This window comes from Aplidium turbinatum, chromosome 10, assembly GCF_918807975.1.
Source record: "Aplidium turbinatum chromosome 10, kaAplTurb1.1, whole genome shotgun sequence".
Taxonomy (NCBI): domain Eukaryota; kingdom Metazoa; phylum Chordata; class Ascidiacea; order Aplousobranchia; family Polyclinidae; genus Aplidium; species Aplidium turbinatum.
In genome coordinates this window covers 14,655,755-14,712,813 of record NC_137481.1, presented here as the reverse complement: position 1 = coordinate 14,712,813, position 57,059 = coordinate 14,655,755, and the positions used below count along the sequence as shown (strand labels likewise).

Here is a 57,059-nt window from a genome sequence, read left to right as displayed (position 1 = left end):
AAAACTTTACTGATGAGTGATCGAAATGCTACGACACAAATGCTGACAAGTGTTGATTGGGAAATTGCAAATAGCGGATTCGATTTAGACAAAGGCTACTTCTGTTCAGAGCAACGCGTACATACGAAAACGCATAATTATGAGGATGATCGTTGCTTTCTATTCGAAGTCAAAGCATAACATCTTGAATATTTTTGCCGATTTTGATAAATGCAGTTTCAGTATTCCAAAAATAAAAGATCAAGTCAATGTGATTCTACATGAAAGCTTTCACACTTGACTAAACAATCGATATCATCTGTGTAGTCACATTTTGACATGTTTAATTAGGACAGAACAAATCAATTTTCTGTAGCTTTTCCAATATCCAATGTTTGTTATCGTCAATTGTAATACGTTGGTTGTATCTAGCAGCAGCACTATGCGAGAATCGCATTCCCAAGTTACAGAAGATATTTTCCATGCATTGTTTGTTAGATAATTTACAGCCAAGAGACATATATCACGCAACAATACACAGTAAACCAGAGGTTCCCGAACTGTGTGCCGCGGGAGGAAGGCAAGTGTGCCGCGAAAGCATGGTGATTTGAATGTTCCAAATTGTAGGCTACTGTAAGCGCAAACCTGCGAGGTGTCAAATTAGTTTAGAAGAGAGTATTTTGCTTTCGTATTGCAATAGGCTACGATAAATTGTCGATAATTTATTGCGTAATACGCTTGACCATCGAACCATTCCTACCGTTTAACTGCGAAGTAAAAATTTTTGCATTACTTTTGCATATCATCAGCTTGAAATTTGCAGCCTAAGAGCAACTGTTGGAAAGCATGGATTGCTAGTTGCTACTTAGAGCGAGGACACATTGCAAGTGCAAATCGTCTTTTTTTTGCATGACACAGATCAAAATCAAGCCCCGAATCAAGGCTGTTTGTGCACAAAACCAGGTACACTTTTCACATAACAGTAGCCTAGCATATAAATAAATAAATTTACTGGCATGCCTTGATTAAACGAAAGCTAATTTTAATACCGGTAACTTCTATCATGCATAAATTTTAAATGTAACAGCTTTGATCAAAACGTGATTGAAAAGCAATGCTTTAAAAAAAAGCAGTGTCGTAGGAAGTAAATGTGCCGCGGTAGATTTCGAAATTTTTTGGTTTGCCGTAGTCTGAAAAAGTTTGAACACCAGTGCAGTAAACTATGGTTCTCTGTCAGCATAAGACTTCACCGGCTTACAACATACTACTGACGAAGCCAGCTTACTTCTAATTGTTTCACAGATTAGCTTGATGTAACAATAAACAATTTTGCTCTTGGTCTTCAAACAACAGCCCAGAAACAATAATTTCTAGACTTAAAGCATAACTGGAATTTTTAAACAGTGTCATCGACCATTAGAACACACGTTGACACTTTAAAACTTTTTAGGCATTTTGCGTACTTTTTAAAAAATTGAATTTTCTGTAACAGGTTTACTGATAGGCTATTCCGTAGGCTAGTTTAAAAATTTTGGCGTTTGGTTTAATTCTCTTGATGTATATTCAGAGATGTATTTTTCAACCTTCCACTATCTTGCCAAAACAAATTAATGAAAATTACTGTAATTTAGTTAAATACAAAAAATGTTCTTGTACTTCAAATGTACAATAATAAGACTTGTTTACATCTGATGTTAGACTCCCTTGTAAAAATACACCATTCACTCAAAGCCAAAAAGGCTTCTCTTTATTTTTGCTACGTGTTTACTAAAGCCTGAATTAGATCTGGTTTGTTGCAGTTTTGAGTTCTGCGTGGTTGGTAGGCCTACTTATTGCTACAACACTGAGATCCTGCTACAAAAATTATACCTGTAGTGCATTTGAAAAAACACATGAAACGCCTACCTAACACACACTTGACAATTTTTCGATCTTTAAAAATCACTATGGACCTATATAACAAAGGCGTTCAATCGATTGAAAATTTGTCCTAAGGCAAATGTTTTCTCTCGATAAGCTATGAAGTCGACCACAATTTTCAATTTGTTATCGCCCCTTCTTGATTTGTGTAAGATTAATCGACCTTTTAAATAAGATAACGTGGTGTCCACTAGTAACTGAATAGCTACTGCAAAACATTGCAAGCATTCTGCTCTGTTTCATCCAAACTTGTTGCATGATTTTTATAAATGCTTTACTCAGCTACAGATTTTATTCACACTTCAGTTGGGACTTGCACGTTAAGATATTTTGCAGCCTGTTGTTCTATCGTGCTGCGTTTAAATTTTTCGCAACATATCTAGGATTTTGATATCAAATAATAGGTTGTAGTTGAAAAAGTTAAAAAAAAAATACTTTAACGGCTACAACGCATGAACAAGCTGGAGGTTTATCAAAATAATCCCAGTTTTTCAGAATCGAAACATGGCAATGGGAACTAAAATCAAAGTTTTGAAATCAAACGCAGAATGAAGTCTAATCATCGGAAGCAAATGCTTGACGATATCAATGAAATGATAAAAACTATAGGCTGCTGAGATGTTGTTTTTCAGAATTCAGTTCAGTTGTTTTTATTTTTGACTATCACGACAAAAATAATACATGGCAACGTGGCGGAGGCCTTAAAAGGTAAAAGTGGCAAATCACAAACGTCAAAACGTGCTTGAAACAGAAATAAATCATAATTTAAAAAATTTGGCACGGTTGTAACACGTTCAGGAAAGTTTAAGATTAAAAAAAATCAAAATCAAACAAGAAAGAAACAAAAAATAATAAATATACTATCAGAAATTGGATATTTTCAAGATTTTTATTAATAGACAATTGCTATAAAGATCGGCCGTAGCACGTTTTCAAGAGTGTTGATGGTCATGAGTGACCACATCTTGATGCGTTGAGCTCAGCGCAAAGAAGACCAAGGTATAGCCTACCAAAGAAAGAAAACCCCATAAAGAAATCCTGCCACTGGCTAAGCCATCTCAATACAAAAAGAATAAATACTGAAATAAATTTTTGAAGCTTTGCGCTTGCGATGACTGTTTTAAGTATGTACCATATACATTTTTTCTATGTTTCAGTTTCATAGGCTAAATATTGCAGCATTTTTTTTGTTTTGTTGCAACCACCAGAACGCCACCAGTTTAAACTCCTTAAAAATATTTCCTTGAGAAAGCGATATGAGTAGGCAGCAACTAACGCAAAGAAAAATATCTAATCCCAGTAAAATTGAGCCTATATTCAATAGCGTTGAAAGAGGGATCTAGGAAGCACTTTTAGATCAGGGCCGGGAAATTATTTAAAAGGCCCGTAACCTTTCCAAGGGGCAGGAAACTTGAAGAAACCACCGCATATTTTTTGGATATGGTGCGCTTTTGTTAGAAGTGTCTTAATCTGGAGCTCCAGCATTTTATCGGTACCGAGCCCAAATTATCCTTTCAACGGCCCTGATGATGTTTGCCCGTAGTGTTCGAAGATAGTCAACAAATCTGAGTTATGTTTTACTCGATGTGCTGCGCGAGCGTCTTCGAAGACGAGTGGCAAAGATGATTTACACATTAACCCCTCTCGCAGGATTGACCAGTGAAATATGTTGAATAAAGTGCTTTGTGAAGATTTAGGCTAGATCTTGTGACACTTTTTTTTCACAGCGCACCTTGTTTCTCTTTTGATTCTGCACTCATGGAGATTGGTAGGATTGTGCCATGATAGTCGTTTACATTTAATCTTTTAACTGCCACGCTTTATTCGATGCATTTTCTGGAATTTGGCATCAGCAAGGCTTTGATTTTAAGCCGATGTATTTTGAGAACGGTGACTGCTAGAAAAAGCAAAACATGAAAGTTGTTGTATTTTTAGCGGTCTTTTCAAATATATTTACAAATTTTGTGTATCGTGTTCTTAAAATAATTAAACGTTGTGACAAAGTACAAAAACTTTTGCAATTTTTCGATCTTTTTTGTTCACGTTTGAACATCCAAAACCTTCAAACTGCATCAAACATAACCGCTAGGTGTCAGGCAAGTGTCAGCGTTTCCACACCGAAGCTGTGACCAGCAGCGTGGATGGGGGAGATTTATGAGGTACGTTGAACTCTAGCCCGGAATTACTTTAGGGCCCGTAACCTTCCTATGAGGCCCGGGAACATGAAGAAACCACCTCGTATTTGTTGGATATAGTGCGTTTTATTAGAAGTGTTTGAATTTGTGGCCCAAAGACCTTAGTGGTACCGGGCCTAAATTATCCTCCCAACGGGCCTGGATGTGGCAGTGGTGTTTATGCATTGAAGAAAAAAAAAACCTTCACTTTGCTAAAGAAAGTGTCTTCAATTATTTAAACCGTTTCCATAAATGTGTGTATGTGTTTTATTTATAAAGTTTATAAAGCTTAGTAGAGAGTTCATTACACAGACATATGGGCTAAAACTGCGTCACGTCAAGAGGCAACATATTTTCTATACTTTTTCGCCTGAACAGAGGTAGATAATATGTTGAACCCATTGACGTTACTTAGTTTTAGGTCTGTTTTATTTATGTTTTTTCAAAATAACTCGGCATCACTAAAACATAAGTGACTGTTGATTTTTGTTTAGACTGCATTTTTTTGCAAAGCTTATGGTTATTGCCATTGCACTATGTTGCATTGTGTTGAACGCGTAGGCTTTAATGCTGCAGCAACTAAGCTTAACCATTCCGAGAAAAAGTCACGGTATATTAAACATAAGGATTTTGAAACGTAAACTTTTTAATTTGGTTACCTTTCTTGCGTCATGCTTTGGTTGCCGAACAGAATGCCAATTTTGTAGCTGTTTTTGCTTTATATATATACAGTAGAGTAGCTCCCACTTATTAAGTTCACGGTTAATAGGCCAACCCGATTATTGATCCCCTCACAATCGTCGGGTCCAGGGTGGGCTTAATAAGCGGAGACAGGTGAATTACATATCGAAACGAACTTAATATGTATCAACAATTGAAGCACATCCAAAAATGGCTACCAAACCATTTCTTTCTCTCAAAATGTTGGTGATAATAATTATTTGTTGTTTCAATTAAAAGCAGGAGATTTTTTACATTTTAGTTCCAACCACAAATTGTTTTTACAGTAGTAATATTTATCTCTTAATACAACACGATTTTGGGCAGATGTTTTTCTTTTCTGTTTTCATACGAATTGTTGTTATTGGCATTTTGCAACAATAGGATAGTGTTCTACGCGAGACATGGTCTTCTTGTTGGGAAAGCTTTTCTATACTGCTTGTCATTCAATTTCTTCCAATGTTGTTTTAAACATTGTATAACAAAAAGTCATTCGCATAACTTTTAAACCTTAAATAGTCTTATTGTAAAACAACTTTGTTTGTTGTGCACCCTGCAATCGCAGTTTCAAAAAATTTATACCACGGTATACTGTAGGCTATTTCTTCCAAAGGATTTTGAAAATCAGCATTTCTCATTATAAACTTTGAACCATAATGAATTCCAATCAGAATACTTTTGAGAGAAGGCACAATCTCATTGACAGCAAACTTCTCATCTCAGGAACGTTGAATGAAGAAAACCTGCCATCGATGGATGACAATGAAATTAGTTTCGCTGTGAAGAAAGAACAGGCGAAAGTGAAGGATTTAATACAACAACGAGATGAAGCCTTGAAGGTTAAACTTTTCATATATTAAAGTTTATTTGTCGTTATGTGGCAGTTTGTCTTGGTAAATTTAAGGCTAAAACGAATGATATATTAATGTGAGTAAAGACATCTTTGCACATGACTAGGGAACTGTGTTCCGATAGCTAGTACAAACAGCTATACTACCACAGCAGCGAACACGCAGCATCAGGCTACAACAGGTCGTGTGTGGCTTACCTACATTTGTGAAGTAAAAATGATGCTGCTAAAAGCGAAGCTCAATCTGTTATAAAGATAGTTTTGTATAACTCGTTTGTGTCTATTAATTTTAATAGAGAGAAGAGGCAGCAATGGACCGATTGAAACTTCAGGAAGCGTTGCACATCAAGCAGGTTATGGATTTAAAGGCTCAAATTCGAAAGCTAACAGCTGAAAATCAAAGAGGGCATAAAGGTCCTTCATCTGTGACAAGCTTCAATAACAAACCTGATAAGAAAAAAGACGGAAAGGTATAAATTTTGAAGTCAATTGATTAATAAAATTTTCATCATGTTTTTTGCCTTTAAAATGTTTTATTTCTTGTACAGTTTCACATAGGAGTGTGAGATGCAACTGCAAAAAAACTAAAAATACCAATTTTTTACAATTTAATATTTAACACTTGTTTATTAACTTAGTCAAAGTAGTTCGTCAAAACTTGTTTGAGTTGAGGTTACTAAAAATTGTTGGTTGGATATTTTCATTTATAGTTACACCTTTTTGTGGGTAACTTTATTTTTTGTTGAGTTAATTTGTGTCAAAATATCTTCATTGAATTACTTATTACCAGGCCAAGTTTTTGTTGCAGCAAAAAGCGAGAAAATTGCACTTATTTTTAAGAAAATATGTAGTAAAAAGTGACACTTATGCACATGCTTTTCAATCAGCAGTAGCCTACTTGATTGATGCGATTTATTCACATAGAATGTTAAATGTTTCTAACATTCACCGTTGAAAACTAAATTGTTGATTTTGGCCATCGCAAAATCAGTCAACCTAGCATGCATTGCTAAAGATTCGCACATCACTGCACGAAGCTGCTTGGAACTGTTATGATTTGCATTTAGTGCGATAATAATGTTTACCTGAAACATTTCTGCAATTGTTTTTAGGTCAATATTTCCTTTAAGGTGATGATTCCTAAAATACGTTTATCCAAACATGATCGCTGTAAACGTCAAAACAAAATGTCTTCTTTTTTTCTTTTCTTTTTGACACAATAGTAACCTACTTGAAGAAAGCTTTGTGCAGTAGATCAAAAGTTGCATAAAAAAAGGAGTTGCAAAATTTGCATCATAAAATATCTGGAAAAACTTGAAATATTTTGTTGTATGAGTCTCGCTGATTTTGGAAGCTGTTTGAATAAAGCAAAAAAATTACAAAAGTTGCAAAAACTTGCTTTACTTATTACATTACTGTTACGTCTTCGCTTTATAAGTAAAACAGTGCAAAGCTGAAACATTTTTTCGAGTGTTACTGTAGGCCAGGGGTCACCAAACTACGGCCCGCGGGCCGGAACCGCCCGCCACGTGCTGCGGAAATAATACCTGCACTACAACTGTTAAGGAAAAAAGTTACCAAACTTTTTGTAAAGGACTGACGTTGCTGTTTATCATTAGGCCACCACAAATGGGACAGGCTAGGCCAAATTTGGAAAGAGGTAATGTTTTTTCAAGTGCACAATGCCCTGTAGTGTATTACAGCAGAGGATAACTTTTCCAGCAACCTTTCGATTTTCATCACAACTTTGCTATTCCACCGCTTACTTTGTTATTTATTGAGGTATATCTTTTCGCAATTTGCATCCGGCCCGCAGCTCTTAATCTCGCAGCAATCCGGCCCTCAGAGAAAAAAGTTTGGTGACCCCTGCCGTAGGCTTTTGCAAATCAGTAATTTCGTACATGATCAAATAATGGAAGCCTGCTTTTTTATTTGAATATCTTAAGTAATCTACCGAAAACGATAACCTAATAATGAGCTTGTAACCTAACGCAGAGTAGAGAAGTTCGAGAACTTATAAAAACCGTGGAATTCTTGAAAAACGAAAACAAGGAATTACAGATAAAATCAAACAAACTTTCACAATTCATCCAGGTAAGGAAAGTTGGAATTACAAAAACAAGTTTTAGTATTCAACTTATATAATAAACATTGACTGCTAGATTGGGATGTCTTATACAAAGAACTGGAATAAACAATAAATACTATTAATACTGCAGAAAGTGCTCAATACCAAGCAAAATAGCCAAGCAGGAAAAATTACATTAAATTTAGTTATTACTTTTAAAAACCTCTACAGTCTGTTTCACCCTAAAAGGGGGATCATCTGAAGGTCCTCATTCGAATAGAATAAAACATTTTATTCGGATGATCCCTCTTTTAGGGTGAAACAGATTGTAGAGGTTTTTAAAAGTAATAACTAGCAGTAGAACTCGGTTAATCCGGATTCGGTTAATCCGGATCTTCGCCTAATCCGGATGAAGCTGGAAGTACAAATGAGTCAGGTTAGATAGAACCGTCATCGGTTAATCCGGATCTTCGCCTAATCCGGATGGAATCGCCGGTCAAATCGAATCCGGATTAACCGAGTTCTACTGTTATATTTAATGTAACTTTTTCTGCTTGACTTTTTTGTTTCACCCCTTTTAGGGTGAAACAGGTTGTAAAAGAACTGGAATATGTGCAAGTGCAATATATCGTTTATTTACAGAACGCTAGCCGCATTCAACAACAAGCAATTTCTGACTGCCAACAAAAAGATGAGAAGATTTTTGATCTGAGGAGAGAAAGTATGTTTGCCCAACAAGTCAAATTTGATGAAACTAATCGTCGATATCGAGCTGAAGCAGACTTAGAGTCCATTCACACCTATCTTGATTACACAACACGGAAAAAACGAGAGAGACTGAGAAACAAATCAGTCCAAACGATTATGTCTGTGCCAGTCAAGCAAAGTGTTAGTGCTATCAGAAGAAACGCATTCAATTTAGCGCCAGGGTGGCATGCATTTCCAAAGCAAATTCCATTTTCCAAACAAGCTCTTGAAAAGAAGATGAAAAGCTGTGTTGGCACCAGTTATCCTGCAATAAAATCGGCTGCTAGTTTCTGGCAAGCAAAGTTAATGGAATATCAATTTCAACAACAATCAAAAGAGATGAAAAGACTTTTCCACTCTTCTGTACCTTTTTCTGAAGATATTTTCCAAAAATGGTCCCCCTGCACAAAACCCATCACTTCGTCTCATTTACTTGGTCCTTGAGCAAATGTTCAAGTCAATTCTTTAAGTGATTTTGTGTAATTTGGGGCTACTTTATTGAAATATAGCTTTGGCACTTGTATTCAATTTAACTAAAGAAACGATATGGCGGAAAATAAAAATTGCCGAATGAAAAAAGTAAAATTTACCCCTACCGTTTTGGTGGCCTCTTGTGATGTCATCGTGTTTGTTTGTTTGTTTATTGGCCGCTGCGAAAAAATATGTACAATAAATCAAAACACGATGTACAGTAAAGCTGTTGAAAAGTTTATAATAAAAAAAAACGAGTAAAAAATGATGGTAGCATCACAGCAGCGGGAGGCTGCGAAGTGACCGTTCAAGGTCTTCAAGTCAAGCAGCCACCCTTAACTCATCAATGATAATTATAATTGAATAGCCTAATTGAGACAAAGAGATAATAGTACATAAATAACGGTGAAGCTGTCCAAGATGATAAGAAATCAGAAAACTGATTAGTAGGTTAATTTAGCATTTGTTTAATATGAGTCAATAATTTTCTTTTTGTACATTCTTTTAAAAGTTGTGAATGAGGATTTGCGAATTTCATCTGATATATTATTCCAAATTTTTGCGCCAGAGTATTTTATTGAGCGTTGTAGTTTTGTGGTTGTGTATCGATAATAATAGTAATCTAGGTTGGTCGAGTTTCGAGCAGAAAAGTTGTGAATTTGGTTACATTTTTTAAAGTAGTTTTGAAAAGTGTCGGGTAATAAATTAAAACTAAACTGATAAATAAACTTAGCAATTTCAAAGTTGTACAGATCTTTTAACTTTAGGATATTTAGTTGTTTATAAAAGGGTGTGGCATGGTCAGCCCATTTGCCTTTCACAACAGCTTTGACTGCCTTATTTTGCAAAACACCAAGCTTTCCAATATGTGTTTTGTATGACGACCCCCAAATTGTCAGTCCGTATTATGAGGTAAGGATGCACAAGAGAATAGTAAAGCTGAAGCATAGCTTTGGTAGATAAACAATGTTTTAATTTAGAGAGTATGCCAACAGATTTGGAGAGTTTGGAAGATATAGCATCAATATGAGGAAGAAAAGATAGATTTCTGTCAATTAAGATACCAACGTATTTAGCAGTGTGAACATTTTTTAGTTGGGTATTGCCGTAAAATACTTCAACATTAGTTGATTTTTGGTTGGTCTTGGGTGCAATTATTAAAAAGTTAGACTTAGAAGCATTTATCGTAAGTGAATTGGCTGTGATCCAACGTTTGATTCCTTTCAGTTCTAGATTAATTAAATTTTGAAGACTTAATAAATTATCGGCTTTAATAACAAGACAAGTGTCATCAGCAAATAATCTAGGAACAGAAGAAACACAGTTAGATATATCATTTATATAAAGTAAAAAGAGAAGCGGTCCTAATATGGACCCTTGAGGGACACCAAATTTTATTTCTTTTAATGTAGAATTTTCTTGACCAATAGACACAAATTGTTTACGATTTTTCAAGTAGGAAGTAAGTAAGGCATTGGCAACTCCTCGAATTCCATAATGATCAAGTTTATGCGAAAGTTTTTCATGGTGAACTGTGTCAAAGGCTTTTTTAAGATCTAGTAAAACAAGTCCAGTCAATTCATTGTTCTGCATTTGCTCGTATGAGGAGGTAATAATGTCTAAAGCAGCATGACTTGTTGAATGGTTGGCACGAAAGCCATACTGAGTAGGCGTTAAGATCGAATGCTTATTTATAAACGACGTCAAACGTTTGAACATTAACTTTTCTAGAATCTTTGAAAAGCATGAGAGTAGAGAAATTGGTCTATAATTATTTGTTTCGAGTTTGCTTCCAGATTTATAAATTGGAATGACTTTAGCAATTTTGAGAACATCTGGAAATATGCCATTCGAAAATGCGTGGTCGAAAAGGATGGATAGAGGCAAGGCTATGATAGTCGAAGAGATTCGAAGGAAATAAGGCGAGATACCATCACTCCCTGCTGATTTATTTAACTTTAGCTGATGTATTTCTTCTATTATTTCGTACACGTCGGGTGGTTCAAGGAAAATAGAAGAGGAAACACGGTTGCTTAAAAAGTCTTTAAAATTATTTGTTTTATCAGTTTCGACTTGTTCTGCGAGGTGGCTTCCGATATTGGCAAAAAAGGAATTAAAACTCTCAGCTATTATTTTTGGATCGCTTTCCAGTTTATCATCAACGCGAACACAATCAACATTTTGGGTTGTTTTCTTTTTATTGGGCAAAAGAGAATTTATAATACTCCAGATTTTTTTTGGTTCATTACTATTAATGTTCAGTTGGTTTTGAAAGTACTGCTTTTTTGCTATACTTTTAATCTTTGTTAGTTTATTTGAGTATTTTTTGTAAATGTATTTTCCTGTTTCGCCTCCTGTTAGAAAGTGAGTTTTGTAGGCTACATTTTTTGTTTGTTTCGTATGGAAACAAGCAATCCTCGAGTCAGCCAGGGTTTACTTTTTAATTTAGTTTGTCTACGAGAGAGTTGTTTAAGCGGAGCATGTTTATCAATTACGCTAGTGATTATTTTCACAAAGCGAGCAAACTTCAAGTTTAAATTATCAGATGTCAATTCAGACAATACTGGTAGTAGCCTACCGTGTCCAGTCAACCATGCGAAGAAATGCAAATACAGTAAAGGAAGTTGCAATCTTAGCAGAATTGCAATCCACTTTGTGGTCGAAGTCCTAATTATATAGGTTGTGTAGTGTGTACAGTAAAAATGTAGCACATATACACTGCTGAAAGTGGTAGTCTACTTGCGTTAAGATAAAAGAAAAAGACGAAAACTTACATTAAGCATAAATTTGAATCAAAATCGAATGCAACACTACCAGTTTTTTAATAACTGAAAAAATGAAGTTTTCTTTAATTTATGATTTAGTAAATTTACCCCCTCCGTAGGTGAAACTTACCCCCAGGGGGTAAATTTACCCCCGGTTAAGAACCCCTGCTTTAGACTCTTCCAACGCTCATTGTATGTAAATTTGTAACAGTAGATATTTAGTGAGCTCTTAAACTGAAGACATTGAAAGTGGCTCTCTGTGACCTTTGTGCATTTTCAGTGTGTGCATTATTTTGTTGTTTTGTTTTGGATATGGATAGCTTTGTCTGACGCAAATAAATAATAGGCCTAATTAGTGCCTTCAAATATTCAAGAAAAGTTGGAAATGCAGAGAGCATCTGGCAGCACTGGTAACACCACCAACAACAAGAGGTCAAGAGGTAAAACAGTTTTGTCAAGTTTGTTATTGATATTGAAGCGAAATTTCAGTAGAAGTTCTTGCTTTAACTTGAAAATAACATTCAGTAATCACATTTTGGCAATTTAGATTCTCAAAACTATCCTTTCAAAGAGATATAGCTTAGTCTACATTTAGCTTAGATTCAAAATTACAGCATGTACCGTAGCCTTCCAAATCATCCTATTTATGTAGGTTTTTCAAAATGAATATTACGGTACATTGTGGTGTTGGGCTTATTAAGCTACAGTTGTTTCCTTGTTGTAGTTTAGTAAAGTTTTGGTAAGTGCTGTATTCTAGCAGGTAATCACATGTTGATCGTTGCTTTAATTTTGGTTGCTGGTTTGAATCTTTATCCTCGGTTTTCTCAATATGAGGGTGGAGATTCATACAACACCATTTTCTTTTAGTGTCAGCAACTTTTTGTATTTATTGAAGTAGTGTGCCTGCCCCTGCACACCTGTGTGTATGAATGTGTAGTTAATTTTATTATGGCGTGTTAGCTGACCAGATGGTCTTTTGCTACCATCCTGACTGCACCATAATCTAACCAGCAGCTGTAACTTAAAATCGACTGATAAATTCATGATAAAGTGTGTAAATAACACTTTCACAACTTTACTTTTGCTATGCTATCTCGATGGTGAGAAAATAGCAAAGAAGTGAAGCAGTGATGGCATAAAACAGCTTTCACTTAGTTACGGTAAATGCTATTTACATACCGTACTTCACACTATATTTTTTGGTCAATTTTAATCTATGATGTCATATTATTTTTGATCAGGGCGGAAGCTTGTACACTTGCTCCGACTTGATTACATCATTACTAGTAACCTGATCTCATGTGTTTTTTCGAGGGATCAGGTACCGTTATGTATTGAGCTATTTGGGTGTAGCCACATTTTGTTTGTCAGCTCTTTTGTGTTTACTAATATGTGTACATTTTGCTTTATGAAAACACTAAAATAAATAAAAAGTTTAATGACTGCAGCTTTTGTATGTAAATTAAATCGATCTGAGTCTGATCAAATCCATTACGCTACAACATTCAAAGAACACAGTATACGTAGATGTTCTGTAGTAAATTTTAATTACTTTTAGGGTCATTGAAAATTTTATATAATTACGGTATGTTATTATTCTCATAAAGCAAAAGTTTTCCAAATTTAAAATAATGAGCCTTGAGTGTGTCATCAAATAATGTTCAATTGTTATTTCTGTGCAGACTGCAAAGTACTTCGTATAATTGTCTTGCAGTATAGACTATATATACCGTTGCATAAGCTTTTTATCTTGCATTACTCATGGATAATAATAAAGAACACCCTTTGGTGCTAAGAGGTAAATGCATATGTAACAATAGTCTAGGCTTAGTTTTTCTGAAAAAGCTGCCTTTATTGAAAACCAAGTGCCATTATTAATTACAGTTTTGATGTGATAAGTGCATTATCACTGACAAGACAAATCGAACTCTTTGGTAAATCAAACTTAAAAGTTGTCTTAACCTTCAGTGAAAGGAGCATAATCCTTTCCAAATTAGTACGTTAAAGGTTTTTCAATCAATTTAGGGAACTAGTAGATTTTTAGCTTATCAGCATAGAAAAAAGCCGGGTCTGCTACTATTCGGCGAGTCCGATTCGGCGAGTCCGATTCGACTAGTCCGATTCGGCGAGTTCCCTATTCGGCGAGAGCCCTTTTCGGCGAGTGCCCTATTCGGCGAGTTTTTGAAATTTTTAAAAGAAAATTATCGGGTACCGTAGCTTAATTATGATTGCCGTTTTTACATCGTTTTAACGTCGCTAAACGTTGAAATCGTGCAGAAAGGAATAAAAAGAAAATGTTTGAACTATTAAATTAAAATTCGTCATGTCAGTTCAGTTGTTTTTATTTCTGACCATCATGTCAAAAACAATACACGTCAACAAAGCAAAGATAGAAGCGACAAAACGCGAACGTTAAAACGTGCTTGAATTCGTCATGTCAGTTCAGTTGTTTCTCTTTCTGATCATGATATCAAAAACAATACACGTCAACATAGCAAAGGTGTAGAAAAAGGTAGAAGCGACAAAACGCGAACGTTAAAACGTGCTTTTGACCGAAGTAAGTTATTGAGTTGAAAGAAATTTGGCACGGTCGCAACACTTTCAGAAAAATTTAAGATATGAAGGGAAAATAAAACAAAGAAAATGTTCCAAAAAAAATAAAAATAGATCATGTTTATGTCTATAAGTTAGTACTTTTGAATAGTTAAAATGATTAGTTTGGACCAACAAATGTGTGGCCTACAGCTTGGATTGAAAGGAAATTATCGGGTACCGTAGCCTAGTTATCCCGACCAGCAAAAATTTGTTCCAAGAACACAGTTCATTTTTACATTGTAGTAACAGAATGAAAAGGCTAAACAAATGTGTGGCCTATCGTGTTAACGTCGCTAAACGTTGAAATCGTGTAGAAAAGGGAGCTTTTGCTGACTAGGATACTTTGAAACTGAGAAACATTCACAGAAGCCCTACGATTTGTTCCAAGAACCCATTTAGCATAACATTTCATTTGTACATTGATTCAACGTCTGAATACATTATCTTAAAAATGCAACGTATCGTAGGGCTTCTGTGAATGTTTCTCAGTTTCAACGTATCCTAGTCAACAAAAGCACCCTTTTCTACACGATTTCAACGTTTAGCGACGTTAAAACGATAGGCCACACATTTGGTTAGCCTTTTCATTTTGTTACTACAATGTAAAAATGAACTGTTAGGCTAACTGGGTTCTTGAAACAAATTTTTGCTGGTCGGGATAACTAGGCTACGGTAGCCTACCCGATAATTTCCTTTCAATCTAAGCTGTAGGAGTGTGGGTCACACATTTGTTGATCCAAACTAATCATTTTAACCATAGGCGTCTAAGCCGTGGGGGCCAGGCCCCTACGCGTATTTCCGCGTGGGAGCAACTTTTTATGCGGCATTGATACATAAAACAATAGATGAACTAGCGATCGGCAGCAGAAAAACATTTTTAAATGCAAACCGCAACAGCTTCGCAGTAAATAATCACTAGAACGAGTAGCGATGCTACAATCCCACCCCAGACAAAAAAGCTGTCATTTTTACGTTGATTTAACGTCTGCAGACGTTGAATCAATGTAAAAATGATTGATTTTGCTGCCTGTGACATAGCAAAAATCTACCATTTTGCGTCGATTCAATGTCATCAGATGTTGAATGCACCCTAAAACAACATAATTTGCTACGTTGACGCAGCGTGCGTTTAACTTAATGCGCTTGCAAACAGCCTCGCTGTCGCTTTCGAAAGTCGAAACCTCTGCAGAGAATTGTCGCCGCAGTGAATCGGTTGCTGTGAAAATGAACTTGAAGTCTCGGCCCGAGGTTACCGCTAACCAACGTAACAAGGGCTGGTACAAACCGCATTTCGCACACACGACCGTTGCCATAGAAACCCGATGAAAGGCGGGGGAATATGCGCATCTTTTGTTTCATCTGCAACACGAAAACGGGCGTATTACAGCGAATTGAAACTTGAAAGCTGGTCAGCGATAAGTTGCGATATTGTAGTGAAAAGGGAGCAATGTCAAGTCGAAAACTTAATCAAACGTCTCTCTGTAACTATTTTTCAAGGGCTGTTTACGGATGTCAGCAACTTTTAAATTTATTAAAGGTGACGTGCTGTTGAATTGATGTAAACATGAATGATTTTGCTTTCAACAGGTATATTTTCAAGCATATGATCAAGTTAGTATTTTCATTCCATTTACAGTATACCTTTTAGTAAACCTTTTCGTCTCTTGTTTCATGCTAATAAATCTAGTTCGTTGCTAAACTTTATGTTGTGCTTAGCTTAAAGAGTCGCAGTCCATCAACCGCTAGCCAACGCAGACGCATAGCATGTGTTTGGTCGAGCTTTGTTTATAATAATTAACGGTAGGTCGAACGTAGCGAAAACTCCGAGTGTGGCAATAAAAGCAATCCTAGTGTGACGACATAATTACGTCATCCATCTGCGTGACATTTCGCCGAAATTACCTTGCTGCTGATGAAACACGCTTTCGCCCCCACGGCCAAAAAAATAGTTAGGCGCCTATGATTTTAACTATTCAAAAGTACTAACTTATAGACATAAACATTATTTTTTTTGTAACATTTTCTTCGTTTTATTTTTCCTTCATATCTTAAATTTTTCTGAAGGTGATGCACTGATGCAACCGTGCCAAATTTCTTTCAACTCAGTAACTTACTTCGGTCACAAGCACGTTTTAACGTTCGCGTTTTGTCGCTTCTACCTTTTTCTACACCTTTGCTATGTTGACGTGAATTGTTTTTGATATCATGATCAGAAATAAAAACAAATGAACTGACATGACGAATTCAAGCACGTTTTAAAGTTCGCGTTTTGTCGCTTCTACTTCTGCTATGTTGACGTGTATTGTTTTTGATATGATGGTCAAAAATAAAAACAACTGAACTGACATGACGAATTCAAGCACGTTTTAACGCTCGCGTTTTGTTGCTTTTACCTTTGCTATGTTGACGTGTATTGTTTTTGATATGATGGTCAAAAATAAAAACAACTGAACTGACATGACGAATTTTAATTTAATAGTTCAAACATTTTCTTTTTATTCCATTCTGCACGATTTCAACGTTTAGCGACGTTAAAACGATGTAAAAACGGCAATTGTAATTAGGCTACGGTACCCGATAATTTCCTTTTAAAAATTTCAAAAACTCGCCGAATAGGGCACTCGCCGAAAAAGGCTCTCGCCGAATAGGGAACTCGCCGAATCGGACTAGTCGAATCGGACTCGCCGAAACGGGCCATTCCGAAAAAAGCCACATCTTAGATTGCTGCAGCTTAAAACCTAAAGAGACTCTAATTTTCGATAGCTCCCAGCTCATATCAGCTTCATCTACAAAATTTTATAATTGATATATATTGAGATATCTTATTTGTTCAGTTATGCGCCTCACAAAACCTTCCATTATATCCTCGTTTCCAATCTTGTTTGAAGACCATGATCTTAATCCATCTCCATTAGGTCATTGCAATAAGTGGTTGCCATCGTTCGGTACAGGTAAGACTTTGGTGGTTTCTATTAGGCTGGTAGTACTGCGGATTGAAGTGATGGTCTCAATTAGCTCAGTAACAGTTTAGCACATATTTTTAGATGTTTATTACAAACTGTTCGAATGCTTATCAACTCATATTTTCCACACTATTCAATGAACACCCTGTAGATCAGGGGTTTTTAACCTTTTTTGTCTCGTTTACCCCTTGCCGAATGAAAAAAGTAAAATTTACCCCCACCGTTTTGGTGGCCCCTTGTGATGTCCGTGTCCAGATTTCGAGGTCAGAAATCTCGTTGCGACTTCTACTGACTTTCCAATCATCAAATGTTGGAAAATTTGCGTAAATTCCTTTTTGAACTCTTCTACTCCACAGATCTAATTTTGTCTGAAAGCCCTGAATTTGATCATGTAGGCTACATCTATAATGGTCACTTTTTCCTTGCATCACTTTTTCCGTCAATTCGACACGTCAATTGACTCCTCTAGCTGTAGACTAATTCTTGCCTTATACTAGCTCGAATTTCGTCTTTGTGGTCGAAATCCTAAGTAGGTTGTATAGCCTACAGTGAAAATGCAGCACACATACGCTGCTGAAATGAAACTGGTAGTCTACTTCCATGGAGATAAAAGAAAAAGACGAAAACTTACAATAAGCATAAATTTGAATCAAAATCGAGTGCAACACTACCAGTTTTTTAATAACTGAAAAGATGAAGTTTGCTTTAATTTATGATTCAGTAAATTTACCCCCTCGGTAGGTGACATTTACCCCTGGGGGTAAATTTACCCCCGGTTAAGAACCCCTGCTGTAGATCAACCAACTGATAGATGGGTTACTGTACTAGAAAATTAGCATCCTGCTTTGACATAGAACCAGCTCCACTATTAAAAGTTGTTGAAAATTTAGGTCATTGTAAGAATCTTGACTTTCTGTGAAAAAACAAGCCCTGAACAGATGTTAATAAGTTTTAAAAAGCTGTAGCAGCTTGGAGTCGCAAGTGTATCTCATTTGAACTCTATGTGAGAGTAATAACATTTTCTGTTTAGTCTTAAGTAGAAAACTATAGCCTCAAACAGAATGTGACTAAATCTACCCTCTTTTGAGATGCTGTTGTTTCAATTTGAAGTGCTTAGTGAGGTTATGTGATCCTGTAATACACAAACTGCCTATATTGTATTCTTCTTTCATTGTTGTATATACTTTATTTCAAGCATTGACTGCCTCTTGTATAAAAAGTTTCCAAGATTATCGGTCTTTACTGTATGTATGAGGTGTATGTTGGTGTTGCTTTAAGTAAATATTGTATTACCATAGTTTTACATCTATTTTGTTGTGAGATTGTAACATCATAGAAAATTTCTTCTAGGTGAACTATTAATATTGCCCCAAAGTTTTGGAAACATATTTCTTGGTGAAACATTTGTCAGCTATCTAAGTGTGAACAATGAAAGCAGCACCAATGTTGCCAACGTCCGCTTGAAGGTTTGAGCAATAAGTATAATACTGACGTGTGCTTTAAATTACAATATATATTGATAAAATAAAGCAATCGAATAAATTGGCATGTGTTAAATTTTAAGACCCAAGGGTAAATTTATTACAGTATATATTTGCTAAAATAAAGTAAGAATAAATTGGCCTGTGTGAGATTTTAATTCTCTGTTAAATTTTAAGACCAAAGGGTAAATTTATGATGATGTTGCACTTTTGCGTTGATTTTAACGAAAAGATATGGTACCATTTTGACTGTGCTCTCACACATTGCAACTTTTGTTACCTATTTAATTAACAAAAGCTTCTATATTCTCACACATTTCTTCATATTTCAAAGGCTGATTTACAAACTGGATCACAAAGAATGACTCTCAGCAATACTGCTCCAATCGCATCATTGGAGCCCGGTCATGCATTAGATGAAGTGATAAGCCATGAAGTGAAAGAACTTGGTACTCACATGTAAGAGCGGTTGTACTGTAGCATCAATCCAGATATTAATTGCAACGATTTATACATATTTTACTTGCCATGTCATATTTATTAGGGATCAGGATATTTTGTTACAGACAAAAAATAATTCTATTGAGTTGAATATTTAGTACTAATTTAATTTGTATGTTTTGATAACTAAACACAGAGTCGGGAATGTTTGATTGTTTAACTCTTTCGCGCCCAGCATCATTTTAAAATGATGCTGTTTGATGCATGATACGAAACTTTGTCTTTGTAGCAGAACATCTATAAATTTACTGGTCTCTTATAAAATACTTATTTTACTGATATTCTCGTGTTTAAAAAAAAAAAATTGCTCAAGTTCGACAAAGTGTGGTTACTTTAGCCAACAGTTAAAAGAAAATTATGTACTAAAGGAACAAGGCATGTTTGGTTTTTCCTTGACACTTCATATCATTAAGAAGTCCACTAAAGAAAAAAAATGTTTTTAGGTTCTACAGCAGGGGTCGGCAAACTGCGGCCCGCGGACAAACAATGTCTACTGTTGTTAAAATAATCAACTTTGTTTTGGCAAGAGGCCTTAACCACAGCCAATTCAAAAGTTTATTTGAAGAGATGAATGCTGTGCATCAAGATCTGGTGTATTTTTGCGAGGTTAGATGGCTAAGTCGCAGTACTATGTTACAACGGTTTTATGATTTGCGAAACGAAATAGTGACTTTATTGCACGGCGAACTAGAGAATACGGCCAGATATGCCACATTAAACAGGCCAGTTCTAACAGGCCGACTGCATTCAAATTGCATTTTAAGTTACAGTGGCCAAATGCACTGTTGGAACGTAACTATCGCTCAACAAATCACTGGGATGGTCAAAATGTTTGTTTTGGAACCATAACACTTCATATATAATACAATATATTAGATATAATAACTTAAATATAGTTTAAAACAAGATAAAAGTTCAGCAATACTGGATGACAAATGTTCTAGTTCGCCGTGTGTTGATGCAGATACAATTTGAAAATTAAAAATTGTTGCAAAATTGTTGCAAGATGTATTTCCCCGACATCGACTAATGCGGCAGTTAATCACTTTGTCCTACAAATCGCAATCACGTGATTGTCTGAGCAAACAATGCAGGAGCGCGCAGGCGCAGTTCTTTTGTTTTCGCAATTCAGTAGCATGATGTGTCATTGTCAGGGATGCCAGGTTGGAATTTTAAATTCCAAATTTCACAAATTTGGCATTTTTTTATGTTGTTTAGCATGAAAAAATCCTGTTTGGCATTTTTTTTAAATTCTTTTTTCTGAAGAATACGGTACTCTCAAAAATGAAAATAGCTAGGTTGTGCAATAGCAGCAAGTGTAGGCTGAGCTTTGTTGCAGTTTTATCCATTTTTTACCGAATCTATTGCTTATTAATGAAGAAACCTTCGGTTTTGCTAATTTGGCATTTTTTTAGGTCATTTGGCATTTTTTGACCAGTTGTTTGGCATTTTTTTCCATAGTGGACCTGGCAACTCTGGTCATTGTGACAAGACGTGCAGTCGTGCATCGTACAGTAGAAGCTAGTTAGCAGTTAAAAACTGAAGTTTTGCAAGTTTTGCTACAAGTTTTAAATTATGAATATGTACTGAAACTGGACTCGTTGAAAGCTAAGGCCTAATTGCTTTGATAGTTCAAAGTGCCTGGTTACTGGTGTGCATAAGTACAATACAATTTAGTGCAATTATCTTGCACTTAAAAAAACTGAAAATGTGCAAATTCAAAAATGGTGTCCATTCTCAGGAATGGATTGGGTAACATTGCAAAATCAAAACATAAAAAGGGTAGGCTAGTGTTAACAGTATGCAGTGGTGTCACTGAAATTTACAAAATACCTGTTTAGGATTAAGCCAATGAAAGTGTGCAATGTGATACAGTCCGACCAGAACTCTGGGCTGACAGTACGCTACCTAGACAAATCAAGTAGTGAAATGATAGGGTGCTGGGATAAGCTTGAGATTGAGGAATTTTCACTGGCAGTTGTACGGTTAGGCCTATCTACTCTGACTGGGTCATAAAATTAAAAGCTTCTACTCTAGGTTTTCATAAAATCACACCTTATGTTGCTAAGAAAATCCACAAAAAGTTTGGCTGTACTGTTTGTCATCTGCTGTTACAAGAATGCTCAACTGACTCCACATACTTCAATAATCTTTCCAGAGGAAATTTAACAATACCTTCCCTACAGTTATCAGATTTTGTCTGCAAAGCTTTTGGATTACTGGACCATTTTGAAGATTTCATACAAAGACAACACTGTAAGTCAGTACGCCTGATTAGTTCTGCTATTTCGCACCACATATTAAGTGTTAATTTTGCATGTGATTTGCATAATAAGAAAGTGTGCGATGTGATAATAAGCATCATTGTGAATGTATTTTTTAATAACAAGCGCCGCCTTGTGGATGACAGTATTGTCAAAGATTCAATTGTAGGATTTAAGAAAAGGCAACAAACCAAAATGTAAAGGAGACCACTTCCAAAGTAATAATTTATTTGCTTTTTCATTAATGATTAAAAGTGTTTTTACCTTAGTGCAATTAGTGAAATATTAGTTGTTTTTTTATCTCACAAGTTGACTACATAATTTCAGGATAACAGTTTTTAGAATTTTACTCAAGTCCATGATTTGCGAGTTCTGTCAACGTACTTTTAAATCATACCAGCTTTTTACCAATCTTACTGATAGCTTTACTTTCTTGCATAGCTCATTGCAAATAGTATACTTATTACCTTTCCAACACTGTTGGAAAAGCACGTTGTTTTGTTTATTTCCATGATAACACTGTGTAGGAGCACTGTTGTTGAAACATTTTTGTAATTGCTAGGCCTTGCCACTGTACAGGTCAATATAGCTGTGATAGTTGAAACCACGTCGATTTGAAACCAATAATTTCTTAACCAGAACCAAAATGTCACTAAACATTGCATTGCTAGAAAGTTATTGTTTTTTAATATGTATTCCTTGCCACTGTACAGGTCAATGTAGCTGTGATAGTCGAAACCACACCGACTTGACTAATTTCTTAACCATAATGCAAGTTATTCTGGTAAAACTCGTGGTACAAATTCATACCAACCTCATAAAAGCGTATGAGTTTTTTGCGATTAACCATTATATTTGTTGCCAGGAAAACACAGCGTCGGCCATGATTCATCTTTGTGTTTGTGTGATGATATGTCCAAATGGATTTTTTATTGTCATATTAAGTCACTTCGAAATTTCAGTTTAGCAATTAGAATGAACATTGCTTTAAATCTTGTACTTAATACCAATTTTTCTTGTTAACTTCCTAAATAAATTTGATCTTGATGGTTATCAACGTACTAGCAATGTAGCTTTTGAGCATTGCATATAATTTGCATGTACTTTCATCGTAGGTACCTGGTACCAAATTTGGAATTGTATTGTAATGATATGTGAACCAGTGTTAGATTAATCAGTATCTAACCAGATTCGAACACTACTGCCATGAGCTTGAAACAATTTTTAGTGTTAAAAAGTTTTCACATAGTAGTGTATTTTGCAAGGTGTTTTATTTTCAAGTTGTATCTGCATCAACATTAATGTAAATTTAAGATTTGGACGATGCTCCCGGCAGCTGCTGCCATATTCTAGTTAGTGCATTAAGTATTATTATTGTGTTACAACGCCGTGGTTAAAATATGTGTTTATGTAATGCTATCTAAGTTTTGTTGTAAGTGATATAAAAAAAACAACCTGATAATACTACCATTAAGCAGTTAGCTTACCAAATTACCCAATTTGCAAACTCTAGTAGTTAGGAGTGCAGCATTAATACAGTTCTTTGCAAATAAGTGTTTTTGTTTTTCAGAAACACAGGATTGAGTACTGATTCGGCCTTTACCTGTTCAATGTTACTGTAAGTGTAAATGGATAAATATAATCAAGACTGGTCCAACAATCCCCAGGGAAGAGAAATTTGTCTGCGCAAGCTGAGAAACTTTAAAGAAATCGCAAATTTATGTTTGTCACTGCTTAGTGCTGTATTCTGCTATCATGACTGGACCTGAGTTTTCAAACTGTATGATGTCTTGAAAAAACTGATCTATGGAAGCAAACTATCACAGTGACAGAGGATGCCAATGCAAAAGTATCCAATGTCTATCTCAGACTCTGCATTCAGCACCCAATTTGTTATCTTGAACTCAAGATAATGTATCGTCAATATCATAATAAAATTAATACGGAAAACGGGCTTTCCTAGCAAGGGCTTTCGATAAACTGGAACAAATACTGTATACTGGTATTACTTTAAAAAGCGGTGTAATTTTGACTGTGTTATGACAAAGTAAAGGGAATAAAAGACTGGTCTCAACTTACGATATTTGAACATTTGTCATCCAGTATTGCTGAACTTTTATCTTGTTTTAAACTATATTCAAGTTATTATATCTAATATATTGTATTATATATGAAGTGTTATGGTTCCAAAACAAATATTTTCACTATCCCAGTGATTTGTTGAGCGATAGTTACGTTCCAACAGTGCATTTGGCCACTGTAACTTAAAATGCAATTTGAATGCAGTCGGCCTGTTAGAACTGGCCTGTTTAATGTGGCATATCTGGCCGTATTCTCTAGTTCGCCGTGCTTTATTGAAACAAAAGAATGCAGGTTTCGGCATTGATGAACTTAGTGATCCTGATTGGTTAACAGATTTAGTCTTTCTCACTGATTTCACTTCTCATATGAATAAGTTAAACTTACAACTACAAGGAAAGGAGCAATTTATTAATCAGATGTATGATCATATTACTGCCTTCGTAAACAAGCTACGTCTTTGGGAAACTCAATTGATCAATTCCAACTTTGCTCATTTTCCCACTTTTGGCCTTTGTAAACCTTCCAACCCTGATAAGTACATTAGTACATATCACTTATCGTTTCCACTAAAAGTAACTTTGAATCTCGATTTTGCAATTTGAAAAATCAAAAAAACAGATTCGATTTATTTGTCTTCCATTTTCAATGGATGTCAATACTATGCCACATAGATGCAAATGGAAATAATTGAACTTCAATCATCCAACATATTGAAGGCCAAATACGATTCAGTTCCAATTGCCAACTTTTATAAAGAATATGTCCAGAAAGCCACCTATCTTCATCTGTTGACAATGCAAAACGTGTAATGTGCATGTTTGGAAGCACATATTGCTGTGAGCAGCTTTTTTCAAAAATGAATTACGCAAAGAATAAACTTCGCACTCGCCTGTCAGATCGTCATTTGAATTACGTACCGGGTATTGCAAATATCATCAACAAAGTTGCCAGTTGATTTAAACACCTTGGCCATGACAGAGAAACAACATCATCCTTCACATTGATAAACGATAAGTAAGTAAAAACAATGCATTGCATTTTAATACGTGTTTGATAATAAATATGAAACGGCAACAAACACGTCTCATAGTGCAATAGACACAGGAATAGGAGTTGCAGGTGCGCCATGATTTTAAGGATAATGTGGCGATTGTTTATAGGTTGAAATTTATGCGGCCCGCACGTTACCGGAAGTTTGTAGATTTGGCCCAGTAGTACAGAAAGTTTGCCGACCCCTGTTCTACAGAAAAGTTGGGAGTATTTTTTTTGTAAGATGCTTCATTTTCATAACACTTTTAACAAAAAAAAGTTAGAAAAGTACACATTTTGACAATACTGCATCTTCTAATATGTTGTATTAGGAAAGTAGGTTGTAACATTTGTAGTCAGAACTTGAAACTATCTTTCCAATGTGATATTCCATGTCAAAATACACAATCGGTGTCTCGCGTGTCCACTCGTTAAAGTTAGAGAAAAAATAGCAAAAATGGCTGGGTTTTGCGGTCAAACCGTGCAAAATCGCTGGCGTGAAAGAGTTAAGTTGTGTTTTACATGTAGACCTTTGTAATGCTTTGCAATTGCTATTTTCGTTGCATATTTATTTTCTTAGTGAGAGTTGGGTTTGAAGTACCGTAGCAATGTTTAACATTTCGCAGCAGTCATTTACAATCACTTACCATGGTGTTAAATCTTAATCGTCTCTGTATTGCACACTAGATTTTTCGACGATAAAGAGAAGAAAAAATCCTTTTCTGAGTAGGACTACTTCTAAAGCTTTTTTATTTATTATAGTTGGCATATCAAACAAAAGTAGAGTTGTAATCATAACTGGCATTTCGCGTTCTGTTAATTTTTCCGAAAGTTCGCCGTCTTTCAAGGGTCCACGTCTTTTAGACGCCCGTCAAATATGCGCGCACACTGTGGCGTCAGGATATTTAGGTGTAGAGCACTGTGGCGCCCGTTCATTTAGGTGCAATTCCTAGTAAAGTCTGCAGATTGTATCAGCTTGGCAGGTAAGGCAATGCTTTCACACAAAATGTCATATTGAACAGAAAAATATGTTGTTAATGCGCATGTATTTATTTGTTGTTAGTCATGGCTTTGTCGCACTACAAAGTCGCACCATTATGCTTGCAACTTGTAGCCAGGGTTCATATGCCCTATAGAAATGTATTCATGTTGTAGAGTGTTCTCACACGTACTCGAAGATTTGCCCTACTTGCCAAGCTGGTACAATCTGCAGACTTTACTAGGAATAGCACCTAAATGAACGGGCGCCACAGTGCTACGCACCTAAATATCCTGACGCCATAGTGTGCGCGCCTATTTGACCGGCGCCTGACTGTCTGCGCCTAAAAGACTTGCTCCCTCTTTCAGTACTGTATATTATATATCGTTAATTGTTTTCTTATCTCAATCACTTTATTTACTGAAATTGACGAGCTTGAAAACAGTTTTACTCCAATGTTTTCAGATTGGTTTGCATCGTGTCGTATACAAAGCATGATGGCGACGTGAAGAATTTCCGAAAGTTTTTCAAATTCCAAGTATTGAAGCCTCTAGATGTCAAAACGAAGTTTTACAACGTTGAGGTGAATATGCATTTTCAATACGTAGCTTGAGTGTGAAATGAAAAAAGTTGGGAGAACTATCTAAACAAAATACACAAAAACATTTCACTCTTGACATTTGGATGAGTTAAGTTTTGACATTAAACAGAAACTCTCTGAATTTTTATCTGCAAAATTGGTTAGGCTAGTAATAATGTTAAAACTGTAATTGGTATACGAGAAAAAGAATACCAAGAAAAAGATCTTGCTTATTACTCACTTAAGATTGCAAAATCAGCGGTCTTTTGTTATTTATCTCAGTGTGATGAAGTTTACTTGGAGACGCAAATTCAAAATATCACTCAGTCGCCGATTTGTTTGGAGAAAGTCAACTTAGATCCATCTCAAATGTACACTGTTGAACCCCTTAACTCTACATCAAAGAATGAAAGGTAAACCGTGGACTTACTTAATGGGCATGGACAGTGGACACCCTTAGCGATATCACAAAACCCCCGCAAACATTATACAATGATATAAAAGTGGTGCGTCTCTTTTGCTGTGATAAAGATAAGATCAATAGGAAATGATAACAACAGACTTTCCAGAACCACGCATCTGAATTTGGGGCCAACCTATTCAAAATACCTGTTTCTCTTGTGCAGGAGAAGCTGTAAAGCTTTTATCGCTTCCAGTATTGTGTATTAGGCCAGAGGAAGGATGTTCCGGCCAGAGAATAGCAACTCCGGCCGGAGCCCGAAACTTCCGGCTTTCGGTAATATCTACTTTATATAATCAATGTTCCAACCGTGCAGTTGTACACCACTCTCACCAAGCGCTCTAAAAAGTGTCTCATGGCAATGTTTAGTGTCCTTTGAAAGGATCAATTCAGGAATAAACTTTTGGGTTTGATTTCAAATTTGGCCCTGTTTCCTATCCACCCGATATAGTATTGTTTTTAAGATATTGAACATTTTTGATGGACTTCCTTGATCCCGTTTTCAATCTTGCATTCCCCACAGCGTCCTATGTTGCATATATGCACAACAAAGATTTTTGGGAAGTAGGCTACATGCTTTTGGGAGAGTGGAATGAATGTTTGTGAAGAAAATGAAACAAAAAATACTTTCATGTGACTCTTTATCGCTTAATATTGCAACACATTGTACTGCTAAATATTTTGAGTTGGTGAAACTAGGTTACATCTTTTTTGTAACTTCTACCCAATCCATTTTTAATTTGATGAATTTGGTCTTCCTATAAAGTGTGCATCTTGTTGAAAAACAAGGTGCTAATATGGTGCTCACACGACTCTGGGTCTCTGGTTAAAAGTATTGCATCGCACTGTGAAAACAAAAATACAGAGCATGCTTATTAACACAGCTTTGGAAGAGAATTTAAGGAAGCGTGACATTCACTTTTTATTTGTCGGTTACAAAGCTGGACCAGTGGATACATTTGGAATCTGGCTATGTTACTAATTGGCAGAGATGTACGTAGGCTATACGCCGCATACTTGCGCCGTAGACTTTTTGTTTACGCTAGCGCTTGCGGCAACATTTTTTTGGATAGTTTGCGCTTAAGGCTACGCCGTAAAGTTTTCGCGGTTTTTTAGCGCATAGCGTCAACGTATACTTGTTAATGTCTTTTTTTCGCTACAACACGCCAATACCTTCCAGCGCTGCAGTTGAAAGAATGTTTTCAATGGGCAAAGACATATTGGAACCAAAACACAGCAAAATGACAGATGAACACTTTCAGATGCTTGTGTTTCTTTGTGGAAATTCAAAATAAAACTTGTTTGTTTCGAGTGGTTTATACCGTGTGAATGTTTGGCACCTAGCAAACAAACTTAGTTTACGCTAGTGTATGCGCTAACGTTGCCAACTTTTTTTACAAGTTACGTTGACGCATACGGCGTATGGTTTTTCGAACGTTTGCGTTTACGCTGACGGCGTCAATATTTTTTGTATGCGCGTACATCACTACTAATTGGTGTAACTACGACTCAAACTGATTAAGTACGTAGTGAGATGCTTAAATTTTAATTTCTCAAACCTCAGGCTATCTGGTTGCATTGCCATACGTAATTTTTCAGCATCTTTGGAGATCATTCCTACATGAAGCCGACAGAAGTTTGGCAGTATCTGTACCTGCTCAAATTGAAACCCACCAGCGCAATACATGCTTTCACAAACGCGGCGAGTATTATTGGAAAACTTGACATCGTATGGAAGTCAAGTCTGGGTGAGAGAGGACGACTGCAAACCAGTCAACTTCAAAGAGCTGTAAGCAGATTTTTCAAAACTGTTGTTTTCTATTGCGAGTTCAAGCTTTTAAACAAGAATTTGTTGTGTTTACATTAGACAACAGCAAAATGTGCAATCATTCTTGTAGTCGATAGTACCAACTTTGACGAGGTTGACGCGACAAAGCCGGGTGTGCATGAAGTGTTATGTTTGTTTGTTCAGGTTACCAGCCAACGAGATATTCGACTCGAAGTGGAAAGTGCACCAAATGAATGCGATTTAAACAAGCCATTCAGTATGACTTGCAAAATAACAAACTACAGGTGGTCTATGTTTTAGAGATATCGCATATAAAATATGTATTGGTTGTACAATTGTGTATCACACTCTTTGAGTGTTCTCACAGAATACTGATGTATGAAAATGTGCTGTTCTCTTGAAGTAAAGACCGGATACGTTCTCGCATGTAGCAAATTAATATTGATAAAAGTAGCAGAATTGGTATCATGTTTATTCGTTTAACTTTGGAAAGTGTGAAAATTTAAAATCAGTTGGACTTGAGATGTTGCGTTGAGATGGAACTTAAGTGAATAAATAAGTATTTATCTTGATAGAAAACTATCCGAAAAATGTTCTAATAACCGACACTGACTACATCACCGCATTGTTGCTTTTCTTCAGCTAAAAAAAATCTTTTTTAGTGAAAGATCGAAAAATCTGATGGTGGAACACGAAAATATCACCACCATTTTATGGCAAGGAGTTTCTGGCTACAAACTTGACCAACTTGGAACAAAACAATCCCTTTCTATCAACATGAGTTTGCTTCCTGTTTCTCCAGGCTTGCAGGTCATTAGAACTTCTTTTAGCTTCAATATTACGGACGTTTGGGTAAAAGTCAATTTGCATTCACTTCATGCTCATATGTATACAGTAGAGTTGATTTAAATCCCTTAATAAGACAAAGACAGTTTTGGTCCGGTACCAATGAGCTCCAAAACAAGGCATTTCGACCCGCAGTGAAATTTAAAAATTCCTCAAGGGAAAAAGGCAAGTTAGTATTTTTTGGAAAGCTGCGAGAATTGTTTCTAAAACAGATTACTGCTAAAGAATAGGGCCAGTTACCGACCCAAAAGTAACCCTTGAACCCCCATTGTGAATGCACTTAATGATACTACTAGTAATGCTGTAGTTAATGATACCGCACTCTTGTTGCAGAATGTATCTGGTCTTCGAATCATAGACACGGAGTTGAACAGAACATACGATTATGATGACATTCACCAAATTCTGATTCTTTCTTGAAAATTGTTAATTTTTGTTTGTGCAATATTTTTCGTTCCATATAAAATAAATTTTATCCATAATTTTTCTAAAATGCTGCTTAAGGGATTAGGCTAGCCCAACTGAGCACCCTGCTCACGAAAGCAGCTAGATAACAACACTAGCAAGGAATACAAGAAAAAAATGTAAAGCAGTCTCTACAGCTTTTACATTTGTTGTGTGATTGGACATGATACCAGATACCCAGTACATAGCGTATTTGTAATCTGAACGACGCTACAGCACATGAGGTTTATTAACTGATCCGAAGGCAAGGTTTAAATCAGTTGATTGCAGTCATGTGACTCGTGCACGTTAGAAAGTAAAATAAATGCCGTGGCCTGGAGGTTAGAGCTAGGGAATAGTTATTTCGATGACGTGGGTTCGATTCCCATCCCCGCCACTACTCTTTTTTCTTCTGTTACCAAACAAAGTTTAAACAATAAATAAAAACCAAGAATCAACTCTCCAGTTGAATGCTGGAAGACTCACCGGCCAAAATACCCCATCTGCTGCAGCGACCTACAGATATTGTAAAAAGTACGTAGACAGTACAGTAATGAATCAAGAAAACTTTTCGTTTTGGACAAACGTAACAAGCTTTTTGAAATAAAACAAAAGTAGAATCAGTAGGCTAATACTTCCTGAATCTAGTTTGATGCAAATCATGTCCACAATATCAGAGACAGGCGTGTTCATTCAAAATTTCAATTATTTTTAGTAACTACAACATAAAAAATACATAGAAAAACTTCATATTTGACAAAGTTTCCATAACTATTGCGACCAAAAGGGCAGTTTTAACTTTAAAAGTGTAATGTTTCATTATGTAAAATGAAAACAAAGCTTCGATTATATCAGTCCTACGAGAGATGCCACGCTGGCAACAAACAAACGTCATAAGCATGTGCACAACTATCATAGCTCCAAACGGTAACATCCAACAAGCTTGCAACTTGCAAGTAACCGTGGCATATTTGGATGTTTTGCTGAACGAAAGCGATGTACATTGTACAGTACAATATTTCCACCCCGACATCTTCTCAGATTGTCGTAGTATATGTGCAATATCCCGAAAATCCACCGGTTTACAAACATTTTTCTGGAATATTTATCAAAAGCCTGAATGGATAATAATTTCATTCTACCATCATTTGAGCTTCTAATGCGTCTATGGAATTTTCCAAGCAGGGAGCGACAGGTTTGCTCATTCCACTTGACAGAGGGGCGCCTGAGCTGGGAATATTTTCACCTTTCATAATCGACGAACATAGCGGTCCGTTTGAGTCGTGACTAGTGCCAAAAGACTCTTTAGAAGCTTCCCCTATAGCTTGATGAATATCTTCCAACATCGATTCAGTGTAGCTGACACCGGGCGGGGGTGATGGAGGAACATTTTCTTCTGAGCCCAAACCAGGTTGGTCCATTTGTGCATCAGGGGCGGCGGCATCGTCCCAGTTGATCGTGAAACGAGTAACACGAGGCGCGCTGCTTAAAATGTTTCTTACCAACTGCAAAGACAAAAACTTAGTTTACTGCTAAAAGTCGGGTGTTTTGCGACAATTCATGTCCAGCAATTCTCAAGGCTATGTACAAAAAAAGGATATCACTTAAAATTTTCTACTAAATGTATGCTAGAAGCAAAATTAAAATTTAGTCTCAAAAACATATGTACAACTTAGCTGCCGGTACCTTTGAAAAATCGGTTGACTCTGGTGGAGTTTCACGCAGCTCGGGATCTGAATATTCGTTGTTAACATAGTAGCCAACCCTAACAAATTCATGACCATGGTAGGTGCATGTTAAAATGACGACAGTGACACCTACAGCATCTTGTGCAGGGATTCTTTCTGGCTTTGGTGGATCAGCCTGAACAAGAATGAAAAGTATATGCAGAAGTTTAAAATATTTCAAATCCAATCTTAACATTTCGTTTTTTATACAATATTTCATAAAAAGTGTTTTTTAATTTGAGTTGTTTCTTCACAAAAGCAAGAAAGCCACATTAGTAATTTTTCTTCTGCGTGATACACAATCTTTTGTACGGTACATCACCAAACTGGCTCTATACCCAAAACAAACATGATTAGGCACATATAGATACCTGAAAAACAAACTTGTGTCTTCCAGCGGGAATTGGGCCAACCAAAACTGAGTCTAAAATTTGATCATACGCTTCACTCTCAGCACAGCCAACATAAATTATTTTCCACTCCAAGTCTAAATAGGGTTAAACGTTTTAACAGGCTTAAAAAACTCTGAAGCTCAAATTATAAAAAAATGAAGACAAGAATAGAAATACAAGCTATCCATTTTAAGTCTAGCAGAGTTTTATTTCTACACAAATAGCAATGCAAATTGTTAGATAATGGAATTATACAATTCTAAAGTACCAGTCTTAATTAATTATGGTCCACAGGGGGCTTTATCCACTTTTAGAATTCGGGGAGGGGGGATGATTTTTGGACAGAGGGTTAAAATCATTATAGTCATTTCAACTTCTGGGGGGCTAGACCCCCCATTGTAGCATCAGCTTCATTGATCATCAACGTGCACAGGGTTTCCAAAACGTTTCACAAAGTGTGTTTCGGAAATGGAACTTTTGGGTAAGCTTTTAACTAAGTTAAAACTCCACAGTCTAAACGCCTGTATCGTAGCTCAGGGTTACCAAATCAAAAAAGTGATAACGGCCGATTTTTTTTTTCAAAATTTGATCAATAAGATATTACACAACTTTTTCAAAGCCAAATGAGTGGGGGGGTGATCATCCCCCCTTGGATAGAGCTCATGAGTATTCTGATTAGAATGGTTAGTTCATTGGCACGGAAAGGTATTGTCAGTTTCTTTTTGCTATAGACTTTTCAACAAGATCATGATTTTAAAATTTCCACAAGTGAATTAGGGCTGCTGCCACAAGCACACTCCCATACATACCGTAACAAAATCATAGCAGTACTATGATAAACCTCTCACAAGAATCCTAAACCAACCAAAAAATGGAAACTGATATATATATATAATGTATTTAAAACCAACCAACTACTAAATACTTTTAAGTACAACTTTATAAAAATTACCATCACGAAGGTTTTCCATGCAGTCAAAGGTTATCTGAAATTGAAATGGGTTGAAAAAATTGGAAGGATTATCCAGGACTTCAACATCCACAATTTGTACTTTAGCCATTCTAGCAACTAACAAAAAATATGAACTAGAAAAAAGATACGGTACCTGGATAAGATACCACACTGTAACGCTAGACCTGTTCAAACTTCAAAGATTTTCAAATTTTTAGCTTCTTGCATTATTTCACATGATTTTGACCATGAAAAATTCGAAAAGGAAAACCATTTTGCTCGCAAATGATGGGATGCTCTGCTTCAAGAGGCCTAAACATTTCGATTTTTACTCAAAGCATCCATTTTTAACCTGTAATGCTATGATTCTGACAGTGGAACTCTTTATTTCAACAGAAAACTCTTTCATTAAATGCGTCACTGATAGCTCACAAGTGAAAATCAACTTTTGTACGTTTGGCATGATTTTGAGAAGTGTTGGGGATTTAAAAGATTAAGAAGCAGCACTTAGCGCCACTAGTGGTGAAAATGCAGTTTGCTTATTTCAGGCAACCTATACACACTTTTTTGGAATTTCTCAATGGGTCTAGTGACAGAAAGAAACTTCAGATTTAGTTCTGATGATGACATTATAAAAGTTATGATATCATCCCAAAATTTTAAACTTGCGCTATAATGATCTATTAAAGGGCTAGAGATTAGCTCATTACTTTGTAAGATAAGACAGCAAAATTTGTAGGCTAGATTGGTACTTCCTATTCCAGTTAAATTGCAACAGTAACAACAATTGAACTGCACAAATAAGAAAAAGTGTTGCTGTACTATGGACACTACCGTTTTTCAAAACAGACTAAATTTCCTGCATAAAAATGAAGCTCAGAAAATAAATTTTTAGCTGCACAGTAACAAAATGTTACTGCTTTAAACTTATCCGCTTTGTAACTTGGTGTATGGTAACATGATTGAAGATGAGGCTGTTGAATTTTTCATGAAAGGAAATAAAGATTTGACTGATAACTGTCATGATCACTAGATGTTCACTAGGTCACAAAATGCAGGCCATCAACTAGTTCGGAAACAAGTGTATTGCCATTCCCAAAAGCCTGTAGCCTATGGCCAGTGGAAACATTTGCACCAAAGTTGATCATCTTTTGATGTCAGACAATCCAACCACTGCCAGAGTGGCTGTTGTAGGCTGGTGGTGCAAGCCTTGGCGAATTTAAAACTCAACATTAATCACAAGAGAATCAGTTCAAGGTGACACTTAAACCAAACATACATGAACCAATTTCGAGAGAAGCGAGCACCATGTTCTTCATGGGGTGGCAAACTCCTGGAAGATATGCTGGGTTCGCAGCCAAGTCAGGCTTCTAAAACTTTGACAGTATCAGTGTCTGAAACACCAAATCAAGTATAAAGAAGAAAATGGTCAAAATCATGGGAAACAATGCAAGAAGCTAAAAAATTTGAAAAAGTTTGAATTTTTAACAGGTCCAGTGGTCCACTGTAACACTGATACAAGATTGAATCATGACAATACTGATAGTAATACACATTGAATGAATTCACTAAGTACTTTAAACATGGTGTCAAAATCAATGAGCATATAAATTAAACGGCGGTTTCCAATTACTAACAAATTGGATGTCAAAGTTTATATAATGTACTCAGGAATAGCGGCTTACATTTGCTAAACTTTTGTAAAATTCAGTGTATTAAACATGAGCATCTATCTGACTATCAATGAAGCATACTTCAAAAGAGATTGACTTGAGAACAGACATATTGAATCTGGTGCACATTTTCCAAATTTTTATTTACTTCCTCTTCTAATACTATCTTTAACCAGGTGAAATCTTTTAAAAAAAAACAAGCAAAATAATCAATCTTAAAATCACCACATGTATGAAATATATCCCGGTATGAAATTCTATAGTAAATAGAATCGTGGTAATAGAATCGAATAGTAAATCGCTTTTATTGAATAGCGCTGAAGATCAAAGCAAGATAGCTTTCAAAACGCTGGCTCAATATGGGTTTAGTATCTTTATTTGGGCTCATATTGTTTGATTAAGTCATGCAACGTGTACGAAAGCACAGGCCTACGCCCTACATGCAACAACTGAACAAATTCAAGTAAAAATTATGGCGTTATTACATGCCAGGTTCTATGACTAATAAATACACAATACACATATAAATAAAAATTAGAGCTATCACATTGCTTTCATATCAATCCATGAAGATATTATTCAATGGCACATGTATTGTTTTAAGGTCCATGCAGGATGATGCAGCCATGTATGTTGAACACGTAAGTGCAAAGTAGAAACAAATTCAGTGAAACTAATAAGATTATTGGCATGACTTCATGATATTAAATATCATTATCTACTCATTTAAGTGGGTCTGAAAAACATTCTTTAATATGTATCTTATCAATGACATGTGAAATGCATAGGGAACGTTCAAATATTACGTAACGCCTTCGAGGGGGAGGGGGGGTTTATGCAAAGCGTTACGTTAGCGTCACATTGGGGGAGAGGGGTTCAAGCAAAACGTTATGTAACGCTTTCGAGTACGGAATGGTAGTTTTTTGTGCTGAATTTGTACTGAAAAAGCGTTACATGGGGGAGGGGGGGATTGAAAAAAGCGTTACGTTGGCGTTACATGGGGGAGGGGGGGGGGGGTCAAAAATTCGGAAAAAAAGCGTTACGTAATATTTGAACGTTCCCATATGGAATGAGAAAGCTGTTATAAATTTGTCGAAAGTTGGTCTCATGACAAATAGATCAGTACGAAACAAAACAACATCAAGCCAGAATCAATAAATCTACTCTTAGAAAAATCAACAAATATTTATAGGGCCCTATTCAACATATCAGCGTTGTGTTTCCATCTATTCATCGGTCATTATGAAAATAGTACAAGAATATCTTTTTAACAAATTGCAATAAAATATTTTCGGAATTTCATATCTTTTATGATCTTGATGATAGGACTGCAAATATTGAAACAATAAACATATTATGAGGCAACATACAAATAGAAAATCAATCATAAACTAATTAAGTTAACAGGTGGGCGATGCTTCATGTTTATTAATGCCGCAGCACTGGATGCTCTTTTCAATAATTTTTCAATATTATTGAAAGGCTCCTTTGTGTTACAAATTTCTTTAGCAACTGAAATGGCAGCTTTTGCATCATAAATCATGCCACCCAGTTCTGCATTGGAAGACTGTAAGCTGTTGTTACATTCTGAAAGTTTTGGCAAAGTTTTTCTGACATGTTGCTGGATACGATACAAACCCAGCGTTGGTTCATTGGCAACAATATGGATAGTTTTGTTTATTCCATCACAACAATGCCTTGACTTTTTAAGCAGATCTCCATCTTCCGAAGATGTGTTCAATTTTAAAATAGCTTCCATTGACCTAATTAAAATATGTCATTTCTAACTTTTCTAGAACATAGTAAAATAACATTCCTTTATGGTAAACATTATGAAGTAGCCTATGGTATATCACTATAAAGCAAGTCACTCAAACCTACAACATCAACATTAGGCTACCCCTAACCAAATTAGTGATATTGCTTAATAACATTGAAATAAAAGTGGAGTACATTTTAACAGCTGTAAATTAAGTAAAACTAGTTGAATAACACCGGTTGTTTCTTGCACAGTAACATTAAAAATACTCTGCTTCAACTGAAAAGAATAGAAAAATCTCAACAAAAGTACGGTACCATAGTTCATTTGAGTGGGGTGGTAAAATTTTTATGGTCTCTGCTTACAGGGTTACATGAGGATTAAGTTTTCTCACTTGTTAATGAAAAATCTAAACCACTGGTTAAACTCAGTCAACAACTTGCCGCAATTGAAATGTTAAAATGGTTTGTATGAAGCAGGGATTGGCAGAGGTGGGCAAACTGGGCACCCGCTACTTTTAAAGTAGCACGCTACCGCTATTTGGACCAAAATAGCGCATGCTACCCGCTACCAATTTACAAAAGTAGCGCGCTACCCGCTACTCGGACCAAAGTAGCGCGCGCTACCGCTACTTCTTCCGCTACTTTTGCTAAAATGACATTAGGAAACACTCTTCAAGTCCCTAGTGACGCAAAAATGTTATCATTCGTTTACTTTACACTGTCATTTTAACGTCGTTATAGAAAACACATTCTAAGGGAAATTTATTGTTACGCATCTTTCAAAAACACGAGCATTTCAAAATGAGAGTCACTAAGTCCTGCCCACTTTGGCTTAAGCACATCTTTTCCAACAGAGAAAAGTCTCTCCACCGCAGCACTGGAAGGAATGGGGTTGTTGTAGGCTATTTAATGAACAGATGTTTTAACTCGGTACTCGAAAAGCTCAAGGACTTGCTCCTTTCCGAAAAAAAAGCGTCCACAATAGGGTGGATCAAAAAAAATGAATTTTTGAGTTCAGCTTAGTGCATCTGCCAAAAGTTGCAGTTTGGCCTATCTTTTGCATTGGTACTTGAAAAAACATTTTTTGACCCCGTTTGACCCCTATCCAAGAGCTCTCTAGTGGCCGCCGAACCAAAATTCCTTAAATTGGCTATAATTTTTTTCTAGGGGGTGCAGGCTAGTGGTTTTGGTGTCTATCCCCACTAAATCAAGGCTTGTGAAGTCATTTCTGCAATCTAAAATCATCTATGGGCTAGCAAAATGACATCTGAGCCCTTTTTCAGCAAAAATGCTTAAAACAGTTGGAAATTTATGTTTTTTTTTTAGAAAAAGGGCAAAGAAAAACAAATTCATAATGCTGCTAAAGGCATTTCTGTTAGTATAATACACTGAAGCAAACATACAAAGCAAACAATTACCATATGAAGTTTTGCAAAAATGCTGCCTTTGATTTGTTCATCCAATTACACTGGCCGACACAATTTTTGGTGCCGGCGGTTTTTGAACTGATTTAGACTAACTTTGGGGCGCTGAATCCGAAAATGCAATCAGTTTTTCTCCATCAGGTCAACTTTTTAAGTTACAGTGATTCCACTGCATGAGTGAACTTGTGCATAAGGGCCATTCCGTGTCGATTCACACAGTCAAGAGATTCAACCTTTCGATTTTCTTTAAATTTTACACACCTTTTTACTATTCTATATGATGAACACTTGCAAAATTTGAGTGAAATATATTGAGAAACACGAGAGTTATGAACCATTTAGTTTGGGGGTCTGCTGAGGGGGCACATTTTTTTTTGGCCATGTTTGAGGCCCTATTACTGCTAAACTAAATTAGGTAACAACCCAATTTTTTTTACAGGTGATAGTACTTCTGCCAAATATTGAAAAAACAACATCGTTCACTTTGTCACTCTAAAAGGTCAAAGGTCATAGACTCCCAAATTTGGCCGTTTCCAGCTCTCGGGTAAAATTTTCTAAAATTTGAAAAGCTCACCAAGACCCCATTTCTGATTGATTTTGGCTGAAATTTGGTGGAAATGTTGTTTACAGGATTCTCTATGAACTAAAAAAATTTTAGTACAAAATATTAAATAGGTTGGGAGATATTTTATATGAAACATGAGTCAAAATGGAAAAAAAGCTAAAAGTGGGGTCCTTTTAATATCCCGGTTACCCATGACCCCAGGGAAAATTTGCACTGAAGTTTTATCCACATATTCACTAAGATATGACAAGTCCACCATGCAAAATTGATCCATGGTTCTCAATGTTTTATAGAAAGTATGCGTCAAAGTAAATCCAATTGTGGCAACCCTTCAAAAACAGGAACAGGAAGTTCTTCACTGTGTACAAGTGTGTAGCACTGGCCTGATTGCTGAAGCTAGGTTTGGATATTGCAAGAAAGTCCTATTTTCCTGTTTATGCCTTTTGTGTTTACTGCACAAAAACAACAGTCGCTATTATGATATTTTAGCTCATGCCACACCATTAGACTTCTTTTGTTTCGTCCATTGACGTAAATGTTCTTTCAAAGTTTTGCAAACAATGTGGGGAGCCCAAGACTTATCTTGATTCCCAACTTCACTTTACAGTAAAGTAAGCAAGAAAACTATAAAGTAAACTTTAAAGTAAACAGTAGTAAAGGTGTGGACACACAACACCTTCAGACTCCACACCTTTACTTTACTGTAAAGTGAAGTTGGGGATCAAGATAAGTCTTGGGCTCCCCACATTGTTTGCAAAACTTTGAAAGAACATTTACGTCAATGGACGAAACAAAAGAAGTCTAATGGTGTGGCATGAGCTAAAATATCATAATAGCGACTGCTGTTTTTGTGCAGTAAACACAAAAGGCATAAACAGGAAAATAGAACTTTCTTGCAATATCCAAACCTAGCTTCAGCAATCAGGCCAGTGCTACACACTTGTACACAGTGAAGAACTTCCTGTTCCTGTTTTTGAAGGGTTGCCACAATTGGATTTACTTTGACGCATACTTTCTATAAAACATTGAGAACCATGGATCAATTTTGCATGGTAGACTTGTCATGTCTTAGTGAATATGTGGATAAAATTTCAGTGCAAATTTTCTCTGGGGTTATGGGTAACCGGGATATTAAAAGGACCCCACTTTTAGCTGTTTTTCCATTTTGACCCATGTTTCATATAAAATATCTCCCAACCTATTTAATATTTTGTACTAAAATGTTTTAGTTCATAGAGAATCCTGTAAACAACACTTCCACCAAATTTCAGCCAAAATCAATCAGAAATGGGGTCTTGGTGAGCTTTTCAAATTTTAGAAAATTTTAGCCGAGAGCTGGAAACGGCCAACTTTGGGAGTCTATGACCTTTGACCCTTTAGAGCAGACATGGGCAAACTACGGCCCGCGGGCCAAATCCGGCCCGCCGGCTCTTGTATTCTGGCCCGCCGGATGTTATCGACATGTTGCAAGTTTTATTATTGTGAAGTTTCAATAGGAGGATTAGATACCTCTTGTCTCTAAATAGCGATACAATGTAGAATGTAGAGCATTATGATGTCACAGGTACATTTGTGCGTCGCTTGACGCAACAGTGCTTTCTGCTTTTAACCAGTAATGTCTCGTTCTGTTGCTCAACACAACAAACAGTTTACCAGCCTCATTTTTTTAAAAAAATGAGGCTGGTAAACTGTTTGTTGTGTTGAGCAACAGAACGAGACTATAGATAAGAGACAGTCAACCGCTTCAAGTGGACAGTTTGCTGGGAGGTTCACTAAAAACAGAAAGTTTTATTAGTCAATTTAACCAGTAATGTACCATATTTCTTAGTTTAGTGTTTTTATCAACAGTTTCGTCAGTGTGGAATGCTAAGCGAAATAGACATTGCTAAGTTGTTAATAAATTATATTGTTAAAATGAGTGCAGCGAAGAAGCGTAAAGTCGATAGTGAGCGCAGAGTGTTCAAAAAGGAGTGGACGACGAAATACTTTTTTACCGAAGTGGGATCAACTGCGGTATGCCTTATTTGCCAAAAAAACGTTGCTGTTTTGAAAGAATACAACATCCGCCGCCATTTTGACACCAATCATGCAAACCATCATAGCAGCCTGTCAACTCAGCAAAGAAAGGACGTTTCTCAGAGATTAGTGGCAAATTTTCGGATTCAGCAAAGCACTCTTTTTCAGCAGAGTGCAGTTTCTGAGTCAATCACCAAGGCAAGTTTTTTACTGGCTTTCAAAATAGCACAAGCAAGCAAACCATTTTCCGATGGAGAATTTATCAAGCAGTGCATGGTAGAGACAGCAAGTCTCTTGTGTCCAGATGCAAAAAGCAAATATGAACAAATCAGTTTATCACGCAGAACTGTAACTCGCCGTATAGAACAAATTGATGAGCACTTAGCTAACGAGTTGAAAGGAAAAGCAGATTCTTTTGTATTTTATTCGTTAGCGCTGGACGAAAGTAATGACGTAAGAGACACGGCACAGCTTTTGATTTTCGTCAGAGGAATTAATGACAAGTTTGAGATAATAGAAGAACTTTTAGCAATGGAGTCGTTAAAAGGGACTACTCGAGGAGAGGACCTTTTTCTTAAAGTCACTAGTGTGATCGACAGGTTTAAATTACCATGGAACAAACTTACGAATGTCACCACTGATGGATCACCAAATTTGACAGGAAAAAATGTTGGACTGCTAAAAAGACTTCAAGATAAGATGAATGAGGAAAATGCTGATTGCTGGGGTGGATATAACTTTTTTGCACTGCATTATCCATCAGGAAGCCCTGTGTAAATCTGTACTGCAGCTCAATCATGTAGTGAAGGCAGTAGTAAAACTGATCAACTACATAAAAGGGAGAGGACTTCACCATCGCCAATTTATCAAGTTTCTTGAGGAAATTGATTCTGATCACCAGGACTTGCTTTATCATTCTCATGTGCGCTGGTTAAGCTTGGGTAAAGCATGTAAACGAGTCTGGAACCTTAAAGAGGCAATTACCTCATTTTTGAAGTCAATCGGGAAAGCTGATGAATTTCCTGAGCTGGAGGACAGAGATTGGCTCTGTGATTTTGCTTTTTCTGTCGATATATTAACACATATGAATGAGCTGAATGCAAAGCTGCAAGGGAAAGAACTCTTCGCTCACGATATGTACACAAGCGTTACGGCTTTCAAATCAAAATTGGCTTTATTCTCAGCACAAATGTCCAACAATTCTTTTGTTCATTTCCCCACATTACTGACGATGAAAGAAGCCCCTAAACATGCAAATAAATACAGCAAATCACTAAATGATTTGCACCACGAATTTTGCCGTAGATTTCTTGATTTCGAAAAACTCCAAAAACCATTTCAGATTATTTCGGCTCCACTTTCACAAGTCGCTGCAACAGCACCACAAGAACTGCAGTTGGAATTGATCGATCTTCAGAGTGACTACGTTTTAAAGGAGAAATTCGAAGCCCTGAAGCTAAATGAGTTTTACGCATCGCTAAGCAACACCAGATTTCCAGAAATTCGAAAGGTGGCACAAAAAATGCTGGTATTGTTTGGTTCCACATATATTTGTGAACAGACGTTCAGCTTGATGAATTTTAACAAATCTAGCCACAGGTCTCAGCTGAGTGATGCGCACCTCAAATCTATCCTGACTATCGCCACAACCAAAATGATGCCAAATTTCGATGCTTTGGCAAAAAATAAAGCTTGACAATCCTGTCAGACGTCGTATTTAAATTCGATTTTGTTTTTTGGTTGTATTTTTCAGTTATTTGTTAATTTAATCTTCCGTTTTTTTTGTCCCTTTGTTATTCGTGTGACAAACTATATGTAAGTGGCGGCTCGATCACTTGGCCCGCCAGTCTAAGAACAAAATAATTTTGGCCCCTAATTCAAAAAGTGTGCCCACCCCTGCTTTAGAGTGACAAAGTGAACGATGTTGTTTTTTTCAATATTTGGCAGAAGTACTATCACCTGTAAAAAAATTGGGTTGTTACCTAATTTATTTTAGCAGTAATAGGCCCTCAAACATGGCCCAAAAAAAAAATTGTGCCCCCTCAGCAGACCCCCCCAAACTAAATGGTTCATAACTCTCGTGTTTCTCAATATATTTCACTCAAATTTTGCAAGTGTTCATCATATAGAATAGTAAAAAGGTGTGTAAAATTTAAAGAAAATCGAAAGGTTGAATCTCTTGACTGTGTGAATCGACACGGAATGGCCCTTATGCACAAGTTCACTCATGCAGTGGAATCACTGTAACTTAAAAAGTTGACCTGATGGAGAAAAACTGATTGCATTTTCGGATTCAGCGCCCCAAAGTTAGTCTAAATCAGTTCAAAAACCGCCGGCACCACAAATTTTTTTTTTTTTTGTCGGCTAGTGTTATCCATAGCACAAAATGCATGACTACGGGTTCAGGCAAGATCAGTCTGTTACTATTTTGTTGCTCAGTTCACCAACTTATGGCATACATAACTTTTTTTGTACATTTATCTTGAGCAGAACTTCCAGCCAGCATGGTTTGTTGCTTGTGTAGATCTTGTACAACTCTGTACATATGGCCTTTTTTTTCTTCAGACTTGGTTACTTTACCGGAGTGATAATTTGTTACTATTCCCAACGCTCGGTTATCTTCATCGTTTGTGACACGGAGGAAGCTGAGTTTCTGCTTGATAGAAGTAAAATTTTCATTTTGTTCCATTAGCCTTGGAGGAAAGTGCAAAAAGTCGGAGAGACCTCCAAGAGGGAAAATAAAGTAAATGAATCTGGACCAAACAAATCTTTTAAACTTTGCGTTTGTGGCTGTAGTGTATAATAGGGTGGATCAAAAAAAATGAATTTTTGAGTTCAGCTTAGTGCATCTGCCAAAAGTTGCAGTTTGGGCTATCTTTTGCATTGGTACTTGAAAAAACATTTTTTGACCCTGTTTGACCCCTATCCAAGAGCTCTCTAGTGGCCGCCGAACCAAAATTCCTTAAATTGGCTATAATTTTTATTCTAGTGGGTGCAGGCTAGTGGTTTTGGTGTCTATCCCCACTAAATCGAGTCTTGGGAAGTCATTTCTGCAATCTAAAATCATCCATGGGCTAGCAAAATGACATCAGAGCCCTTTTTCAGCAAAAATGCTTAAAAAAGTTGGAAATTTATTGGGTTTTTTTAGAAAAAGGGCAAAGAAAAACAAATTCATAATGCTGCTAAAGGCATTTCTGTTAATACACTGAAGCAAACATATAAAAGCAAACAATTACCATACGAAGTTTTCCAAAAATGCTGCCTTAAATTTGTGCATCCAATTATCCATAGCATTACAGCAATTATCCATAGCACAAAATGCATGACAACGGGTTCAGGCAAGATCAATCTGTGAGTGTTTTGTTGCTTAGTTCACCAACTTATGGCATGTATAACTTTTTTCGTACATTTATCTTGTGCAGAACTTCCAGCCAGCATGGTTGTTGCTTGTGTAGATCTTGTACAACTCTGTACATATGGCCTTTTTGTTCATCAAACTTGATTACTTTACCGGAGTGATAATTTGTTACCATTCTCAACGCTCGCTTATCTGCATCGTTTGTGACACGGAAGAAGCTGAGTTTCTGCTTGATAGAAGTAAAATTTTCATTTTGTTCCAATAGCCTTGGAGGAAAGTGCAAAAAGTCGGGGAAGGCCTCCAAGAGGGAAAATAAAGTAAATGAATCTGGACCAAACAAATCTTTTAGTTGCGTCTGTGGCTGTATAATGGGCTTAAGTAAGTCTTTGGATTGGGAGGTTGTTTGAGTTCGTTGATGCTGACTCCATTGATACTTAACCATGATTTGCGCAGCAGATTTTTTTTCAGTTAAGGAAACTTTTTGGCTAAACAAGCTAAAGACTACAAGTCTCTCTGCCAGGCACCAAAGATGGTTGTCAAGCTTAGCCTGGAACAAATGTGCCAATGGTTTAAAATTTAGGATACTTGCCCGTGTTATGATCCATCATCAACATTAAATCATTGCTGGGTGACTTAACGGTCAAAGGAGCAGTGAACCATGGCTTAAAGTAGAAAATGCAAAGAAAGACTGTTAACTCTGTTATTCTTTGCAGCTGCTCATCACTACAGATTACAGAAGCTTGGATTGACACAATTATCTGCTTTTTTCTCTGCTCTTTTCTTTTTCTGCTTGACTTTAGTACTGATTTCGACTTTTGGTTTCTCAACAAGGTTATCTTCAGTGTGTATATTATTTTTGTCATCCATCGAGCATGATGGTAGGTACCTGGAGCTTTCATTTTGAAGTATTTTCCATCTGGCAAAACTCCCCTCTGCAATTAAAACAAGTCTCAGATTTCTCATGTAACCCCTTTATCTGAAGCATCTGAGTCTGACTGCTGTATCGAATTTAAAAGGAGAGGCTATTTAAATGGAGGTTATTTAACAACTGAGAAGTGATAACTGTACTAAAAAGAAACTGGAAATGTATTAACTAGTATAATACTGGTTGGAAGTCGAAATCAGCACTAAAGTCAAGCAGAAAAAGAAAAGAGCAGAGAAAAAAGCAGATAATTGTGTCAATCCAAGCTTCTGTAATCTGTAGTGATGAGCAGCTGCAAAGAATAACAGAGTTAACAGTCTTTCTTTGCATTTTCTACTTTAAGCCATGGTTCACTGTTCCTTTGACGTTAGTCACCCTGCAATGGTTTAATGTTGATGATAGATCATAACACAGGCAAGTATCCTAAATTGTTTAAACCATTGGCACAGTTGTTCCAAGCTTGACAACCATCTTTGGTACCTGGCAGAGAGACTTGTAGAGTTTAGCTTGTTTAGCCAAGAAGTTTCCATCACTGAAAAAAAAATCTGCTGCGCAAATCATAGTTAAGTATCAATGGAGTCAGCATCAATGAACTCGAACAACCTCCCAATCCAAAGACTTACTTAAGCCTATTATACAGCCACAGACGTAAACTTTAAAAGATTTGTTTGACCCAGATTCATTTACTTTATTTTCCCTCTTGGAGGTCTCTCCCGACTTTTTGCAGTTTCCTCCAAGGCTATTGGAACAAAATGAAAATTTTACTTCTATCAAGCAGAAACTCAGCTTCTTCCGTGTCACAAACGATGCAGATAAGCGAGCGTTGGGAATGGTGACAAATTATCACTCCGGTAAAGTAACCAAGTCTGAAGAACAAAAAGGCCATATGTACAGAGTTGTACAAGATCTACACAAGCAACAAAACATGCTGGCTGGAAGTTCTGCACAAGATAAATGTACAAAAAAAGTTATGCATGCCATAAGTTGGTGAACTAAGCAACAAAACACTCACAGATTGATTTTGCCTGAACCCGTTGTCATGCATTTTGTGTCCATTACTGTAATGCTATTGATAATTGGATGTACAAATTAAAGGCAGCGTTTTTGCAAAACTTCATATGGTAATTGTTTGCTTTAGTGTACTAACAGAAATGCCTTTAGCAGCATTATGAATTTGTTTTTCTTTGCCCTTTTTCTACAAAAAAAACAATAAATTTCCAACTTTTTTAAGCATTTTTGCTGAAAAAGGGCTCTGATGTCCTTTTGCTAGCCCATGGATGATTTTAGATTGCAGAAATGACTTCCCAAGACTTGATTTAGTGGGGATAGACACCAAAACCACTAGCCTGCACCCACTAGAAAAAAAATTATAGCCAATTTAAGGAATTTTGGTTCGGCGGCCACTAGAGAGCTCTTGGATAGGGGTCAAACGGGGTCAAAAAATATTTTTTCAAATACCAATGCAAAAGATAGCCCAAACTGCAACTTTTAGCAGATGCACTAAGCTGAACTCAAAAATTCATTTTTTTTGATCCACCCTACTGTATAATAGGCTTAAGTAACTCTTTGGATTGGGAGGTTGTTCGAGTTCATTGATGCTGACTCCATTGATACTTAACCATGATTTGCGAAGCAGATTTTTTTTTCAATTATGGAAACTTCTTGGCTAAACAAGCTGAAGACTACAAGTCTCTCTGCCAGGTACCAAATATGGTTGTCAAGCATAGCCTGGAACAACTACTGCCAATGATTTAAACAATTTAGGACACTTGCCCGTGTTACGATCCATCATCAACATTAAATCATTGCTGGGTGACTCAACGGTCAAAGGAGCAGTGAACCATGGCTTAAAGTAGAAAATGCAAAGAAAGACTGCTAACTCTATTATTCTTTGCAGCTGCTCATCACTACAGGTTGCAGAAGCTTGGATTGGCACAGTTATCTGCTTTTTTCTCTGCTCTTTTCTTTTTCTGCTTGACTTTAGTGCTGATTTCGACTTCGAACCAGTACTAGTTAATACATTTCCAGTTTCTTTTTAGTACAGTTATCACAAGTCATTTGTTAAATAACCTTCATTTAAATAGCCTCTCCTGTTAAATTCGATACAGCAGTCAGACTCAGATGCTTCAGATAAAGGGGTTACATGAGAAATCTGAGACTTGTTTTTAATTGCAGCTAGGGGAGTTTTGCCAGATGGAAAATACTTCAAAATGAAAGCTCCAAGTACCTACCATCATGCTCGATGGATGACAAAAATAATATACACACTGAAGATAGCCTTGTTGAGAAACCAAAAGTCGAAGTCAGCACTAAAGTTAAGCAGAAAAAGAAAAGAGCTGAGAAAAAAGCAGATAACTGTGCCAATCCAAGCTTCTGTAATCTGTAGTGATGAGCAGCTGCAAAGAATAACAGAGTTAACAGTCTTTCTCTGCAATCTGCATTTTCTACTTTAAGCCATGGTTCACTGCTCCTTTGACCGTTGAGTCACCCAGCAATGATTTAATGTTGATGATGGATCGTAACACGAGCAAGTATCCTACATTGTTTAAACCATTGGCACAGTTGTTCCAGGCTAAGCTTGACAACCATCTTTGGTACTTGGCAGAGAGACTTGCAGTCTTTAGCTTGTTTAGCCAAGAAGTTTCCATAATTGAAAAAAAAATCTGCTGCGCAAATCATGGTTAAGTATCAATGGAGTCAGCATCAACGAACTCGAACAACCTCCCAATCCCAAGAGTTACTTAAGCCTATTATACAGCCACAGACGCAACTAAAAGATTTGTTTGGTCCAGATTCATTTACTTTATTTTCCCTCTTGGAGGCCTTCCCCGACTTTTTGCACTTTCCTCCAAGGCTATTGGAACAAAACGAAAATTTTACTTCTATCAAGCAGAAACTCAGCTTCTTCCGTGTCACAAACGATGCAGATAAGCGAGCATTGGGAATGGTAACAAATTATCACTCCGGTAAAGTAACCAAGTCTGAAGAAAAAAAAGGCCATATGTACAGAGTTGTACAAGATCTACACAAGCAACAAACCATGCTGGCTGGAAGTTCTGCACAAGATAAATGTACGAAAAAAGTTATGCATGCCATAAGTTGGTGAACTGAGCAACAAAACACTCACAAATTGATCTTGCCTGAACCCGTTGTCATGCATTTTTGCAAAACTTCATATGGTAATTGTTTGCTTTGTATGTTTGCTTCAGTGTATTATACTAACAGAAATGCCTTTAGCAGCATTATGAATTTGTTTTTCTTTGCCCTTTTTCTAAAAAAAACCCATAAATTTCCAACTGTTTTAAGCATTTTTGCTGAAAAAGGGCTCAGATGTCATTTTGCTAGCCCATAGATGATTTTAGATTGCAGAAATGACTTCACAAGCCTTGATTTAGTGGGGATAGACACCAAAACCACTAGCCTGCACCCCCTAGCAAAAAATTATAGCCAATTTAAGGAATTTTGGTTCGGCGGCCACTAGAGAGCTCTTGGATAGGGGTCAAACGAGGTCAAAAAATGTTTTTTCAAGTACCAATGCAAAAGATAGCCCAAACTGCAACTTTTGGCAGATGCACTAAGCTGAACCCAAAAATTCATTTTTTTTGATCCACTTTAGTCCACAATTGCTGTTTCCTTCTGCATCGACGTTTCACGGGATGGCGCCAAAACACCAAAAAATTCATCGTCGGAGTCGTGACTGGTGTTGATGTCACTCTTCTCAGTATCAGCCTGGCTTGATGTCTCCCGCAACAGTCGAATTACATCTGTCTTGACTTTTTCACGCAGTGCGGCAGCATCATCCGTGGAAACGTAGTGAAGAAATTGTAGCTACGACGTCTTGAAGGAGAGATGAAGACATGATGCCATAACGCATTTCATGTCGTTGAAGCACTTGTTGAATCGTTTCTTCACCCCTTCAAGGACTTTCACTCTTAACTCCTCACAGGTCACAAGATCAACAATCTCGGTCCACTTCTTCGCGCAAATTGTAATGGTTGGAAGCAAGACTCCGTAATACGCCTTGGACTCGCCCTGGAGAATGTCTAAAGCCTGGCAGATAGGCTTCATCACACGTAGATATTCGCCGAAGAAGTTAACGTCAGCTAGAAATAAATGAGCTGTTTAGAAAATTTTAAAGAAATGTAAAGAAAATTTTATCAACAACCAGGGGTCGATCTTAACTTTTTTTTTCACTAGCCCACCGGACTAGTTGCTCCCCGTTTTCACTAGCCCGCACGATTTTTCACTAGTCCGACCAGTTCACTGACTTTTCACTTGTCTGATGACGTATTAACAATAGCGATAACTACCCAGCTAACACTCAGCGTTAGACACTTTGTAGTAACGTTGAATCAGCATTTGATCACGATATATTATACAGACGAAATCGGTTAATAGTATACTGCTTAAACATATCAATCGTTTATTTGAATCGGATAAAAGCACCAGGATTTGCTTCTAGTTTGCATACTTCATTCATTTAATCGTATAATTGTGCCTGTTAGCGAAAAGAGAATGTCTCTTTTTTGCTTCGTATAATTGTCTTCAATGTTCAAAGGCGAAATGAAGCAGAGGGAGACATACGCATGCGATCAAAACAAAGACAAGTGTCTGTAATCCCAGGCCATAAGCTAATAGACATCGCACTACAAAAAAAACAATTTTCGCACTGCTGGGCTTTATTAAAACAGAAGAGCACACAAAAGGAATAATCACACTTACCAATAAAGAAGTTTAAATGCTTTTGATGTCATCCGTGGGCGACTGGCTTTCCAAGAAATGGACACGGACAAATTATTTCGGCTTGAGAGGGAAGTGTTGGAAAGCATGTCCAAAAGTTTAAACCAGAAAACGTTGGAGAATTTTTTTTTTAATTGCTGAAAAAAAAACAGCCTACAGTTGTGAAATGCAGTGCATAATTTCATTTGTGCAGTTTCGTTCAGTTGAAGAACATTGCAAATTAATTATTTTACCAGACAGCACAAAAGACTTGAAAAAAAACTTTGCGATTTCAAAACAAACAATGAGTGTGAGCCGTGTTTTTCTACCATACCACTATTTTCGTAGGCCACGTTCCATACTCAAAACTACACAGCTGGTACGGAGCTAAAAATAGCACGATTGAATCAAAAACATCAACGTCAAAGTTCGCGTTGTGACATCACAGGTATTGGTGAGATTAAAAGAAGTCCGATTGCCACAGTTTGCAGAAAAATGCTTTGATCGTAAATGCTCTCCCAGTCAGCAAAGCTGGTCTTTTTTACATTGTTTCAACGTCTGCAGATGATAAATCAATGTAAAAGGGACCAGTTTTGCTGGTTGGAAAATACAGCATAGTGCTATGTAACACAGAACTAGTAAACTCTTTAAAGTTTAACCAGAATTGTAAACAGTTGTAGGAAGTATCAGTTGTAATGTGGCGACCGCCGACCTGGCGTGCTCATTACTACCACGTGTCGTGTCTAGCGAAAATGCGAGAAAAAAGTAGTCACGTGCTCAGTTGACCTACTTTGCAGCCTTCTTCGTGCAATTTCGCCTCTGGCAAGCAAATTTCTGCAGTATTTCAGAGTGAGAGTGACCTCAGTGACGTCGCCAATCGCCATTTTGTAAACCAACACTTTTCCCCAGCGAATATTTTCACTAGCCAATCGGACTAGTACTGCAACATTTCTACTAGTCCGCGCAAATTTTCACTAGCCATTGGCTAGCGGACTACCGCTAAGATCGAACCCTGACAACAAATATCTTAGCTAACCATTTGTCAACAGTTTTACTTAACCAATACGATAAAACCTTATTTTTGGACATCTTAACATACAGTAGGCTATAGTTGATGACTGATGATGCAATGCTCACTGCATGTAGTCTATATTCTATAAACCATATACAATTTTACTTCGGCTATTATTAAAATGAACAATATCGATTTCATACCTTGATCGCAGCTCCACATCAGAAAACGAGATTCCCAAATAACCGAAACTTTGCAACCAAACCGATCATATAGGCCAGGGTGGTCCAAACCCTGGCACGCGGGCCGCATGCGGCCCGCGTGAAGCTTTTGTGCGGCCCGCGAACACTTTGTGCATGCCGGAATTATCAGTGCTAAATCCAAGGTTTAAAAATACACCTACGTTTTATAAATACGTTACATTCGCCACAACCCTAAATAAGTCGCGCATAATCGGGTCAATAGATAACTATGAGGGAACAATGTCGGTTTGTGATGACACAAACGTGCGTTGATATTTTGCTTTTGTTGCTAGCACTTTCTCTGTTATGAAGCGATTAAAAAGCGACACACGGAACAGAATGGCTGATGAAACCCTGGATGTCTACTTACGTCTGTCGACCGCTGAATTTAAACCAGAGATCGACACTATATGCAAAAGCAAAAAACAATAAATTGTTTTGGTTTGCTAGGTAATTTGTTGACTTTTTATGTATCGTATCTTTTTTATTAGCTGAAAATCACTTTTTGAGTCGCAAGCAGAGATTAAAAAGTGAGTTAGGCGTGCAGCAAAACATTAGGTCGATCAGAACAGCAAACTCAGTCCTTTCATTGCAACTGTATTTTGTCAGCGACAAGATTTGTTAATGTTCATAGCCTGCGAACAGTGCTATGCAGCTAAAACAGATCGAAATCCATAGAAAAGAAGTTCAAAATCACAATCTAGTTTAAGTTTATATTTAACAACGTTTCTACTTTCAGCAACGCGTTATCATTTCTCACTATGCGGCCCGTGAAGTTTTTCTCAGAATGTGGCCCTTCATGTTTGCAGTCTTGGACCACCCTGATATAGGCTATATAATATAACTGCTTGACCACGCCAGTGTTGCGAAAATAATGAGTATTTTTTTACTTAGAATTAAAAAGTAGCGGTAGCGCGACTGAAAAAAAGTAGCGCCTTTCCCGCTACTGCTACTTCGGAAAAAAAATAGCGCCGCTACTCCAACTAAAAAGCAGCGCCGCTACCTCTACTTTTACCAAAATAGTAGCGCGCTACTGCCCACCTCTGGGGATTGGTATGAAGTAAACAATAAGCTGTGATCATGTAGCAATATGATAACCAGCTAAAAGAACAAAAATATTGAAAATTGTTAGTTTTCCATTTCAATTTGGACCATAAAATCAGTTATACAACTTCATGTCAGAAAGAGAAAATATAGCTGAAAGGGGTTCACTGGTTACATTTTTGACATTCTGTGTTTTTAATGCAAAATGGTGGACAAACATAACAACATTGAACAAAAAGCATACAGCGTTTCAATGACTCAAACAACAATGCACTGTCTCTCTTGATGTTTAAACCTTTAAAAATATGATGAGACATTTTTACATCGCACCCTGCTGCCTAAACCTATTCTACACTCGTTCGTTAGTTTCAGTAAAAAGCGGGTGATAAAAGGATTGGATTAAGAGCCAATGTTCAGTGTTGCCAGTCGAAAGTTGCTTGTCACCCAACAGTATTCGAAATTTTTCCAGATATTAAAACAAATTTTGCCTGAATATAGAAAGTTTACGTTCTTAGAAATGCATCATACTCGAATTTTGTAATCAATGAATATAGAAGAGTAAATCATCTGCTTTATTACGGTGTGATGTGGGAGCATCATGATTTAGATAACCGAATGGTTTTTTCGGTGCCTTCATGGTGCAGCTTCCATATGAATAAAAGTAATACGGTACGGATGTCGTAGTTTTTGCTATTAGTACATTAAAATGAATGTCCAGTTACGCTATGCTAAAATAGATTTGATTGATTGACGTATCAGACACATATTTGAAAACAAGTTATACCACGAGTTTTGAAACTAAACGTCCAATGGAGATAAAATATAATTTCAGAAACAATGCAGAAATTTCAATTTGTTAGTCTCACTGACAGTCTGGCCACGTCGGTGGCTCAAATGCATAATGGGTAGTTTAATGACCCCCATACTCCCATATTTAAAAACATATAAAAAACTACAAAAAACAGAAAAAAATGGAGGAAGTGCAACGGTTCTTGGCTACCGCCGTTCATAAGAAAGGTCAACCAGTGGCAGCAGTGGCCGAGTGGTTAGCGCGTTGGGCTCGCAGTCGAGAGCCTGCATGTTCGACTCCAGCCACCCGCACTTGCTGTTGTTTCTCTGGGCAAAAACTTTACGATAATTGCCTTTACCCAGTGATCGATTTCGAGTAATGGGTAGTACGGTACCAAATTTAAGTCATAAGCAGAGTAGACAACCGGAAACAGACACTGCCGTTGGCTGCAGCGTGGGTCAGGTGTACGTCGAAAGGTCACCACTCACCGATGCATAGCGCTCAAGTCCGCTTTCCCGCAATGCAGGATAAAGATATGAAAAACAAAACAAACAATAAATAATCAATGTGTTAAAAACGAAAAAAAATGGGAACTTGTCATTGGTTGGTTTTGAATCTATCCTCGGACTGACGAAGCCTTTGATAGGTTATTCTTAGTAGGCCTAGTTTCGCATACTTGTAGCCTATACTCATAGAGGCTTTTGACACAGAGCCAGATAACGATTGACGAAGTGAAGTTTTCGGATTGTTGTTGAAGTGCTGTTGGAGGGGAATTATTCCATGCACCAGGTGCCACTGAATGGAGAGCAGTTCTGAAATGCGTTACTCAAGCGCGCACCCCACAGCCCTATCAGCTTTGCGTGTTTTTGAAGGCACTTTATCACTGAGGCGGGGTGTCTTATCAGGCCTGGATTTAGGGGGGCCAGGGGTGCAGGTGCCCCGGGCCCCTTGACTTTTGAAGGGCCCCCTTACGTGGAAAAATGTGATTTTGTGTTATCAGTTTTTTTCTTTTCTTTCAGCCTTTGAAGTTTCTGCAAAATGCTGTGTAGTGCAGTGCTGGATTGCTGCTGCTGTAGACGTAGAGGTGGTTTTTCCCACGAGGCCCCCCGATCTAAAAGTGCCCCGGGCCCCCATCTGCTAAATCCGCCCTTAGTCTTATAGCAACATACAAAAGAAGTGCATGATAAAAATTCTAGCACTATTCTTTCCAGACCAAATTGAGAACGTCTGTTTTTCTATACAAACAGTCATGATAATCTTTAAAAAAATTATCCCTTCGAAAAAAAATATTTCTAATATCAGTTAAAAAAAGTTTCACCAGAAAGTTGTCTGGTTTCATGGTAGGCTAAACTGTTGAAGCCGAAGTGTCAGAAATTTCTAAAAAAAAATTGTTGTTATGTTTGGCACAGGTACATTATTTTTTGTTGTGATGGTTTGAAATAAAAACTAGCTGAACTGATTAAAATTTGGTATCCTAAGTCGTTTTCTGGCAACGCTGTTAAACAGCTGACTTTTGCAATCCCGCTAAAGGGAACTTCTTTATGGATCAACAAACATTTGGCGCCAAATTTAGAACTACTCCTGTTGCGACGAACTTTAATATCAATCAATCAATCATTTTATTTTTCGTCATTAACGCGTTCGGGACGAAAAAGATACTAACTACAAAAATCGATATAGACCTACCAGCACGTTAATGAACAGGAAAAGGTGGCAAAACCTTGAAAGGTTTAAAACGTGCCTGAATGAAAAATTATGTAGTAGACTATTTAGGCCAGTGGTTCCCAACCTTTTTGTTGTCACGGACCCCTTTAGACAAATTATTAATTCTGCCGACCCCTACCTAAACTTTGCCTGAAAGCTAATTACAATTGACTATTGTAATAATTATGCTACTCAACTACTGAACTGTGTCATATTGCATTGCCGCTATGGCTCTTGAGACAAATATCAGATTAAACAGTTGCTCAAATAAGAAAGTTAGCGTACTGGCCTACCAGTACAGCGTATAGCAGGGCTACTCACCTGGCGGACCGCGGTCCGAATCCAGACCTTCTGGGTGTTGAAGGTGGGCCTCGGGCTTTTGAAAGAATAACTTCATTGCAACATTTTAGGGCCTCTTTAAACAGATTTCCATTAGGGAAAAGCAATTTTTGTGATTATCCAAGGAGATGGGGCGCTTCGCCCTCAGACCCCCCAAGGCTTTGCCGTCTTCTCTGATGTGCGATCCACACAGCTACAGTAGGCTACAAAGAAACACAATACATGTTTTTCTTTTTTATTTCTTTGTTTGTGTCAGACAAAAATCCAAGTCGTGTTACATACTATCTGAAAAGTGTTTCGGTGCTCGTACTGGTTGTTTAATTTTCATGGTTGCATGTGAAATATTCACCGGACCGCAGAAATGTTCAACTTGTCAAAATGGACCTTTTCTAACATTAGTTGAGTAGCCCTGAGGTATAGTCTCCAACTGCAAGCAGTGGTGTCGTTCCCGCCGCTATGAGGTAAACTTTGGTTGCACTTGCACCGCATGCTTTCTATCACGTAATAGACGAGCCAATCCTGATTTGACTGTAATCGACATGCGTTGTGGTAGATGTAGTTTAAGGTCAATGTACACACTGTAGGCAGCAGCATAGATTTATTTTAATGTACAGCCTACCGGTAGAGTTTATTCTCGCGGGCTTGAGGTTGACACATTTGCATTTGAAGAGAGAAATGAAAGTAAAAAGATCGCTTTTCGTTTTCTTTTTCCAAAATTCATCAAGGTAATCACGGACCCCCAAATGCTTTCTCACGGACCCCTGAGGGGTCCGCGGACCCCAGGTTGGGAACCACTGATTTAGGCTATCAGTAGTTAGCACGGCCACGAAACACAAAAAACAAATAGCAAAAAATAAAACAAAAACAAAGAGAAGCACACATGTAGGCCCTAGTAATGAATGACAATCTAACGAAAAATGTTGTGGATTGAATTTGCCAGTTCCAATATTGATGTGGATGAGCAGTCATAGTAGGCTAATAATAATAGGATGGAGAAAGAAAACCGGACATAAAAGAAACCCATTCTCAGGCAAAAGCCCGTTTCGATGTGGCCCAGAAGAGCAGGTGTTGAGCTCTTTCTATGGTCAGACTGCACATCACACAGTAGCCTAAGACGATTGAGGTTTGAGATCCAGTTTAAGTTATTGTTTCTTGTCCTGGTGAGTGATGGAATGGAAGAGCTGGTAGATGATGATGTCCTCATGGTGTTGATGAAGCTCTCATCCCCTTTTGCGACGTGTCGTGTTGATTATGGAGTGTTGCGTTTTCTGTTAATATCTACAAACATAAAAGTACAGCACAAGCAATATTTTAATTAGCAAATGTTTTAACAAGCAATATTTTATATTTTATTTTTGATGAAGTTTTCGTGCTTGTTGTAGATTTTCTGCCATTTTTACCATTTTGAAAAACTGGCAATATATGTGCAGCGTATTACGTAATCATACAAATGTAACTTACTCCAAATTGTTGAGAAAGTTAAGTGTCGTTACAGCAGAGCCACTATTATACAGTAGGCCTATATATATAGTGGCTCTGGTCTGGTTACAGTATTAAATTGAAACTTAGGAGGCCAAGTCAAATTGCACAGAATTTACCCTCTCATTGCAGGCTGCCTACTTGGATTTTTTTCCAAAACAAACCAAATATAAGTTATATTCATATTTACTTGTCACAGACTAAATTGGATACAGTGGATGTCACGGTGGGATAAGTAGCCCTTTAGCTCAGTGGTTACGCGCAGGTTTGGCTCTCGGGGCCTATGCACTTGACCAACGCACTACAAGGACTGCTCTCCATTTAGCGGCACCTAGTCGATAGAATAATTCTCCAGCAACAACATTTTTACAACAAACTGAAAACTTCACTCTGTCAATCTCGATATCGGCCTTGCGTCAACAGCCTCCAAGTAGGCTACCTATACGAAACTACCAGGAATAGTCTATTAGGCCTAAGGCTTGTTAAGAAAGAGCGATCTTCCTGACGTCAGCTGTAGCCTACCTGACTACCCATGAGCCCAGCCTCATGGGCGAAACATATATCTACCGTTGCCTTAGTTAGACCTTTCCAGCAGCTCTGTGCAATGAAGCGTGACATAGAAAGCAATCACACTGGCTGCTTCCTAGCAAGCACTAGCCTAAATTGCTTGCGAATACTTATAAATAACTTGTTTAGGAGTTAGTAGAAGCTTTGTAAAAACGTGGAATCAACTATAAAAAACAAGGAACTAACTGTTATATTTTATTCAAGTTAGGCTACTTCTATATGAAAAACAGACCATAATGATAAGTCCCTTTTATGGGCTCTGTAGCCTAACTGCGCATAAGCTATGGCGCTTGAAAGTAGCCTACTGCAGGTAGTGTGTTACGGTGTTGGTGTGAAAGCAAAATGGTGTGGTCTACAATTCTGATAAACTTTAAATTCTTTCCTGCATTACGGTAGGCTACTGCGTTTGTAGCCTTTTTTGCGTCTTTACTAGTGAAAACAAATTTTCACTCGATGGCCTACTTGCAGGGCCGGATTTAGCAGTAGGCAGTTGCCTAGGGCGGCAAATTATTGGAGGCGGCAAAATATACGAATATATTAAATTGATACTACTATACGTGAATATAAAAATTCACAACAGATATATAGGATGTTTCTCGGTAGCCGATTTGTAGCAAGAATTGACAGCGATAGACATCGTGTTTCGCCCATGAGGCTGGGCTCGTC

At 37.1% G+C, this 57,059-nt stretch overlaps 3 protein-coding genes across 5 annotated transcripts; 2 read left to right on the top strand and 1 right to left on the bottom strand.

Annotated features, from left to right (window-relative positions):
* The first annotated feature begins 5,359 nt into the window (after positions 1-5,359).
* Positions 5,360-9,106, top strand: LOC145778849 (uncharacterized). The gene is made up of 4 exons (XM_082590434.1): positions 5,360-5,632; positions 5,940-6,113; positions 7,639-7,737; positions 8,354-9,106. The coding sequence occupies exons 1-4, from the start codon at positions 5,450-5,452 to the stop codon at positions 8,900-8,902; spliced, it is 1,005 nt and encodes a 334-aa protein (XP_082446560.1). The 5' UTR covers positions 5,360-5,449; the 3' UTR covers positions 8,903-9,106.
* Positions 9,107-13,377: 4,271 nt separating this feature from the next.
* Positions 13,378-29,743, top strand: LOC145778686 (trafficking protein particle complex subunit 13-like). Its single transcript, XM_082590235.1, has 10 exons — positions 13,378-13,492; positions 17,124-17,240; positions 18,603-18,718; positions 19,068-19,192; positions 26,054-26,171; positions 26,451-26,581; positions 28,228-28,417; positions 28,601-28,701; positions 29,080-29,227; positions 29,597-29,743. The coding sequence occupies exons 1-10, from the start codon at positions 13,456-13,458 to the stop codon at positions 29,681-29,683; spliced, it is 1,170 nt and encodes a 389-aa protein (XP_082446361.1). The 5' UTR covers positions 13,378-13,455; the 3' UTR covers positions 29,684-29,743.
* Positions 29,591-35,789, bottom strand: LOC145778687 (histone chaperone asf1b-B-like). Of its 3 annotated transcripts, none has more exons than XM_082590238.1 (5): positions 34,464-35,789; positions 32,779-32,812; positions 31,806-31,921; positions 31,394-31,570; positions 29,591-31,212 (listed from the first exon to the last, which is right to left on the bottom strand). In XM_082590238.1, exons 2-5 carry the CDS (start codon positions 32,795-32,797, stop codon positions 30,841-30,843), a joined length of 684 nt encoding a protein of 227 aa, XP_082446364.1. In that variant the 5' UTR covers positions 32,798-32,812; positions 34,464-35,789; the 3' UTR covers positions 29,591-30,840. The 3 variants fall into 3 exon arrangements, with proteins under 3 accessions (XP_082446364.1, XP_082446363.1, XP_082446362.1); XM_082590237.1 differs by having other exon boundaries at positions 34,533-35,789; XM_082590236.1 differs by having other exon boundaries at positions 32,779-35,789.
* Positions 35,790-57,059: the final 21,270 nt, after the last annotated feature.

Excerpts from the sequence above, each read along its gene's own strand:
- LOC145778687 (XM_082590236.1), bottom strand. The coding sequence starts at position 32,887 with ATGGCTAAAGTACAAATTGTGGATGTTGAAGTCCTGGATAATCCTTCC. Across the intron at positions 31,922-32,778 it reads CATGGAAAACCTTCGTGATG|ACTTGGAGTGGAAAATAATT; the intron begins GTAATTTTTATA and ends AACCCTATTTAG. Across the intron at positions 31,571-31,805 it reads GACACAAGTTTGTTTTTCAG|GCTGATCCACCAAAGCCAGA; the intron begins GTATCTATATGT and ends ATTCTTGTTCAG.
- LOC145778686 (XM_082590235.1), top strand. The coding sequence starts at position 13,456 with ATGGATAATAATAAAGAACACCCTTTGGTGCTAAGAG. Across the intron at positions 17,241-18,602 it reads GTTGCCATCGTTCGGTACAG|GTGAACTATTAATATTGCCC; the intron begins GTAAGACTTTGG and ends AATTTCTTCTAG. Across the intron at positions 26,582-28,227 it reads TCTACATCAAAGAATGAAAG|CATCTTTGGAGATCATTCCT; the intron begins GTAAACCGTGGA and ends GTAATTTTTCAG.
- LOC145778849 (XM_082590434.1), top strand. The coding sequence starts at position 5,450 with ATGAATTCCAATCAGAATACTTTTGAGAGAAGGCACAATCTCATTGAC. Across the intron at positions 5,633-5,939 it reads AACGAGATGAAGCCTTGAAG|AGAGAAGAGGCAGCAATGGA; the intron begins GTTAAACTTTTC and ends TAATTTTAATAG. Across the intron at positions 6,114-7,638 it reads ATAAGAAAAAAGACGGAAAG|AGTAGAGAAGTTCGAGAACT; the intron begins GTATAAATTTTG and ends AACCTAACGCAG.